The sequence below is a fragment of the Mus musculus genome, chromosome 1 (assembly GCF_000001635.26).
Source record: "Mus musculus strain C57BL/6J chromosome 1, GRCm38.p6 C57BL/6J".
Lineage (NCBI taxonomy): Eukaryota > Metazoa > Chordata > Mammalia > Rodentia > Muridae > Mus > Mus musculus.
In genome coordinates, this window is record NC_000067.6 from 151220181 (window position 1) to 151292269 (window position 72089).

General features: G+C 43.1%; 1 long non-coding RNA gene across 4 annotated transcripts; it reads right to left on the minus strand.

The window, feature by feature from the left end:
* Positions 1-21420: 21420 nt before the first annotated feature.
* Gm46162 lies at positions 21421-31144 on the minus strand. Of its 4 annotated transcripts, none has more exons than XR_001779478.2 (3): positions 30379-31141; positions 28420-28579; positions 21421-22839 (listed from the first exon to the last, which is right to left on the minus strand). It is a non-coding gene; the product is annotated as a predicted gene, 46162 (long non-coding RNA). The 4 variants fall into 4 exon arrangements; XR_001779477.2 differs by having other exon boundaries at positions 28420-29404; positions 30379-31135; XR_001779479.2 differs by lacking the exon at positions 28420-28579 and having other exon boundaries at positions 30379-31144.
* Between the last annotated feature and the right edge of the window lie 40945 nt (positions 31145-72089).

The following is a 72089-nucleotide window of genomic DNA, read 5'->3' on the forward strand; positions in this document are numbered from 1 at the left end:
CCAGTCCATCCTTGGTGCTTGGAGCCAGCCTGTAGGTGAGTGCAGGATAGGATGTGTCTCCAGGAATGTCTTAAGGGTCTCTCAGCAGGTAGCAGAGTCTCGGAGAAGAGCATATGTTGGCATAACAATATAGCCATCTAAGTCGGAAGGCTACAGTATATTCAGTAGCAGCAAAGTCTGAATCCGCCTGCTTCAAGGCTGGGGGAGGCTGCAGTATGGAGTTGGAGCTTCTGGAAAGCAAGTTCAGGAGAAGTTACTAAGACAGAGCCCTGGAGATGGAATTACTGCCCCCGTGAGAGGACCCATCAGAGAGCTTGTGTTCCTTCTCTCCACTGTCTGAGGACAAGGGGACTCATGAGCTTCATATCAAGAACAAAGTCTCCTCCAGCCTGAACTCTCCAGGACCATGCTGGAGATTTATTATAATAAATCTATTTATTATATTTATTATTTAAATAAATATAATAAATAAAATTAAATCTATTTATTATAATTATTATATTTATTATAATAAATCTACAGCCTAGAGCTGGGAGAGGTAGGTTCTGTCATTTAAACCACCCACTCTGTGGTTATGATATGGTAACCCAAGTGATAAAGACAAACAGAAATGTAACAGGTTGGCAATGGATTACCCTGAAAGACACCACCTTAGAGTTGACATCACCAGCGCAAGGAGATTCTCAGCACGGTGCTCCTCCTGACATGCCAGGGAAGAGTTCACAAAGGGGCTTATGGGCCGCCTCAAACCTCCCCACAAATCATAACCTCTACCTAACCTTCAGGAAACATTGATCAGTCTAGGCTGAGAGACATTTTACAGAACAGCTAATACTTCTCAAACATGATGATGTCATGAAAGATAAAACAAAGCAACAAACTAGGACAACTAAAGACACCTGAAAAAACTCTTAATATCAGCTAACTCGGTCGTATCTGAATGTTGGTTATTATACTACATTTATGGAAGGTGACAACATTTGGGGAAACCTCACAAAGGGTACCTAAGAATTCTCCTTACCATTTTGCAACTTTTGATAATTAGGAGATTGTTTCAAAATGAAAAAATAACTTTAATATTATCCCATTTGTGTGCGAATATATGCGAAGGGGCAATACATGTGTGTGGAAGTCAGAGGACAGTTTGAGAGAGTTGGTTCTCCAATCTATCATATGGATCCCAGGAACTGAACTAAGTCACTAAGCAATGGTGGCAGGTGCCTGTGCCCACTGAGCTATCTCATCAGACCAAAGAAATCATCTCTAATTAAAAATTCAAATGACAGTGTTATAAACATACTATTCTTTCACACACATCTTCTATTTCTTAGCTGAAAATTACATCCTAAGTTGAAAATGCTAACGCATCTATCTTCTCTAGGAATTAAAACACTAGCCTATTCTTTTGTCCACACATCTACACCCTAAAAACTGAGAAAGAGTTGAGACTGCCTTGGTGGTTTAAAGGATCCCAGTGCACTGTGTATGGTTTTGCTAGTCAGAGACCTCTGTCCTGGATAAGAATGGCAGGATGCACCACTCTATCCTGTTACAACCCAGATCTTTCTCCATTTGCTATTCTAACCGACTTCTTTAACAAGTACTTAAGGAATCCTGATCCCCACAGCCACGCTTATTTAAACTATTTCCCTTCTGAAGTCCATGTTCTTCATCACTGAAACACTGTCATCCAAGCACTACGACAGGTACTTCACCAATTGTATGACATTCCCTCCACGTGTTTAGTGATCAAAAGCATAAGCATCAAACACAATAAATGCCTGGGTTTGCTGCTGGAGTTGGTGGGGGAGTGAAAGCACTGGCTAAGGTGAGAACTTTGCCACTAGGACGCCCTTTCCTTATCTCAGGAAGGGCTTAATGGAAACAAAATATTAAGGAAGGGTAAGTTAGGAAGTTACGGTCACTTTTAGAGCCTACTGTAACAAATTTCTATGAACTTATTGGTATAAAGAACAGAAACTTATTCTCTCATTGTTTTGGGGAGCAGAAGTCAAAATCAGCATCCCTGGGCCTGAGGCCCTATAAAATTCTGCTCTTGCCTGACTGTGGGACCGTGAAAGGCAGTTTTCTGGTTGAGCTAGGTTTAAACCCCAGAGACCCAGCAGGTGTTCCTGCAAAGTACAGAAGGTGTTTGCCACTCTCAGACACTAGGCTCCTGAAATGAGGCCTCAGCTCTCCATAATTCTGTGGCCATCAGTCACATGGGGCAATGCCCCAAACCCCTCCAGAGGTAGAGGACGTGACTACAGATAATGTAGCCTTAAGACAGATCTCCATTTAATGAGGTAACTAAAAGCCTGAGGGTGTAGCCAATTAGGCTCTCCTTCCCAGACACTCCTACCTGCAAAAGGTATTTAACTTCAGGCCCTCCCTGAGAAAGGGGGAGGGGGGTATGGTTTCACTCATCACAACTCTCCACCATGACAATAAATGCTTTAAAACCATGGACTGCCCCTTCTCATCGGGATCTCCCATGGGGAGCAATGGAGCAGGTCTTCCTCTAAAGAGCCACATCTAGTCTCCTGCAGGAGGCCTCCCTGTGCTCTTAGCCACAGTCTCCACCAAGCCAAGCTGACCTCAGAACAAGCCAAGGACTCTTGTCCCTGTGAGACCCAGCAGAAGCTCTCTCCTCCTGCTCTTTTCCCTTCAGCCCCAGGCCAGAGCCAGCCCCGCAGGCCCCACTCCACTCTCAGCTCTTCCGAGGCATCTAGTGGTTTCTGCAGTGCCCGAGACCTCAGCCTCCATGTGGCCAAGGGACCCACGAGCCCAACTCTGGCAGTCCTGCAGGGACCTCAGACTGTACTTCCCCACCCCAGGAGTAAGGTCCTGCGAGTTCTCACAGCCCAACGCCCGCCTGGTGGCAGCATGTGGTGAGCGCAGTAAAACTTCCTGCATCCCACTCAGTGGACCAAGCCCTGGGCCAGATGAGGGATACCATCTTTAACCCACACCTGACCTTGATCTGATGGCTGCCAGCTTCCCTTAACTCATACCTGCGTAATCCAGTCTCCACCTTAACATCCATGTCACCTTCTCTTATGTCATGGCAATCTCCTTTGGCCTCTCAGGAAGACACACAATCAACTGAAGGCCTACCAGATAACCTAGAACAATCTCTCCACATCAAGAACATCTACTTAATCATATCTAGAAAAAATTCTGCTCTCAGTAACAATGCCAGTCCTAGAGATTAGTGTCTGGCATCCTTGGGAGCCATTGTCCAAACTTCTCCAGACAGCCATTCCTTTCAAAGGGAGCAATGTTCAAAATAGCCTTTCAATCCAGTCAACAGATAAGGAGGCTGCAGTCCTGTTGCTGACATTGCATCTGTCTGAGACTCTGAAGGAAAGGTCCTGACTAGAAGGTGAGAGACAGTTGGCAGGAAATCTGGAAGAAAAAACAGTGTAGTCACCAAGGGAAGCCCAGGAACAATGACATCAGCTCACAAGGATGCTACACAGGAACTAATCATGCTGATACTGCCACCAGGCCACCTGAGTCCCCTGCCCTCCCGCCAATGTCTCCAGGAGTCACACCTAGAGATCCAAGTAAAGGCACTAACAGCAACACCCTCCCACTGCACCCCCCACTTGACCCCTACCCCACCCCCACCTACCCAACCCCTAGTTCTGGTTACTTCGATTATATTCTCCTGGCACACTGCAATTTGCAACTCTGCCTCATTCTGCTCTTTCCACAAAATGGTCGTCTCATTCTTTCTGTAGTTGAGAAGGAATGACTGATTAAAATTAATCTTCTAGGGACTGGAGAGATGACTCATTGGTTAAGAGCACTGGCTGCCCTTGTGGAGTACCAGGTTTGATTCTCAGCATCCACATGGTAGCTCACAAGAGTCTATAACTCTAAATCTAGGCAATCCAGTGCCTTCCAAAACAAAGACCTACTTTCAGGCAAAACACCTATTCACATAAGATAAAACAGTAATCATTGTCGTCGTCATCATCTCTCTATAGTGATCACCTGCATCAACCATGTTTACCCAATACGAAGGTCAACATCTCTGTGATCCAAGGAGAGGTGAACAATATGGCAAAGACAAACTGTTACAATTTCCTTAAACCCCCTGGGGGGCGGGACCTAAAATTAAAGTGTTTGAGATTTATGAATCTGAACTCTTTACCACCTCAGGTTAAGTGCTATGTGATATCCTCCCTGGGAGAGATTAGGAGCAGCCAGCAGTCCTGGTTGTAGGGAGACTAGGAAATATGAGGAGCTGGTTTGGAGAATCTTCCATAGCTCTGGCTGCTTCTCCACACCCCAGCCCAGCACAGTGACTCATTCCTCATCTCTTTTCAGACCACCTGAGTTCAAATCTCTGCTCCAACACTTACCAATTGTAAGGCTTGCTTTACAAGAATATAATTGTGTGTGTGGGGGGGGGGGAGTGAAAAAGCACATGAGTTATCAATTAACTTCATGGGACCACAGTCTTTACTGTAGTTTGGACTACAGTCCAACCATTAATCTCAGTGTCTTCTATTCTGTCAGTGTGGTTAATGTTCATAACCAACTGACCAATAAGGGATATGATCCTGAATGACCTGAGTAGGTCTGATTCAGGTAACCAAAAAAACCTTAAGAGCCAGGTTGGGTAATCTCAGAGGAAGAAGGAATTCTACCTACGGGCAGTAGCTTCAATTCATGTCTGAGTATTTTAGCTCTGCCTGCCTAACAGCCTAACCTATGGACACCTCCAGACACATATACAGATTCCTGACGGTTGGCCCCTTAATAAATACACCTCCTCCAGGGACGCTGATGCAGCTTGACAGTTCAGAGCTGTCTCTGCTCTTTCTGTAGATGACACGTGGAATGGTACTATCATGGCGGTGCTACAGTTCCTTAACACAGAGTTCTAGAATTTTCCTGTGCTGTCTCAGTCCCCATGTTCTATCCCTCCAACTCCAGCCAGGACATTCTATCTTATCAGACCACAGTGGCTCGTTTGATTAAAAAAATAAAATGTAGCCACCAAAAATACTCCATGTAGACAAAACAAAGCCACCCAATATAATTTCTGCATCCTAATAACGAACACATTCCCTGGGAAAACACTCAACGGGAAAACAACACCTGGGTTCTGTTTGCTTTGCTTTTTGAGGTTGTTGATCACTATATAATCCACACCGGCTGTGATCCTCCAGCCCTGCCTCCCAGCTGCTAGGATTACCATCATACCCTGCTAGAAATACATCTTTTAGGTGATTATTAGCCTGAAAAAAACGCTTTATCCTTTGACTAATTAGTTAAAATCCATATTTAGATTGTATTAGTATTTTAATTGTATATATTTATTGGGTGAATTATGATAATCCAGTAGATGTAGACAATGAATGCTGATCAAACAGGTGAACAAACGCATCTTTTAAAATGTTTTGGATTACTATGAAACACTGAGCACAGTTATGAGGTACATTTTAGATTTTTTTCTTTTAATGTCTAAAGATCACATTGTCCTTCAGTACGGTATGCTGTTTTAATGCTTTTACAAATATATTAGTTTTCACTTCTCCTTCTTCCACTGCATTTTCCATTTCATATGATATAATTCTTTTGGTAAGATTTATTTTTTTACTGTATGTGTGTGGGTATGTCTGTGTAGAGATATGTGCATATATGTGTACATATGTCCACGGAGGTCAGACACATCAGATCGCTGAAGCTGTTCTTACAGGTCATTGTGAGGCACCTGTCATGGGGGCTGGGTCCTCTAGAAGAATATTGAGTGCTCTTATCTGCTAAGTCATCCATATTCTCTATGACAGAATTCTTTAAACCCCATAAAGATATCTGCATGATTCACTTGTGCCTCTACTAATAGCTATTTTTAATCTTTTCTGGGCTGGAGCAATGGCGTAGCAGTTAAGAGCACTGACTGCTCTTCCAAAATTTCTGAGTTCAATTCCCAGCAACCACATAGTGGTTCAACAACCATCCGTAATGATATCTGACACCCTCTTCTGGTGTGTCTGAAGACAGCTACAGTGTACTTACATATAATAAATAAATCTCTGGGCTGGATCGAGCAGGGCTATTGCAGAAAGAAAAAAATTCTGCATATGTATGTTTTATCAAATGTATTTTGTGTAGCACATGTACGTCTGGTGCCAGCAAAGTCTTTAAAAGGTCATTGGGTCGACTGGAACTGGAGTGTGGGTGATTGTGAGATGCCATATGGGTGCTGGGAATAGAACTCTGGTCCTCTGGAAGAGCAGCCAGTAGCAGCTTACCACCTCTATTAAAAGCTTTTTATATCTTCAGCGGCTTCAAGTTTGCAGCAGAAAGCAACCAAATAAACCAGTTAAGCCAAATGAAATCACATTTTCCGTTTGCCTCTAACACTTCACCAAAATCTGAATTAGATCACAGAGTATTCTCCGCTTTCTTTCTAATCATCTCCATCTCTTCCTGACGGTTTTGCCTTTCAGGAACGGATGTCTTAATGCTCTGTCTGAAAAGCATCTCTCCAGCACCTACCATAAGCAACAACAGCTTGTCACACTTCTCTTCTCATGGAGTGAGCAGTTATTAGTGAAACACCAATTATTATAATGGTAGTGCAACACGGAGAACTGTCACTAGAAAGGTGACCACTGTCATCAGAGTGTTCCAACAACACCGAGTCTGTGATGAGAAGAAGGTCTCCTCTGACTGGGATAGATGGATGAGTAAACAGAGAGAACTTAAGCCAGAGGTAGCTTCTGAGACAATTCTTAAGGAATGCCTAGAATTTAATAAGCTGGGTGGGGCCGTTTCAGAGGATGAAATCCATTCATAAACCCTAGAGATGACTTGCTCTAAATGATTTAAGTAACACCCAGACAGACATTTGCCTGAGGACATGTGGCTAGTTCACGGCTGTAAGGACTTCCTTGGTAGTTGACAGAGCAATGGCTGTCTATGGCTACAGCATTCCTTCTAGTTACATGATGGGACAAGATTTGAATTGCTTGACCTTCCAGCAACAGCCAACAAGGCTAAGCTTGTTCAAAAAAATACCTCTTGATTCTTCACTCTCAGAAGCCCAGGATGCAGTCGTTCATCCTCCATCTGCCTCCAGCCTGGAATCCAGGCTCTGCACCAGCCCCACTCAATCTCCACCCTCCTTTCCTGGGCCGTCCAGAACTGTCAGTTTGCCTTCACCTTTTCTAAGTGATTCCATCATCTTCTTTCCTCCACTGAAACTTTGGGTGCAAAGCTTAACTCTCTGCTCTTTGTGGGATTGATCTCCAGGTGATCTCACCTGGCTCTCAGGTGTCCAGCCCTGTGATAACAAAGTTCTCGACTGAGCCTCTTGATGCTTTAAATCACAATCAAGGGGGAGTCACAGCATAAGCAGTGCTGCACCGGTTCAAAGCAATCCCCTCTGTAGCTGTGCGTCCTGAGGTCATACCCCAAGGCTCACTCATATTCCCCTCCGCCCTCCACAGAGCTTTATGCCCGGGAGAAGGAGCCATAGACTCATCCAAGAGTCATCCTCACATCCCATTTTGAGGCTCTTGAAGACTCCCCCTGAGGTGCCCACTTCCTGCCACAGAATGAATGGCCTTTTTCCACAGCCGCCTCTCCTTTGCACAGCGCTCCTAACTCTGTGTGTCAGACCCTCGCTTACCCGGCAAGTTTCATCTTACATTACTGTGTATATATCTTTTCTGTGAGCTACTTTTTCTCCTCACCCCCAGCCCAGTTCATACACAGCCTCATAACAAACTCACAGAGCACTGTAATATGAAAACAGTTTATTTTTTGGAACAGACAAAACAGAAAAAATTTGGTTTGACCATAATAAATACTTTATAGCTGTGCATATAAATAGCACCAAATGTCATTATTGCTTTTCTCTTGTTTTCAATCTATTATGATGTCGCATTCCAAGCAAAAGGTTATTTTTATAGGATGGGAAAGGTGAGGATTTGAAATACCACATATTTCCCAAAGACGCTGCTGTTCATTGGCTATTGTTTTTAACCTTGAACACGAAATTCAAACTTCTAAGGAGACAAAATTATATAACTCTAAACAAAACAAATAACTCAAAGGATTCTACCATGATTGGTTTTTTGGTATTGGGGTTTTTTTGTTTTGCTTTTTGTTTGGGGGGTTGTTTTTGTTTTTGTTTTTGCATTGATTCCCAACCCCCAGTAATGTATTTCTTTCTCTAGCTATTCCTAAGTAGGTTAGAGCTGCCATGATGTCCTGTACCTACAACTGTAGATTGTAGCTTCTGTGGATGGAAAGGCTCAGAAAGAAGAAGTTAGGCTAAAACTAACAGGCCAGCCTAGGCAACACAGCAATCAGTTCCTTAAAAAGAGGGGGGAGGGATATATATTTTTAAGTTGGATTCTAACTTCTCAGATAGGTTGAGAGACAGCTGAAGTAATATAAGAAGAAAAATCCTATCTCATGTTGTCAATGAATGGCTCTCTGCTAACCAGTGCACCTGGTACAAGGTTCTTCTTTTTTGGGTTATGAATTATTTATTTATGACCTTTAGTAAGTCCCAGACATTGCCTCATTACTGTCTCATGCAAGAACTATGCCATGCAAGGAATTCTATTGCAATCTGTTTCCCCCATTAGGGTGGTATGTGTGTTAAGGGCTAGAGTGGTGTAATTAAATGATCTGTTCAAGTCAGTGCTTTAAAACAGTAAGTCTGTGGTTCGTAGATGTTGGTTTCTATTTGCTAATTCTGAGACACCAGGAGAAAGAAGTATTAGGCAGTCAGATTCCTGAGTCTTACTGGCCATCATGAGGCTAGACATACACAAGAGATCACCAAAACAGTTGTGGTCCAAAGTTGGATGCCTTAAAAATTCAAGGGAGGTGAACATTTGTTATCTGATATTATACTAGCTAGTTACTTCATTTTTGCTGTTAAGATATATTCTTGAGCCAGTTAGCCAGTGAACTGTTATAGAGGCAAGAATGGTCCTGAAGGCAGACTTCTATTTCCAGCTCAATTCCACATCACACGTTATTTAGTATTAGAAAAAAAGAATTATTCTTCTGAGAATCAGGGTACTAATTTGTCACCTAACAGACCTTTGATTTAATGATGCATGTACATGCATAGACCTTGGTCTCCTTCTTTGTTTTTCTGGTGTTTGGTTGTTTGGTATGGCTTGGTTTGGCTGAGCTTTGCTTTGGTTTGAGGTATTTTGAGACCTTGTCTGAGCTGGAACTCATCATTTCCTGTCTCAAACATCTGAGTGCTGGGATGGCGGGCATGCACAACCAAGCTCAGAACACAGCCTTGCTTCTAAGGAATATCTGTTCTTCCTCTCTGAACAACCTTTGCTGACAATCACTGGTAGATCCCACCTAAACACAAAGGATAACTGAGTTACTTGGGTCCACCTGTTCTCAACCTATGGGTTGAGACTCCTTTGGGGGTTGAATAAAGTGGAAATTTCTGGTTTCTTTAGAGACTTGGGTTATAATGATGTTCTGCTGGGGCAGTCAGGTGAAAGGACGTTTTGCTATAGCAAACATGTGAAAGGGCACATGATGTTTAGAAAGAATATAAGTATGACCCCACAGACAGTTCGCTTTGTACCTCCTCGATAGCCTTTGCTGATGACACACATGTATTGACTTGCCTCACATTGTGCTGCTGAGCTTCGCTTGTGGTGACTTCAATCATGCCCACCTCTTAATATTTCCAATCTTCTTCCTCAACCAAATACTGACCACTCCCATCTCACTCCTGCATTGAAACTTTAGAGGAACTATTACCGCATCCTTCACACATACAGGAGGGCACATTCCCTCAGGCCATCTATACCTGGTATATATATATATACCTTTTTACATGAAGGGACCAGAAGATCTGGCTATGCCATAGTATCAGACACAGAGGTGGTGGAGGCACAGGCGCTTCCTGCCCATACCACCAGTCAACAAGCTGAACTAATAGCCCTTACCTGTGCCTTTTAACTGGCACAAGGAAAATCCCTCAACATCTACACAGATTCCAAATATGCTTTCCATATCTTCCTGTCCCAGGCTGCTATCTGGAAGGAGCACAGGTTACTTACCACAAAAGAAGGATAACTAATGCAAACTAAATTATGGCCATGTTAAAGGCCTCCCATCTCCCTACAGCTATTGGGATTGTCCACTGCAGAGACGGATGACTCCTATTGTCTCCAAGGGAAACAACCGAGCCAATGAGGCAGCTAGAGCTGTGGCCCTTAGAGGCCTAGACTTGTCTCATCCTCCCCAGGACATTCTCACTACAACCTACATCTCCACCTTCATCCCCTGACACCCACCAAACTCTGTCCTATCTTTGCCAACTCTTTCAGCCAAACATTGTCTTATTTTGTTAAGACCCACCTACAGCCTACTCCTGAGAACTTATGCTTCTTAAAACCTATCACTGCTTCTTGCAAAATCTGTCAGATGTCTGACTCCAACTCAAGGTATCATAGCACCCCCTCTTCCTACCCATCAGGCTAGAGGTTCCCTTCCTGGAACTGACTGTCAACTTGACTTTACCCACATACCCACTGTCAGATGTGCCAAGTACTTCCTGGTCTTTGTGGACCCCTTCTTGGGGTGGGTAGAGGCATTTCCCACAACTAACAAAAGGGCTCAAACAGTCTCTGGTCTCCTCCTCCAAGAGATCATCCCCCGGTTTGGTGTCCCAGCCTCTCTCCAATCAGACAATGGTCCCGAATTTACTTCTCAAGTTTCTCAAATCCTATATAAGGCCCTAGACATCCCTGGCATTTTCACATTCCCTACCACCCTCAACCTTCAGGTAAGGTAGAAAGAACTAACCAATCTTTTAAAAAACACTCTTGTTAAGCTGTCACAAGAACTTCACCTTGATTGGGTAAAACTCCTACCTCTGGCTCTTTTCAGGCTATGAGCTCTCCCCAAGCGACCTCTCCTCATCTAGCCCTTTGAATTCATGTATGGGCGTCCAGTCCTAACTCTTGGTCTTTCACCTAAGTGCTCTCCCCTCCCAAGCCATCACTCACCCCATTACTTTGCCACCTCAGTTCTCTATGTAACTTTACTGACCACCATCTACCTCAGCCACACACTGTCTCCTGTCCACTGCCTGTCAATGTTGGAGACTAGGTCCTTCTATTCCCTCCAGATCATCGGCCCTCACCTCTCTCTCCCAAATGGCAGGGCCTTTTTAAGGTAATCCTCATGACCCCTACAGCTGCTAAACTCGAGGGATTCTCTCATTGGGTCCATCTGTCTCTCCTCAAATCTTTCATTCCTCTACCTAAAAATGACTCTTCTTCATACACATCGACTTTACCAGGACTGTGCTCTGTTAAGTTCTAGAAGATGTTGAGACCACCATCTTGTCCCCAATCCCAAAATATGAGACTCTACTCCAGCAGCCGAGCTCAACCTCACTGGATTAGACATGGGTTTTTCATCCTCCCCCTGCTGTTCCTTTCCATCCAGGGCAGCCCTTACATCTGGAGATTCAAAGTCCAAGAAACCTCCACAGATAACAGTCTTTTCAAATAGGGTCAGTAAACTGCTTCATAGCTAGATGTCAGGAACCGATCCAAATTGCTATCATCCCTGTATCTGTTACCCCATCTAAACATTATGGTCTCTATACTTGCTTTCTTTGACCAGACAAAAGATTATTGTAGAAAATGGCCAGATAAATATGGAGGTTGCCCATATTGGTCTTGACAGATACATGTGCTAGGCTCATGGACCAATCATTTCTTCTATCAACACAAGATACTCTTTTTCTACATACAAGACCCATGGGATTCCAGGTGGGAGACAGGAGTTGTTGGTAAGCTCTACCATAAAAGTCAGTCCAGGTCCCCAATAAGTACCATCCATATCCAGAGATAATATGTCTCAGTTGCCCAAACCCTAGATATCAGGAAAGTAGGGGAGATAATCACTCCTCCGAGGTCCTTACCTCTTTGACATCACTCCTCATAAATGACACTAACTTGTCATTTCGCCTTTTGCTGAAAACCTTGACCTTGGCATACCAACTCCTTAGTGTCTCCAGGCCTGGACACTTCAAAGATTGCTGGTTATGTGTGTCCCCTAGAACTAACTCACAATAGTCACTACAGCATCTCCGGTGACACTGCCAAGTTACCTTACCTCACCCTTTGTCAGCTGCCCTGACTCCAATGGTGCCATGACTCCATACCTTACTTTTATCCCTCTCTTTGACATGGCAAACTATTTGAAAACCTCTGGGACACGTTCTGTAGGAACACTAAGTTCCCTAGACTGCAATAGAACCATAACCTTTGATATATCATCTCTGCCACAATGCCCTGCAGTCCAGAACACGCCAATTCTTTGTGGCACTCAGGCATATCATCGCCTACTTGCCAGCTGGTCAGGAGTTTACAAACCTTTTCCCTGAACTGGGAGTAATCCAGGGAAATGAGCCCCTGGCAATCCCAGTTGTAGATATGATAGCTGCCCAACATAAGAGGGCAGCTCAAGTCATGCCACTCTTGGATGCTAGAGGAATAGCCATAGGTGCTGGTACTGCACCTATGCAGGGATAAGGACTTCTATGACCTAATATGATGCATTCACTTCCCAGTTTAAAAGCGATTTTCAAGAGATGACTGAACCTGTGCTTACTATCCAGAAACAGATGGATTCTTTGGCAGCCGTGGTGCTTCAGAACCGATGGCGGCTAGATGTCCTAACAGCTAAAGAAGGTGGTCTTTGCCTGTTCCTTCAAGAAAAATGCTGTTTCTACATCAACCAATCCAGGATAGTGAGAAATAAAAGCCAGGAGCTACAGTCAGACACAAAGAATTTCAGGGACCATGAGACCTCCAGTTCTGGGATTTTTCTAAAGTTCTATATGGAAGTAGGATTTGGTAATACCTTTCCTAGTCATCTTCCTGGCATTATTATCTGCTCCCTGCCTCATTAATCTTGTTTCTACATTCCTTCAATGACAAACACAAAACATTCCTAACCAAGCTATTAATCAGCTCCTGTTACAGGATTACCAGCCGCTGTCCACAGAAGAGCCTCTGTCCACACAGGAACCTGATGCGAACTTTTACCAAGTGGATCCTGAAGGTGAAAGTCAGCTACACCCCAAAACTGACGACGCCCCTAGACAGAAGGAAGCAGCTTAAGAGACACCGTGCCTCATTCCCTTTTCACCATCAGCTTCCCCCTCCTCTTTTTTCTTCTCTTTATAATAATGAGAAGGGAGGTATGTTGGTATCAGGACCTCTGAAACCTGTGACATCACATAGGGGACAACGTGACCTACACACCCGTTGCCAAGACAACAGCCACCATATTCCCAGAATCCATTGTGCTCACCTCCCATCTTTACCTGTGACCATGTCACCATTCATATATATAAGAGGGATGCCCCCCCTTTCTTTCCACCGCCACCTTCCTTGCCCCTCTCTCTCCCAATAAACCTCTTACACGTGGGACTGTTTTGGCCTGGCATGCTATGTTCAGACAAGAGCTGCTATTCTAATACATCAAGTACATATGCTGCTAGCAGTAGTTTACTGTGAAAAATAGAAATTTGGGTAATTTTTACATTTTATTTTAAAAGTGATCTGTGTGTCTTACAATGTATATAGATACTTCATAATTTTGTTCATAGATACTTCATAACTTAGTTAGCTAGCTAATGTGTGCATGAGTGTGTGTGTGTGTGTGTGTGTGTGTGTGTGTGTGTCCTGCTTGGCCATGTGGAAGGGAAGGAACAGTGTGACATGGTTTTCTGACCCTGGAACAGAGCCAGCAAGGCATGGGCCTTCACGAGTGTTGATGGATGCTGGGTATGAGGCTTGTTACTTCATGTTCCTCCTTCGAGAAATGTTCTCTCTGTCGAGGTTCTTGGGAAATATTCTCCCTGCCAAGGTTATCTGGGAATGTTCTCCCTGCCAAGGTTATCTGGGAAGGTCCTCTCTGCCAAGGTTAAGAACTCTATAACGATCAGAGACAGCCAGAGTCTGTGAGGTGAGGATGTGTCTCATGTCTCCACAAAATGGTAGAACGGTGACCTTCAGGACAGCCCTTAAGGCTGTGGAAAAGAACACTGAAAATATGAGTTCAAGAAGATCTAATTTCTCAACTAGGCAAAATATAGGAATGCAATACAGATTGTATAAGGAACTTCGAAGACATAAAAGAGTAGGAGCACTGTGAGCCAGCTTGTCAGAAATGTACAAAGGCAGGCAGATCCCAGAGTTCAAGGTCAGTGTAGGACACAGCTAGGTTAGGCACATGTGTGGTAGGAATGGTGATAACATCTAGATTTCACCCAGCTAGTTTATCGCTGTGTTTACAAAGGCAGGGAGATCTCTGAATTCATTTGCAGTGTTAAAAATAATGTGCTTGATGATCCCAGTCCAGGGGCTGGGGTCTAGGGATGCTGATTCCTGGAATAATCAAAAGGAAACCTGTGCTGAGGACTAAATTGATATGTAAATCAAAGACCGGGCTCTTGGTCTTTGTGAGATGAGCTATCCAAAGAGTTTTTAGAAGTTTTTTTCCAGCATGCAAGAGGTGTCACAGGGCATCAGCTTGTAACCTGTGATTTGACTTTGAGTTGTTCTTTCAGTGTTCCCTGGCACCCCTTCCTCAGAACCCCTATCCAAGCCGAGGCTGGTCCTTGGCACATGCTTGTGTGTGTGTATGTATGTGTGCATTCATTTGTGCAAATATATATGTACATCTGTGTGTGTGTGCCTGTGCACACCTAATTCAGCTAAAAATAATAACAGAGGAAAACTTATAAACTAGTCCTTATCAAATGTTTAGAATAAAATTTTCAACATCTTTTGCTTAATATGAAGAACACACTATATTAATTACATAGTAGTAAGATAACAGGTAGCAAATGCACCGATGTGAATAAAATGATTTCAAGTTAACACCATCACTACTGTTACAGACAGAACCCTAACTTAGTGACCCAGAGGCTGCTCAGTAATGTGTTAACACATTTCTACAAAGCCCTAGGAGCCTCTCATATCAACTCTGTGGGTAAGACGGCAAAAGGAGCCAGAGTGGATTGCGCATTTGCTGAGCAATCTACTTAGCCTTAAGGCCAGCCAGTGTGCCAGTACTGAAGGGCTGCCTAAGAGAGTACAATAGAGTAATTTCCTTGCCTTTCATTATTTCATTCATATATATATATACATATATATATACACATATATATACATATATATATACACACACACACACAACTTTGAAGTTTATAGATGGTACCAGCCTAGGAGATAACAAACAAAATCCAAAAGAGTCAAGACCCCAAAGTATCTTGACAAGTTAGAATCCAGGATCAAAACCAGCTTAGAGAAGGGATAAGGAATCCAGTTTTCTCACTGGGATTTGCAAAAGCTCTTGGAGTCTTCACTGAGGAATTATGAGGCTTCTTTGGGCCCCATAGAAAACAAATCTCCAAGCAACCGGTTTTCCCTTTCATTCATCTGCTTAACAATGACTAGTGTGAGTTTCCTTTGTGCACAAGGGAAAGAGTCTGAACAGCTCAGTGGGTCTGGAGTTCTGGTCGCATGGCATCTGATAGCTGAGGGTAAAGGAAAGTGCATGCTATTCATTCCTGCTCTTAGCAGCCACTCTTACCAAAGACAGGTTAGGCTACTTTTTTAAGGTCAAAAGACTAGTGGAGGATCCAGCTAGGAGTGTAGCTCAGGCTGCCTGTTTGTGGTGTGGGTACCCCTAGATGAGCACTAAGAGGCACAACCTGAGTTTGATCCCTCAGGATCCAGAGAAAGGTGAGAGAGCTGATGCCCCATGCCATTCTCTGACCTCCATCTTTGCTGTAACAGACATGCACACACACACACATACACACAAATAATAATAGTAATTATTTTTAAGACGTTTGAGCTGTTTGCTTTTGTGCAATTTACTGCAGAACCATGGAAGCCCTTAAGAGGCCCCACAGTTAGAACAAAGCTAAACTCAGCCACTTGAGTCTAACAAACTAGGCAGAGGACTTAGTCACCTTCCCTGTCGGGAAAGGCTACAGCTGGAGGCATGTCAGACCACACAGGGAAATTACAAATGTGGACACCCTCCAGGAACACTTGAACCAGTACCACAACTACTCCAAGCTAATATCTGGAGATCTGTAGCCAAATGCTTAGCCATGTCTCCCAGCTGGGAGTAGGGGTCAGCATGATGATCCATCCCTTGGGTGCTCAAGCCGTCAACTTCACGGAGATAAACAGATCCTTTGAACGGAGACCAGCCTGGGATGGCAAGCACAAACCTCGGTAGAACTAGCTGTACTTCTGGTAGCAAAACAGTATTAAACAAGGGCCATATTATGTTTGCAGACCTCAGGGCAAAGCCTGGCACACGTCCTCCAGTAGCCGGAGATCGGCGTTTACCAGGGAATGAGTAATTCAGAAAGAGGTTTGCAAACTGTAGTCCTAGACCAGATGGAAAAACAAGCTACTGGCTTCCATGGAGTACAAGCTTCAAACCTCGTGCCAGCAGTTGCCTCCTCCTCCACGACTGTCTTTGGGGAAAGAATGAGAATTCTAGTGATCTGAGTTACACAGACTTTCCAAAGCAGAGGAAGTCCTATCATGACATGAAAGGAGGTTTGTTTCCATCTTCTCTGGTTTATTAAGACGCTGCTTGATTGGCTCTCACACCCAGTGCTGTGCTCTCTCTGGGCGCTGACTCAAGCAGGAAACAGGCACCACAGCCAGGAGAAAACAGCCTTCTGAATGAAATTAGCCTTTGTTTTCCTGTTCCCCGTTGACCCTGATGGGCGCTTATTCATGAAATACGGAAAAAGTAAGGTTCAGAGTATCAGCTGATTAAGTTGGAATGCGAGGCGAGCTTGACAAGCATATGCATAATGACAATGCTGATAAAAATCTAAAAGGACTTCTACAATAAAGACTTAAGTGGTGGATTGATTGATTGATTGATTGATTGATTTTGGTTTTTCGAAACAGGGTTTCTCTGTATAGCCCTGGCTGTCCTGGAGCTCACTTTGTACACCAGGCTGGCCTCGAACTCAGAAATCCGCCTGCCTCTGCCTCCTGAGTGCTGGGATTAAAGGCGTGCGCCACCATGCCCAGCAGATTTTTTTTTTAAATGGAAATGATTGATGAGGCTAGCAAGTTGGTTCAACAGATAGAGGCACTGGCCACCAAGCTTGATGACCTGATGACCCCGGACGCCTACATGATGGAAAGAAAGACTTGAAAATATTCCATGGCGCAAACCTTCACACAAGCATGTATGCACAAAATACACACTAAGTATAAAGTAGGATGAAATAGCATACATCTTCTCAGAACATCCATCCCAATTATACCCCCGTCAATCTCCCTGAGGCTCTAACATTGTCGATATAAGAACTGTCAAAACTCCTATGAACCGTGCATATTTGAATGCCTTTAAATGGTTTTAACTATAACTCTCACTTCAGGTCAGCTATCTTTCTGCTGTGTCATTCACATGGTGAAAATCAAATCCACAGAAATTAAATGAACATCACTTATTCATCAAATGCTGTGAGAGATATGAATATTGGTGTCTCGGAAGTTATAGTCTAAAGAGAAAACATATAACCTTGTAAACCCTCAAATTATAAGGCTTAAATTGAGATTCTAATTAATAGAAGAATGATCTTACAAGATCTGTCAAGACACAACTGTTTGGCCAAACAGCTGCTGTGTGCATGTTAGAAATGCCTAAAGGAATGTAGAGAATTCTCCCGTTGCCTTTACAACAAGGTGTGCTAAGTATGTAATAAGTGGTATCAAATTCCAGCCCCAAAGCTTGCCAGGCATCAGAGCTGGTGATTACACAAACACCCAGCTCCGTTCAGCTTCCTCTATAAAACCAGAGCAAACCCACCTCACAGGTGGCACGCAGAGAAAAGACTCCAGTCCCATATTCTCAGCAGATGGCCAGTGCTCAAGAATGATCACCACTATGCCTTTCTATGATTTAGACTGGAACAAAAAAATTTGGTGAGGCGTCATGACACTTTGACAAATGCAAACATAAGTTTTTATTGCTTGGGTCTCCTGCATCCCATGGTGACTTCTAGGTTCCCCCAAGCACAGTGAGTCCCATTGGGTTTCACTGATGGCCCTTGTGAGTGCTAAGTCATCCAGTGGTGCTCCTGGATAAATGCAAATGTCCCTTGACTTAGCTCCTCTGAAAAGAATCTCTTTTAATTTCTGGCTTTCTCAAACCTAATTCTATTCTCAGCGGTACCACCCTTGCCAGGTGTCTGCTCATCACATCTGATAACCTTCTTAGCTCCTACACAAGGAGCCCTTAACAAAGACATAGTCCCCTGCTGGCTTCCAACTGGCTCATGAGTTTTGTGGTGTCCATTGTCACATGCATGTGGATAAAGCCTGCCATTTGTTCTAGAATTCCTTTCTGTAATTGCTGGAGACACTATGTTCCATAGTGACACAGTTAACAAATTGTCCTAGTTGGGGGTACTACTGCTATCATGGAACACTATGACCAAAAGCAAGTTGGGCAGGAAAGGGTCCTTACTTCTTACTCTTCTTCATCATAGTCCGCCACTGAAGTGGGTCAGGACAGGAACTCAAGCAGGACTGGAACCTGGGGACAAGAGCTGTTGCAGAGGCCATGGAGAGATAATGCTTACTGGCATTATCTCTTTTTTTTTTTTTTTTCTGGCATTATCTCTTGCTCCCCATGGCTTGCTCAGCCCACTTTCTTATAAAACCTGGACCACCGGCCCAGGGATTACCCTGCCCACGATAAAGTGGACTCTCCCACATCAATCACTAATAAACTGCCTTATATGCTTGCCTGCAGCCTGCTTTTATGGAGTCATTTTCTCAGTCAAGGCTCCCTCCTCTCAGGTGGCAATAACTTATGTCAAGTTGCCATAAAATACCAGTACAGAAATTTATCACCAATATCATTTATTTAAAGACCCCCTCTCTGCTGATATGCAGGCAAAGACTCTGGCCTAAAAACCATGAGGAAGAAGGAATAAACAGTACTTTATAAACCAGTTCAAATAAGAAATGAAGTCCCGAAGTGAGTATGTCTTCTCTCACTTAATGGGAAGAACTTGTCATTCTTGTTTCAAAACACCAACATCCACTTCATACAGCCTGACACATAGGCCTCAGTCTGATGCCCTTGTTTATTTATTCTACGGTTTCTACTGATGTCATTTGGAAGGGAAATGATCCAGCTGAGAACACCATGACAAAGAAGGTTAGACAGAGGAGCACTTGACCTTGTTCAGCTATAGCGTGACCCATTGCTCCAACCTGGAGAGTGCCAGGGCCCGCCTGTGACTGCCAGATCAGGACTAGGCTTCCAGTGTAGCTGTACAGAGAGGTAATTCCCATGAGCAGCAGTATTTAAAATTCCACAGTCACCACAGGACATGGATAAGGTACATGTTTCCTCTAGTCTAGAATGTGTTCTTTCTTCATAGAAACAGAGTCTGTAGCTGACATCCAAAGAAAATCCCTAGGGAATGTTTGAGGGGATATTGGTGTTGTTGTTGTTTCTAACATTCTACAGTTGGTTTTACAATTAGTTAATGGCCTCTCCACAATTGAGCAAATACGGCCATTACCATGGAGAGAAGGAAGCTTCCTTGAGAATAGACATGAGCTCAAATAATAAATGCCAAATATAGCATAGAGTTGGTGTCATAGTTAAGATTATTAAAATGGTAAATTGGATTAATATTAATATAGTGTTAAAATGTCTTATATGTACAGAATCTATAATTTACCCTTAGGGTTAATAAGTTAAGATTGTGCAAGGGATTCAGGATTGTGCAGGTTTTATCAGGGAAAAAAAATCCACAGAAAGCAACTGATTCTTTGTTACACTTTTTCTTTTATTGAAAATATTCTTTACTCATATAATACATCCTGATGAAAGTTTTCCCTCCCTCTACTCCCCCAGTCTCTCCCCATATCCTCTCCCCTTCAGATCCCCCCCCCCCACTTTCTGTCTCTCATTAGAAAAGAACAGGCTTCTAAGAGATAACAACCGAACATGGCAAAATCAAATATATTAAGGTGAAGCAAAAACTATCATGTCAAAGTTGGACATGGCAACTCGACAGGAGGAGTCCCAAGAGCAGGCACTAGAGTCAGAGATCCACTCCTTCCCACAGTCAGGAGTCCCACAGAAATACAAAGCTAATAGCTATAATATAAATGCAGAGGACCCATGGGGACCCATGTTAGGCCCTACGCTTGATGCTTCAGTCTCTGTGAGCTTATATGCTCCTCCTTCTCTGGGTGTCCTCCACACCTTCTTTCTGCCTCTTCTTCCCGGAGATTCCCCGAGCTCAAAAAGCAGGGATTTGATGGAGACCTTCCATTTAGACTCACTTTCCGCATAATATCTGGCTGTGGGTCTCTGCATCTGTTCCCATCTGCTGTTGGAGGAAGCCTCTCTGATGATGACTGGATAAGGTTATTAATCAATGAGTATAGCAGGATACCTATAGAATCATTTTATTTATTTTTTTAATTCAGCAAGCAAGGTGTTGGGTTTTACTTTAGGTCTCTGGGCGATCTAGTCTCTGGTTCTTGATTACCTAAGCATTGTCGGGTGTGGGGTCCCTCTCATGGAGTAGGCCTTGGGTCAAATCAGGCTGCTATAACCTGTTCTATGCCACTATTGCCCTAACACATTATGCAAACAGGACAGATTGTGGGTCAAAGGTTTCGTGGCTGGATTGGTGTCCACATTTCTTTCAGCAGTCTGCAGAGTCCCTTCCACACCGAAGAAACTGTAATGTTGGGGTGAGGGCTCCACACAGGCACTAACTTGGCTTCTCCATGATCACTGATTTGTGTGGGATTGTCCTCAGCAATGGGGTTTCCACAGACAGTTTTCAGAGACCACCCCTTTGTCTCTGCAACAGCCTGGGTTATTAGGGGATCTCCGTGGGACCCACTTAGCCAACAACTCAATTGAATGCAACCTAGTCCTGACACTGGATGCCTCACCTGGCAACAAGAGATGGCCAGCTGAACTCTATATTCCCCATTACCAGGAGTCTTCGTTAAGCTCACCTTCATAGTCTAGGAACTCTCCACTGTACGAGGTCCTCCTTCATTCCCCCGCCCTGCAATGATTAATTTCACCATCTCTCCTCACTCTCTCTCCCTCCCCCCACATCCCTGTCACCTGATCCCCTGCTCCCATCCCCACCTTCCCCACAGTGCCCATAAAATTTATCCTATTTCTCCCTCCCAGGGGATCCCTGCCGCCCCCCAGTGCCCTCTTCTTTGGGTCTATGGACTGTAGCTTATTACTTAACAGATAATATCCACTCTGAGTACACACCATATTGCCTTTTGAAGATCAAGGGTTCTCACTTCAGAATTTTTTTCCTAATTCCATCCATTTACCTGCAAATGTCATGATTCCATTTGTTGTTGTTGTTGGGTTTGTTTTAGAGTGAACAGATAACACAATCTCTGAACAGCCCCCATGGCCTACATCTTATATGCTTCACTCCTGCTTCTCCATCCAAAAAGGCCATTTTTTGGTTTTGGGTTTGTTTTGTTTTACCACTGATATGCTTCACTCCTGCTTCTCCATCCAAAAAGGCCATTTTTTGGTTTTGGGTTTTGTTTTGTTTTACCACTGGGTTATACTCAGTTGGGTAAATGTATCACTATTTTTGTTGTCTGTTCTTCTGTTGAGGAACATCTAGGTTATTCCAGTTCCTGGCTCTTTTGAAGTAAACCACAATGAACATTGTTGAGCAAGTGTCCTTGCAGCGAGATGGAGCATCCTTTGGGTATATGCCCAAGGGTGGTATAACTAATCTTGAAACAGATTGATTCCCAACTTTCTGAGAAAAAAACATATTGATTTCCATAGTGGCTTTACAAGCTTGCACTCCCACCAGCATGGAAGAGTGTTCTTCTTGCCCCCATCCTCACCAGCAGGAGCTGTCACTCGCGTTATTGATCTTGGTCATTCTGACAGGTGTAAGATGAAATCTCCAAGTCGTTTTTATTTGCATTTCCCTGATGGCTATGGATGTTGACAATTTCTTTGTTTCTCGGCCATTTGAAATTCCTTTGTTGTGAATTCTGTTTAAATATGCTCCCCATTTTTAAATTGTGTGGTCTTTTTAAAATATGTAGTTTCTTGAGTTCTTTATATATTTTGGATACTAGTCCTCTATTGGGTGTGAAGTTGGAAAACTCTTTTCCCATTCTGAAGTCTGTTGCTTTGTCCAATTCATGGTGTCCCTTGTCTTACAAAAGTTGATTCTGTTTCATAAAGTCCCATTTATTAATTGTTGATCTTAGTGCCTGTGCTGTTGGTGTTCTGTTCAGAAACTTGCCTCCTGTACCAATAAGTTCAAAGCAGTTCCCCACTCTCTCTTCTCTCAGGTTCATTCTGTTTGATTTTAAGTTGACATCTTTGATCCACTTGGACTTGAGTTTTGTGCAGGGTGATTGATATGGTTCTTTACATTCCTCTACATCCCAACTAGCGTATTGACTAGCACCATTTGATGAAGCAGCTTTCCTTTCCCACTCTATATCCCTGGCTTCTTTATCAAAAATCAGATGTCCATAAGTGTGGATTTGTGTCTGGGGCTTCAGTTTTATTGCATTGATGAATGTGTCTGTTTTTATGTCAGTACCATGTGGTTTTTATTCCTATAGCTCTGTAGGACATCTTGAAATCAACTCTGGTGGGACTTCCAGCAGTTCCTTTATTGTTCAGGATTGCTTTAGCTAGCCTGAGTTTTTTTGTCTTTCCCTGTTAAGCTGAGAATTGTTCTTTCAATTCCTGTATAAAAAAAAAAAGTGTTAAAACTCTGATGGAGATTGTTTTGAATCTATAGATTGCTTTTGGTAGGATAGCCATTTTCACTATGTTAGTTCTACTGATCCATGAACATGGGAAATCTTTCCATCTTCTGGCCTGGCCCTATTTTCTAAACCTTAGTAAAATATATGTAAACATACCACACCAATCAATTTGAGAAATATATATCACCTGAAGATTTAGATCTACTGTAATGAAACAAAATTTTATCTAACTAGAATTAAGCATTTTATTAAGAATTAACTGAAGTTGGCTAAAACCTTGAAAGGCACCTTTGCATGTTTTGCATCTTGTCAAAAAGAACTCTAAGCACCTTTCTGTGGAAAATGCTCGCCCGCACCTCCCCCCCACCCCCCACCCCCAAATATACTATCTGGTGGAAACAAAAGCTATGAACTCAAGCCACTGGCCTCCGAACTCTCTGGAAGAAATACTCTACACTCACTTGAGAGAAAGGTTGTTTTCCTGCCAAAAGGCTGTGTTTTAATGACATATTGCACAACTAAAACACATTCACGGTCTACAGGCAAAACAGTTAACTAAGCAGAAGGAAGAAAGCTGATATCCTGCAATTCCCTATCTCAAAGATGAGAGCTTTTTTCTATCTTGCCTTCAATTAACCTTAGAGCAACAAATCTATTCCTCTCCCTGAGTACTTCATCAGACTACTTAAAATGGTGGATTTGTGTGTGTGTGTGTGCATTATTCCATTCTGTGTACCATATTAACCCTCCCCAAGTGTGCAGATTTCAGTCGCTTCCACTATCTTTGCCATTGTAATTATAGGGCCCTCACTGCAATGCCTATCAGATGTTTGCCTTGTGTATAGGCTGAGGTTGAACCTGAGTCTAGATCCCAGATGATCCTGTCAACACTTGTAGATGTGGAGTGCTGAGCCTCCTACATTAGAGGAGAGGGGAAGTCTTTCCAGCACTTTGAGCAGTGCATTGTATGGTCCATGTCTCTTGGAAGGAGAGAGGATCCAAAGATTGATGGGGAGGAGGGTTGGGAAGTATAATCCTCATGGAGTAAGCCCCAGGGCAGGTCTGACTTCCGGGATTGCTAATTAAAGAGCCTAGGTAGAGTGAAGGGCTGAACAGGGGAAACTGCTCTACAGGGGCCACTCCCCTCCTACCCAGCCATCCCAAAGCTTGCCCAATAGTTTGTGATCAGATGGGAGCCAGTCCCGGAGGCTGTGAACAAATATGTTCAACAACATTGTGTGTCATCGAGGCCAGAGAATGGTGCAAATTCTATTAAGGTTTCATCAAGTCTTTCTTTTTGCGTTTACTCCACACTCTGGTGGTTTTGTGAGCTAACCGTAGGCTACATTACAGCATTGGCATGTCTAAGTGCCACACATTGTTTGAATCTGTGCCCCCTTTCTGTTCCCCTTTGTAACTCAGCTTTCACCTTCATAGTCAGTGTCATCATAAAACAATAGGGTCACTTACCCTTTAAAAATTACAAACTCAGAATAGACTGTAGGGCGTACCTTCTCATTGCTCTGGAAGGGCAGCTTTATTTCTGCCCATCTATAGCCATTAGTCGACTCTATGCTCCTCAATCAGATACAGAAACCGCTGGAAACATTGGGAAGGTTCCCTGCCTTGTAAGACCTGCCCCAGTGATCTGAAACTATCGCCAAGAAATCCATTCTGGATTTTTTTTTTTTTCTGAAACAAGGGTCTCTGGTAGCCCAGGCTAGCCTTGAATTTGGCATGCAGCCAAGAATGACCAAGAATTTCTGGTCTTATTGCCGCCATCTTTAAGCTCTGGGACTACAGATGAGTCTTGAAACTTCTTCTTTCAGTCTCCAGACACCTCTTGAGAAACAGCAAGTGCATCCTAGAAGCTGTTAGATCCCTGAGAGTGTGGGAGGACAAGCTACCATCTTAGGGGGAGGAGTCTGAGAGGAGGAAGGTGAGATGGGGAGTGGGCAGGAACAAAGTCTCACAGGAGGACACACTTAACCTGTCCAAATGCAAACACTTTCCTAGCTGCTGCCCAACTTGTTACTCTGCTGCAGCGGAAATGTCCTTTCATTCACGCTCAAGCCAAAATGTTGATAAATCAGAACACCAGAGTTACCGTCACATCTTGCTAAAGCCAGGGGCGACGAAGCAGGGGCACTTTAGTGGAGGAGTGGGCAGAAATACATCCTGCTGCACTGCACTGTGTCCAGGCTCTTCTGTTCTGTGGGTTCTCCGTGTATTTCCTTCCCAGATTGCACCACATCCCTTTCATTCAAAGCTGAAACTTCTGATCAAAATGTTGCAAGCATTCAGAGATCAAAAGAAGGTTCGCAGTGGCTCAACCATCCAGCAGTAATGCAACCCCCACAATCCCGTGTCCCCAGCACAGAGTGGAACACTTGGAAACGGAGGTTTCATCGAGGAACCGTCACACTCCACCACTTCCGGTAAGCTTAGTCGCTCTTTGGGCTGGCCCAGAGAGAAGCTGTGAGGGAGAGAACTGACCATCTGAGTATCCCTCACCCCCACCCCGCCTTTGTTGTCCTTCATGAGAATCCTCCCCAGACGCTGTATCCCACATGATCAGCTTAACAACAGCATCGTAGGAATCTGCTTTTCCCGTTTTGTCAATGAGACTGTTGAAGATGGGGGAAAGGCTTCAGGGGCTGGTAAAATGGTTTAGAGCATAAAGGGGCCTGCTACCAATGCTACCAAGCCTGCCAGCCTGAGTTCCATCCCTGGAACACACATACATGATAGGAGGAAAGACCAATCCCTGGAAGTTGTCCTCTGACCTCCACGTGTGCACACACACACACAAGCACACTCACACAGACACACCAATGGTAATAATGTAAAAAAAAAAAAAAAGGTTTTTACATACTGTATAAATTAAACAGTACAGGAATTTGTTTTCTTGCCCCTACCCCCACCCCTCATCTTGTCATGCAGCCCAGAGTGGCCTGGAACTCTGGCTTCCACTCCCTCAGCCTCCTGAGTGTTTCAATCGAACCTTTGCCCTGAGCAGCTTTTCTGCTGTGAAGACGTCCACTCAGTGATCTCTTTTGTTGCCAAGGTCTCCTTTTCTTCCAACTCCCCTTGACTTTGCAGTCTGCCTCTCCAAAGCTAGCCACATTCTGAACTACTGGTATGAATAATGACTATGCAAGACACAGACCAAGGTAAGGAAGATGGCCTCCATTATCATCAGATGGCAAACCATGCAGTCAGGTGCATGGGGACTCTGAGCAGCAGGCCCTGAGTAGGGCCCAACCTAGTGACTCATCTGCTGTTCCCCCAGGCCCAGGGAGAGCATATGGTGTTAGCTGCTATGGCAGGCATTGCCTGGGTTTCCTATCTGAAGCAGGCACACAGTAACTTTTCCTTTGTTTTAGTAACACCACCACCAACAGTAACTACACAGCTTACTGGATACTGACTCTCTCATGTTGTCATTATCTAAGACAGAGAGAAACAGTAGCACAGAAGCGTTAGTTTACTAAGGTCACACAGTCAAGCAAGAGGAAAACCTAGTATTTGAACTGAGAACTTGGACTGTGGAGCACTCGGCTTGTCCCTGTTTTGACCTGTCTTTGGGAGGCAGCATGGTTTGGCTCCACCACTCTCGGGGCCCGAGCTCCGTTGTGACGAGGGCAGGTTAATCTCTCTGCACTCGGTTGCCTCCTATTCAAAATAGAGATAAGCCATGAAAATTCTAACCAAAGTAACATGGATCCTGGTTCTGTTTCTTTTTCTTCTTGAAGGGCTAGGACTAAAGCTACATCAGCCTGTGCTAATGAAATTCTCTTGAAAATAAGTCTTGCGTCAAGAGTGTGCATTAATTGGTACTTCTAATTTAAAATTATCCTTGGGGAGGGGCCCTAAAGAGATGACCCAGCAGTTAAAAGCACTCACTGCGGGCTGGTGAGATGGCTCAGTGGGTAAGAGCACCCGACTGCTCTTCCAAAGGTCTGAAGTTCAAATCCCAGCAACCACATGGTGGCTCACAACCATCTGTAACAAGATCTGACGCCCTCTTCTGGAGTGTCTGAAGACAGCTACAGTGTACTTACATATAATAAATAAATCTTAAAAAAAAAAAAAAGCACTCACTGCCCATCCAGAAGGCCCAATTCTAATCTCCAGAACCCACAATGGACAGCTCACACGCCTGCAACTGCAGCTCCAGGGAATGGAACACCCTCTTATGGCTTTTGCAGGAACCCGCAGACACGTGGCATACACACACAGACAAAGACACGTGAAAAGAAAAAAAAAGGACTTAAAAAAGAAGCAGGGGAGCTATACTTCTGCTTTGTCCTGCAGCAAAAGCCTAACTCAAAAGCTCATTTTCACCGCCTCTCAAAAAATATCCCTACTGATTGCTTATTGACATCCCATCTTCATTGACCCCTGTTGCCGAAGTATCTCAGTCCCTTCGGCAGACTTGATGGGTAACTTGAAATTCATGCTTAGTTTCTTGTTCAGGCATATAGCAACAGTTCTCATGAATTGGTCCTTGTTAAAGTTCCCAGAGGCCTTAAGGTATAGGTGGTCCCATCAAAACTGTATTTCTTGGTTTTTCTGCAGGGAGTCTTCTTAGGCTGGGCTGGGAATGTTCCTAGCTGATTGGCAGGAAATAACATTCTACCTCATTCAGTACTTTTCAAGAGATGTTGCTTCTTTGCCTGGGCTGTGAGTGCTATACTAATCCTTTCCATCGCCACACGGCATTTTCCTTCTGAACCTAACCCCATGCTCTGTGCTGGTTACATTTGGCTCAAGTGCACAGTCTCTGAATACTTATAGTGACCACCATACAACTGTTTTCTATCTGTCTGGTCAGCAGACTTTCATTTGTGGCAATGCAAAAAGAAAAGGAAAAAAATATGAGCCCAATCCAGACTCCATACAAGTGAGCTTCAATTACCAGGATCTAGGAGGCGCTGGTTGTTCCAGACTGGTGTGGACTCATTACCTCTGTTTGAAATGCATTTGTGGTTAAAAAAAGCTTCCCTTACTTGAGGATTATTTGCTAAAGCTGTGAGACCCGCCAGCCTTGAGAAACCCCTCTTTCTCTAGGTAAAGGACGAAAGGAAGACGGAAGGCATTCCTAGCCTGTGTGAGTTTTTATTCTGCTCACAGATGAATAAACAAGACTTGGGGTTGGCTCTATAATTGTCCACTAAAATAATTGTCCGAAGGGGGATGTCTTAGTTAGGGTTTTACTGCTGTGAACAGACACCATGACCAGGACATTTAACTGGGGCTGGCTTACAGGTTCAGTCCATTATCATCAAGGTGGGAACATGGCAGCATCCAGGCAGGCATGGTGCCGGAGGAGCTGAGAGTTCTACATCTTCATCTGAAGGCTACTAGCAGAATACTGGCTTCCAGGAAGCTAGGATGGGGGCCTTAAAGCCCACACCCACAGTGACACACCTACTCCAACAGGGCCACACCTTCTAATAGTGTCACTTTCTGGGTGGTGCACATAAAAACCACAACAGGGGATACTAAAGAAAGACTTGAAAGTATGCGTCCCAGGTGTTTATGTTATACTAACCATAGGGTAATGGTAATCTCGGCCACGTTCTCAGAAGCTTCTATTTGCAGTTCATGCTGAGACTCATAACTGGTCCTGAGAATGAGTGACAGCTAAATGCTTACCCTTAAGCAGGACATCTAGATCACTCTTTCCAGGGGCCAGGAAACACTACAGTGGACTGAATGGGAAGAAGATAAAAGTCAGAGGGTGAGGAGGAGCGATGTGAGACACTGTCTCTAGAACATAGCATGGATATTTCACACATAGCAGCTGCCGTTGCCTGTACGAGACAGGCCTTTCAGCATCCTGCGTTGAATGGGGACAGGTACATGAGACACTACACTTATTCTCTGAAGAGCTATGCTATGGGCAGCTAGTAGCTGCTGAGGAATAAGAAGCCTCTTTCTTCAGTAGTGTAGCCGCTGGTAAGTTACTCATCCTCCTCCAGTAAGTAGCGCCCATCCACGTTCATGCAAGCAGCCCTAATGAAATGTGTGACTCCGTGTGTCACACAGACACAAAATGACTGTAGGACTTGTTGAGAAATGGGGGGGGGGGGGGGTATTGGGAAGGGTGTGAGTGAAGAGTAAAGGAGGTGGAGAGGGGTAAAATGACTAAAATTATATGTGTGTAGGAAACTGTTCAAAAATTAGAACAGTTTATGATGGTCATTTTTTTTAAGGAACCTGAAAATGTAAGACCTTTAGGGAAGGGAAAGAGGCTCGGGGAAGCAGGTAGAAAGAGGAAGGGGACAGAGCATGGAAATGGGGGGGAACAGGATCAGGTCACAATGAATGCATGCATGGAAACATTGTGGTGAAGTCCCATTAATTTGTACAATTAACATACAGTAATCATTGTAATTTTTAAAAGGTTTGTAAGCCAAGTGGTAGGGGTACATGCCTTTAATGGCAGCATCCAGGAGGCAAAAGCAGGCAGATCTCCAAATTTATGGCGAGTGTGATGTACAGAGCCAGGATAGCCAGGGCTACACAGAAAAACCCTGTTCAGAAAATAAAAAGTCTATAAACCTGATGTACTATGGAAACAAAATATCCAGCTTGAAACATGAGACTGAAACAATACATTCTTTTTAAAATAATAGCTGTGAGGCTAGAGAGATGCCCCCATGGTTAAGAGCAAGTACTGCCTGTGGAGAAAACCCAAGTTCAGTTTCCCAGCACCCAAGTCTGGCAATTCCTAACCACCTGTACCAGTGCCTCCACACATCCTTCTTCTGGGTTCTCCTGAACTCTGAAGCACCTGAACACATGTGAACACACACACAGACACACACACAGAGATAAAAAATTTAGAAATACTTTTTAAAAAGAGTAAAAATAATTATCATAAGCAGTGCATAATGGTACACACTTATAATAGCAGCATTTGGTAGAAGGAGGAAAAGGACTTCAAACTCAAGGTCAGCCTATACTACATAGCAAGAAATGTTAATAACTTGATAAACATAATGATCTAAAAGAAATGATAGTAATTTGGGGAGGGGCTCCTCAAAACGTAGAATTATGTTAAGTAAGCCCCTCCAGTAAGTCCACCAGTGAATCCATAAACCTGTCTGTGAATTAGATCCTCGGGGTCGTCCTGTTGTGTAAGAACAATGTTAGACCAATAGAAAACCCACTGCAAAAAAAAAAAAAAAAAAAAAAGAAAGAAAGAAAACCCACTGCAGACAGCTCCAGTGGCTAATCAATGTAGGCTTTTTATGGTGAAGACAGGCTTTGAACCCAGGCTCTGTCTAGCTCTTGAGGCCAGCTGCTTAAGCCTCTGTCTGCTGACTTCTAGAAACTGTAATGTTTGTTGGTAAAGTCTAGCCTAGACATGCGGTTTCAAGAAACAGATTCTTTCAAGATCTCAAGACAAACATTTGTTAAATTAAAAACATTAAGGAAGCTGAAGTCCAACAAACTCCTCGCGGCAGGGGACAGGGGACAGGTCCCGGCTTTTGCTGACTCTTACCTTAAAGCCCTGGTTCTAAGTATTTAGTGTTCGGGTCTCTCATGTTGGTTCCTTCTGAAGCTACTCATTTATATAGGAGTCCTTGTTAAATGAAGTAGGATTCCTTAAAACTCCTCGAATTCAGTCGTCCTTGCTCCATCCCGGAAGTTGCCTTACTCATCGAAATTGCCCTATGGAGGGTTCAATATGGCCATATATTCTTCACAGCTCCTACCTTAAGTAGGTGGCGTCTATTTTCCCACCTCCTTGGATCTGGGGTGACTTTGAGAGTTATGGGATCACGGGATATAGCAGAAGCAGCATCACGTGACTCCCCACCCCTCCACCCTAGAAGCCCTGCTGCTTCTGCTTTCACTCCCGGTGGAAAGAAAAGAACCTCGCACAGCTGCGACAGGAGCAAAGCCATCTGTGACCCGACAGCCAGCAACCGCAAACAGTTGCAGACCAGAGATGAGTCACGAACCATCCTTCTGAGCTCTGACTGAACTGCCAAACCGAAGAACAGTGACCAACAGATGGCTGTCCTTTTCAGCCAGTAAGTTTGGAGGAGGTTTGTAACATAGTACAGCCCTAACACATGCCGGTTCATCTTTCCTTCCCAGAGTGCCCACTACACACTTGTTAACTGCGATCCAAAAATCACTCCCCAGGAAGCTTTCCCGGATGGAAAAAGGCAGCCTCCTACACAAAGTTAGCCTCCCTCAAAGCACAGAAGGGGGGCCCTGTCTAACATGGTTCTGAGGGCACAGAGACCCCTCCTTCTCCTCCAGCTCTCTCTTGCGCGCGCTCTCTCTCTCTCTCTCTCACACACACACACACACACACACAGAGTCTTCCCCATGCGGAGATGCTCAGGACTTTTCAAAGCCCAGTTACTTACAAAATAACACAAATGTCTGTATCATTTAGGTTTCTATTGTTGTGGTAAATACCATGACCAAAAGCAATTGCGGAGGAAAGGATTTATCTCACTGTACAGCTTACAGTCCATAATGAAGGCAAGTCAGGGCAGGAACCTGAAGGTAAGAACTGAGGCGGAAGCCATAGAGGAGTGCTGCTTGCTCCTCGAGGCCTGCTTTCTTAACCTGCTTTCTTATACAATCCTGGACAACCTGCCAAGGGGTGGCACTGGCTTGAGCCTAGGACACCAATCACGAATCAAGAAAACGCCCCCACAAGCTTACCTACAGGCCGGTATAGTGGAGACATTTTCTCAGCTGTTTCTCTTCTCCCAGAAAGCTCTAGCTTGTACCAAGTTAGCAAAAACTAACCAGTACAATGCCCGTTAAAATTTTAAGAGTCACTCACAGAGAGAACAAGCTGTGTCAATTTAGGCTCAGGTCCCTTGACCCAGTCCGTGGGTCAGTCAACAGGGTCTGCAAGAGAGCATGGGGGCTGAGGGGTAAGAGACACGAAGAATAGAAACAAAACAGGTGATCAAAGATCAAGTCTCGTTTATTAGCAGGCAACTATGGGTATATATGCACTCGCTGGGGAGTGCAGCTGGAGACACTTAACCACAGGTCCTGGATGCAGAGGGGAAAACCAAGATGTTATCAGTGTGTTCAGCTGTGGTGGGCTTTTCGCTAAAACATCATGCTAGGAAGACAAGTCTCTCGTCAGGGTGGAAAAGTACCACCTGTAAGTAAATAGCCCGAGATGGCTGCAGAGATGATAGCCGCTTTCCGTTAGGAGTCGGCTCCCAACAGTCCCTCTCATAGGAGGGACAACACTTCACATTTTAAAGAGCCATAGAATTCCATAATGCAAGTCATTGTGCAATGACTCAAAGAGACAGCAACAGCGTCTTTCTTCTCCAGGGTGGTGAATAACGTGAGACTGAAGGTAAAAGCAAACATTGCTGTCCTGCTAAATGAATATAGAAAAGCCGTGCTTCCTAACAACTCATAGACTCTGCTCTACTCACAGATCAGGGCTTTGCTCAGCCATCATCAAAGGGGCTTCCTCCTCAGCAGACGGGAACAAATACAGAGACCCATAATGTCTCTGCCAGACATTAGGCAGAGAGTGAGAGAGCAGGGAACACTCTGCTCCAGAACAGACCCCTTCATCTAATCCCTTTTCCCGGGACCCCAGCAACTCTGCAGAGGAGGAGACAGAAAGAATGCAAGAGCCAGAGAGAATGGAGGACACCACAGAACCAAGGCCTACTAGGCCCAATAAGGCCAGTGCAGAAACAAACTCACAGAGACTGCGGCAGCGTGCACGGGGAATGCACAGGTTTGTGCCAGGTGGAGCTCTATTGCTGAGAGCGCAAGTAGACACGCTCCTCACCCTAACCCAGAAGCTATCTCTGATTAATAGCCACTTGCAAATGAAAAATTTGTTTTTTCCAAGGAAGTCTCACTGAGGAAACAAACCACTCTTAAGGGCAGGCTACAGGCACCTTTAGGGCTTTTTTTAAACTCATAATGTTAAGTTAGGGCTTTTTTTTTTTTAACTTTATAGGTCCTTTGCTTCCTGGTTGGAACTTTTTAGTGTGTGTGTGTGTCTGTGTGTGTCTGTGTGTATGCACGTCTTTGTGCATGTATGTGTGTCTGTGTCTCTGTGTGTGTATATGCATGTGTCTTTGTGTATATGTGTATTTGTCTCTCTGTATGTGTCTTTGTATGTGTGTGCACGTGCACACTTATATGCATTTCTTGAGCTTTTACTTTGGCTCTTTTTCTTGCTTGATTGTTTTGCTATATTCTGATTTGTTTGTTTTTTATGTAACTTGCTGTATTTTATTTTACTATTATTTCTTAGAGCCCTGCTCGTTTGGGGTTTTTCCCCTAAGGAGAGAGAAAGGAAGTGTGTTGCTCTGGATGGGAGGGGGTTCGTGGGGAAACTGAGAGGAGTAGGAGGAGGGGAAATTATAATCAGAATATATTTTACAAAAAAAAATAAACATTTCAATAAATGAAAAAAAAAAGGATCTTTTTGTGGGGAAAGTGAAGTGTCCTTATGTGGTTTATATGGTGTCACGTGCCCTGTTGGACCTGATCTGCAGTTGCTATTTCATACCACGGCATGAGCGTTTCTTTAATTAGAAGCTGTCATTCCTTGGACTCCCTCCTCCTGTAGCTATGTGTTTAGATTGTCTAAGAAAACAGAGGTATCTCAAGCAAATATCAGCTCCTCGCATCTTAGTATGAATGGATTTAGATAATTTTTTTGTTTGCTTGGTTTTTTTTTGTTTTTGTCTTTTGAGACAGGATTTCTCTGTATAGCCCTGGCTGTCCTGGAACTCACTTTGTAGACCAGGCTGGCCTCGAACTCAGAAATCTGCCTACCTCTGCCTCCGGAGTGCTGGGACTAAAGGCGTGCGCCACCACATCCGGCTAGATAATTTTTTCTCAAGTAAAAAATAACAAAAGTGAATAAGGAAAAGGCCCTACTCAAAATAAATTAAAAAAAAAAAAGACCAGTGAACACTGAGCTTAACAAAATATGCTGAGGTTTTGAATAATCATATAGAATATGGTGATGCGAGAGACTGAGAAGTTAGTTCTGGAGGGAGCTCGCAAAAGCTTTGCAAACAGTGCATGGTCAGAGATCTGGGTACTCCTTGGTAGCCTGTCAGTTCGCTGACTTCTAACTTTTCAGATATTAAGACTGATTCTGAAAACATTTGCAACATGGAGACAAAGTTCCTGTACTCTCTCCATCTGGAACAGAGCAGTTCTGCCAAGTGGAAACCAGGCTGGCCACACCTTGGATGGGCAACTGCTGAGGGTTTCCTGGCCACTGCAGGTTTTGGGGAGGGGGAGCCTGGAGTGCCTAGACCGGCAAGGATGGGGCAAGAAAGTATGAGCACGAAAGGCCAGAAGAAGCCTGGCATCATCTCTGTCTCCCAGGGACCAGCCCTGCTGCTCCTGGATCCATCAAAGCCTCGCTGTGCATTCCCATGCTACATGCAACACAGCATACCAATGCCTCTCTCCCGGGCTCACCTCTCCCTCCAGTAAGTTCCTGAAGCCACCCACAGTCGGGGTACTAGAGAGCAGCGCAGAGAGTAGATTGCCAACAAGCCAAAATAAAAATGCCCCCAAATCAAAACACAAACCAAAACAGCCTTGAAGTCATTGCCCCAGAGATATCTTAAAAGCTTGAAGCCTGGATTACAGTCCTAACTTTATAGTACCCTTGACCTTGCTACTGTGTGTGTATTGCATCCAAAACTAGAATGCACTTCCAGGGCTGAGGACGCCACTGGTGGCGAGCATTTCTTTGTCATGTACAAAGCCCTAGGCTCAGTTCCCAGCACCATGAAATGACGGAAGAAAAGAAGAGAGAGAATTCGAATGGACAGAAAGAATCAACCAGGTCTGGGTGTGAGAGGAGGAAGTTCTCGCCAAGGGATCGGAGATATTTGAAAGCCAGCAAAAAGAGGAGTGGGATAGACCACTGAATTGACAGTGTGACACTAACTAGAGTCCTCTGTTCATTCTTCTAGTGACTTGTATTGTTCAACCATCTTCCTGTTAAGGTTTTATGTACTTAAGGATGGTTCTACTTTGTTTGTTTTTGGGTTTTGTTTTGTTTTGTTTTTGTTTTTGTTTTGGTTTGGTTTGGCTTTTTTGAGACATGGTTTCTCTGTATAGCCGTGACTGTCATGGAACGCACTTTGTAGACCAGGCTGGCCTCGAACTCAGAAATCCACCTGCCTCTGCCTCCCGAGTGCTGGAATTAAAGGCATGTGCCACCACGCCCAGCTTGGTTCTACTTTTTAGCAGTACATTCTTCCCACAGGACTTGGAAGAGCACATCCGAGATCACCCAAGGGACCTTTGAGATGGTCAGAGAAAAGACTCCACCCCAGGCTTACACCCTCATCTCACCACACATAAAGTTGCAGTGTGCGAAACACAACTCCTCCAGTGAGGTCTTCATCAAAGCAGCCAAGACATTGGAACCAGCAGAAACGGACGGACGTTCTGTAGGGATTTCAAAAGGCTGAACAGGAAGAACCAGAGAGAGGTGCAGGGCTTGACACTGCCCCAGGCATTTGGCATTAAGCTGTGTACATTAGAGATTATGGCAGAGACCTTCAAGAAGCATGCAGAGTGGAATTGAAAACCCGGTCACCTGACACTTGCACTGCTAAAGGGAAGAAGAAATGGGGTGTAACTGAGCTCAGGCAGGTCAGACTGCATGCCAACCAGGTGGCAGAGCATCTGAGTTTGGGGAGAGAGAATGCTCCAGAGGAGTTGGAGAAAAGCAGGGATTGAAAAATTCCCAAAACTTCCATCTGCATTTAGAAGACTGGATATTTGCTTACTGTTTGTTTGTTTTTTTAAGATTTATTGTTATATGTAGGTATACTGTAGCTGTCTTCAGACACACCAGAAGAGGGCATCGGATCTCATTGCAGATGGTTGTGAGCCACCATGAGGTTGCTGGGATTTGAACTCAGGATCTTTGGAAGAGCAGTCAGTGCTCTTACCCGCTGAGCCATCTCACCAGCCCTGGTTTTTGTTTTTATTTGCGCTATTGTTATATACGGAGGCACTTGCCCCGGTGCTGGACTAGAAGTCAGGGACTATCTTTTTCTGAGCCAATTCTCTTCTTCCACCTTTGTTTGCTTCATTTTGTTTTGTGTTGAAAGCAGGGCCTCTCTTGTTTCTGCCCTGCTTTGTCCTGCTGTCTGGTCCTTGAGCTTCTGGAAGATTCTTCTCTCTCTGACTCCCTTCTCACCAAGGCATCACAGATGCAGCGCATTATGCCTGTCTTTTTATGCAGCTTCAGGGCATTAGACTCAGCCAGGCTTCCATAGTAAGCAAACCCTCTCGTCCACTGTGCTACCATCAGCTCCTTATAGGTTTAACTCAGGACCGACTTCTAACAGCTATCTGACTGGCACAGTAGCCCAGAGCTCTCCATTCGGTTTCACTTTTCTCTCCAACTCAGTATTTGCTCCTGGAAAAGCTAACTTGAACCACTATCCTGAAGCATCCATCAACAATGTGGGAAAGACCACAGCCTGAGCATTTCAGGAATACAAATTGCGCAGAGAGAGAGAAAGATGACAAGGAGTCCTCGTTCACAACCGTCTCCCTTTCTGTACCTCAATCAATTGTTCATCTTTTTGGTTTTTAATGTAAAGCAGAATTTTGCAAGCCAAAGGCATAAATAAAAACTAAAGAAAGGCTTTGGAAAGAGTGGCACATGCCTTTAATTTCAGCACTCAGGAAGCAGAGGCTAGTAGATCTCTGTGAGTCAAGGCCAGCCTGTTCTACACAGGGAGTTCCAGGACAGCCAGGGCTATACAGAGAAAACCTGTCTCAAAAAGAGAGAAACAAAGAGAGAGGCAAAGAAAGAGAGCAGTAGGAAGAAAGAAAAGGGGGGAGAAAATATTAAAAGACAAAAAAGAGTAAGGAAATATTTGAAGTGTATTTCAAAAACAATTCAGTAATATCAGATCCCTTTTCATTAAATAAATGCCCATCTTTACTGGCTTTTAATAATTGCTACAAAGAGCCATAAAGGCAGTATTTGTTTGTGTTAATGGTCAACATAAATGGTCTGACTAAAATGCTCTGCTTCATAGCCAGCCAAAGAACACGACAGCAGTGCCCACCCAGCGCTGTCCATAGAGGGGTCCAGTACTCATTTACACATGGACTTAAACTGAGGCCTTGGGTGTTTGTCTTAAAGTAACTCAGCAAAGTAGCTTTTTTTTTTTTAACGTGCAAGTTGAAGACACACAGTAAGAGAATAAAGATGAAAGCCCCTTAACCTTATGACGAATGTCACAGCTGTCTCCCAAATGTCAGTAGCTGCTCCCTCCCGCCCCACATGTCTTCACAGAGCCATTCTTGCCCAAGGCTTGTTACAGGAAGGTAATGTTTTCTACTCCAAAGGAATACTGGATTACGACTTTAGGATTAACAAATAAATCACTTACCACTATTCTTATTTTTACTAAATGCTAGGCAAATTAACAATTCAATTGTATTAAATAGGTACACATATCTTTAAAAAATTCCCATTATGCACTTCAGGTATGTTTGGTTCTGGCAGCCAATCTCTCTGGCCTGAGATGACTGAAGCAACATCTGGGCATTGTGGGCATTTGTGATGTTGTAAGGAATACAGGATTTGTGGAGGGGGGTATATGTTTGTTTGATTGGTTGGTTGGTTTGGTTGGTTTGGTTTGGTTTGGTTTGGTTTTTTTTTTGGGGGGGGGGTCCAAGACATGTGTAGCCCTAGTTGTCGTAGAACTCACTCTGTAGCTCTGACTAGCCTGGAACTCACAGAGAACCGTCTGACTCTGCCTCCTGAATGCTTGTATTAAAAGTATACACCCTCATACCCAGCTAACATCTGTTATTTCTTTAAAATGTTAATACTTTTTTAAACAGCAGTAGGGAGTACTCAAAAAAAATTATACTTGCTTTAAAGATAATAAAGACAAATAAGCATGAAAGAACTTTTGAAATGTTTTAGTATTCAGTATCTTGGAGGATTTGAGCTATTAGAGGAACTTGTATAGACCCTCCCTCCTGGAAGGTTAGAGCCAGACTACAAGGGATGCGTATTTCCCAGCTCTCCATGGCTTCAGGCAGCTCGGTTACACAAACCTTTGTTTTCCCACCTTACATTCCTCCTGTGGCTGCCCCAGTAATCTGCCAAATGGCTTCTCTGGAACTCCTGCTCCTTCAAGGATGACCTGACACCTCCTGGAACATGAGGTGAGGCCACCTCCAACGCACGGCTTTCTCGTCTGTCTTCTACCACTGCTGACTCATTCCCAGGGCTCCAGTGCACCCTACTTGTGCCTCCCCAGGAATCCCAGGCCTCCCCTTTTTGATCACAGCACAAGCTCTGATTCTTTATGAGCTTTCTGAACTAGTGGGGACAGGACCCCTGTCCAGTGTGGATTGCTCTGTTTTCAAATCCTTTATGGAGGTCCTCTTCAGAGCTGTGGCTTGTGACGCAACGACAAATGGGCACATTGATCTCAGAAGGTTCCTGTGACTTGTGGATTAGTCAGCTGAGTGCTTTTTCTGCTCAGATAAGCCGTATGTATTAGATGGTTTGGGGCTTTGGGGATGAGATGTACTAAAACCATTGTAATGTTTCCTCCTAATACAGCAGAGAATGAGAGTTAGGCTGTAAAAGCGGATCTACCAAAATACCAGCATTTTACCTCGTTCCTGCTTTGCATCTTTAACTCCTGCTTCCCATCTGCTGGAACCACACACTGAAGCAGGGCTGGCAGTGGTACACGCCTGCAGTTCCCGCACTAAGGGGCTGAGGCTCAAGCAGAGCAAACTTGAGGCTACATAGCAAGGTGTGACCTTGCCTGGGCTGCATAGAAAACGTCTGTCTCACAAAACAAAACACAAACAGAAGGAGACCACAGTGGCTCTCATAATCTAATCGGAGATAAGGGAGGTCAGTGTGGATTTGCTGCGCTGTATGTTGCTCCATAGACTATATCGTCTCCTCGCTTGTTCAGTTCTACATTTCAATGTTTTCAATTTATTGTCCAGCATTCCTCATCAGGAGATCAAAAGGAACAATTACAAAGTGTGGCCTTTGGCAAGTTCCTCCTCTGGTCCTGAGGATGGTGCTTGCTTCTCTCCAAGCCTCCTTTATTAAATGCACCTCAGCAGAAGTGCCTGCACAAATTTCTCAAAAACACCACACCCTTTAAAATAATGGCTTCCCGGAGCCAGCGGCTCAGCGCTGTGCTGCTTTGCATAAGACTACAAGAGCCCTTCTATTAAAAGACAGACGTCAGCCAGCGTCCTTTTGCCAGTTCTGCGCCCATAAAGCATGGTTTACCTGCCTGAGACGTCTGCATAGACTGGGAAAAGAACAGGACTTTTTAAAAATAAACTTTTGTGCTCGTCCTTTATTTCAAAGGCACACACCACCACCACTTGCTGTGCATCAGAGTGAGCAGAAACAGGGGTGACTTTGTCTGTGGTCACCGTACCTACAGAACTCCTGTTAGCAAACATTCTTACATGCAGAATCGCCTCTTCCTTTTCTAGTGCCTCACTATTCTGGTAATTACAAATATGCTTCACACAAAGAGAACACTAGCTGATAAAATTTTAAAGTTATTTGTTCCTCAGAAGAAAGAAAGAGAGAGAAGGAAGGAAGGAAGGAAGGAAGGAAGGAAGGAAGGAAGGAAGGGAAGGAGAGTTTTGAAGTCAGTTTTAAGCACCTTCAAGCTGGGCGTGGTTGGTGTGTGACTGGTATCTTAGCTCTCAAGAGCTGGGGATCAAAGGATCAGAAGGTGAAGGCCATCTTCAGCTACATAGCAAATTTTGAGCCAAACTGGTCTATATGAGATCCTGTTTCTACAATAACAATAAATAAATTTCAGGAAAATTTGAATAACAATATTAATTTTGTAAGTTTAATAGCGATAAAAGATAAAATAAAACAATGATACAAACAAGGACCAAAAGAATGAGAACTCCAATGAACTGTTTGCCAGGGCACTCTGGCTTCGAGATTTTCCCCTCTGCCACTGAGCTCTGTTCTCACCTCTTTTTGGCTAGTTACCCTCTTCACAACCACTCCCATTTTACCATGGGAAAATTTTACCATTTTACTTTTTCTTAAACAATTGAAGCTGTTAAATTGAGGCATAATATACACATTATGTGTCTTAAAATTCAGTGGACTTTTTTCAAAGATATTTACAGAACTGTTCACACTACCATCCAGGTTTAGAACATTACCCGAGGGTCACGTTTCTTGGGTTTAACAAGAAGCTTAGCCTTTGAACACTTGTTCTCTCTCTTCCTCTTCTCTCTCTCTCTCTCTCTCCCTCCCTTCTCTTCTTCACTCTCTCTCCCTCCCTCCCCCTTCTCCCTCTCTCCCCCTCCTTTCTCCTTTTCTCTCCCCATCCCTCTCTTTCTCTCTCTCCTCCTCCCTCTTTCTCACTCTCTCCCTCCCTCTCTTTCTCTCTCCTCCTCCCTCTCTTTCTCACTCTCTCCCTCCCTCTCTCTTTTTCTCTATCTTCCTCCCTCCCCCTTTCTTCCTCCCTCCCTCCCTCTCTCGATGAGCTCACCTTGTCTCCACATTTTAAATACCAGGTATATCCCAGTGACTCCTAAATCCCTCACTCCACCTTGGGCCTCTCCCTAGATTCCAGACTCATCACTTGGTGTCTAATACATCTCAAACCTGGCATGCCTCGAACCAAGTTTTTATCTTTACCTAAACCTGCTCCTCCCAAGCGTCTTTCCCAAACCAATTAATAGGAGTTACCTATGGTGATTGCTTGTGCCAACACCCTAGTGTCATCCTTGACTCCTCTGTGTCTCATCCCAGCAGCCACCCCATTAGATACTACACTTGATCTTAGCCAAAAGGCCGAGAAGCGATGCCACCCCATTAGAAACCCTGCAGATTCCACCTCTGAAACACATCCACCCAGAATGCAGCTTCACATACCCACCCACAGTGACGCTCTTGGCTCCAAGCTGCATTCTGGATGGATATATTTTAGAGGTGGATCCATTTCTTATACCCTTGCTTCTAATATTGAACAGTGCCACTGCAAGTCCCCTGGTCCTATGCTTATTCCATACAGATAGCTATAGAGATAGGAGCCAACTTGAGTCCTTTTACACTGAGCCAGATCACATCATAACTCTAAGCAGGACTTTGGAATGACTTCTCCTCTCACACAGAGCAAATGCCCATGTCTTCTCAGTTGCTCACCAATCACCTACCCTCAGTTCCCGGTCTTTTCCCATGTTCTCTCTGTTCCAGTCTCACTGGTCTCCTTGCTATTCCTTAAACATGCCTGCTTTAGCATCTTGCCATGAACACTTTCTTCTGCCCAGAAGACTTTTCCTCCAGTAAACTGTTCTGCTGATCTCTATTTTCTATAAACCTTAATTCAAGTCTTTGTTCTCATTGGAGCCTACCTTCATCAAGGTGTCTGTGTGTGTGTGTGTGTGTGTGTGTGTGTGTGTGTGTGTGTGTGTATGTGTACCACATATGTCCTTAGTGCCCACAGAGGCCAAAAAAGGGCACCAGATTCCCTGAAACTAGAGTAATAGATGGTTGTGAATCGCCTTTGGGCACTGGGAATCAAACCCAGGTGGCCTGCAAAAACAAATATTCTTAACAGCTGAGCTGTCTCTCCAACCCAAAATCTTCTAAGAAAATAAATGTGTGACATTCTGGTATGATATTTCTATAAACAAGACAAAAATATGTACAAACCAGAAAGAAAACTACTGACAGAGTTGCTATAGTTATAGTTAAAAGCATGTGCATAACAGAAGGCCCAATAAACAAAATTAAATGCCACAATCTAAAAGCTGAGACACATAACCAGAGAACTGAGTTCCAGTGTTTATGTTTTCTTCAGATAACCATAAAGTGGAAAAGAAAAGATAGTCAATAATGTAAATGTTGACTATATCACTCACAACAAAGGATATTTATCTGAACCTAGGAAACATATTCAATTTACAACATGAATATACACTACAGTTATGGAACCTATGTCTGGAGGCACAGCTCAATGGCAAAGCATTTGCTTAGCATGGGCAAGGCTTTACACTTTAGCCTCCCTACACACACACACACAATTCCACACACCCCACAGTCACCCCCATACCCCCACACAGAAAGTTTAAGAAATCCTAATAATACAAAGTCTCATTTGTAAGGATAAGGGGGAAATAAAGCCACTATATACCCCATCTGGGCTTTTACACTGGGCTATTCCCATTGGAGAACAATTTGTCAATCGTTAGTAAACCTGAGAGTATATAGGTCCTAGACTCAAATAGATCCATTTTAAGGACTGTGGCTACATATAAATATAATGGACCATGCCTATAACCGCCCTACCCCCTACCCCCCACCCCTCCCCACCCCCACCCCCGCACTCATGGAGGCTGAAGCCGAAGGATTCCCACAAGGCATGGCCAGGCATGGCCACATGGAATGATCCTGTCTCCAAAAAAGAAAAAGAAAAAAAAAGAACAACAAATGTTTCTATAGTAGCTTTCATGCATTCATACATATGCTCATTGTTGATTTGGTGACAATCCCTGCCTCCCCACCAAAGGTAATTATTTAAATTTCTATCAACAAAAGATTATGTAAATAAATTGTAATCCTATATGAGAAAACTTTTCTAAAACAGTAAATGGCAAATGTATAATTGTGAGCTGGTTTTGTTTCGTGGGGTTTTATTGGTTTTGTTAGTTTTTGGTCTTTTCTGAGACCAGGTTTCCTACAGCCCAGGCTGGCTTCAAACTCCCTATGTATCTGAGGATACCCTTGAACTTTGGATCCTCCTGCTCCCGAGTGCTAGGCTTACCCAAATCCATCACACCCACTTTCATGCAGTGCTGGGGAACAAACCCGCGACTCTGGGCTTACTAGGAAAGTAAGCATTCTAACACCTGGCCTGTATCCTCAGCCCCCATAAGTGTGCGTTTGAAAAACTCAGTGTTCAAGAGCATATAATAAATAAGATAATATCTAAGTATGTAATTATGCTCATTTTAGTAGTATAAGATTATTTCTAAACATGCGTCCATTTACTAAAAATATAAAACACCGATATGGGAAAGACTCCATGTTTTATAGTAGATTACAAAATGATGACAATTTTCCACCCTCCCACAAATCAACTCCCTCTCAATATAACTTTACCACGTCTACTTGTCTATTTTCCCACCCCTTGGATAGGTTGTTTCTGTGAGGTTTTTTTTTTTTTTGTTTGTTTTTTTTGTTTTTTTTTTTTTTCTTTCATTAACAGAGTGTAGAGGGAGAAATATTTTCCCAGGAGCCCTGCACACCTCTGTTTCACTCTCCCTCTCAGCCTCCTACTGCTGCTGTAATAAATAAGTCTCAGGACCGATGAGCAATACACAGCCCAGACAACCTCACTGTCCCAACCTACAATCAACTAACCAGCAGGCATATGATTAAGGCTCCGCCAAAACAAACCAACAAGCAGACACTCTGCCTCTTGACCGTAGTCCATAGGCAAGCCTGGTAATGTAAGCCTGGTCCTCCTACGAGTGGAAGGACCCGCTGACCTGTGGACTCTGGAGCAGTAATAAAAGATGGCTGGTTTTTAGTGACTCAGTTTGGGAAGGGGTGACAGTTCTCACTTAGCAGGAGGTTACTAAGGCTTATACCATTTCCAGAACTGTGGTATCTAAGGAAATAGTATCACAGGGCAAGATCCTTTCATCTTTAAAACAAACTGTTTTTCAGTGCTAGGAATAGAAGTTGGAGTCTTACTCACGCTAGGTGTTTAGTTATGGTTACTGTTGCTGCGATGAAATGGCCAGGACCAAAAGCCACTTGGGGAGGAGAGGGTTTATTTTGCTCACAGTTCCCTATAACAACAGGTCATCATCAAAAGCAGTGGGATTAGGAATTCACTCAGGGCTGGAACCTGGAGACAGGAGCTGATGCAGACAGAGGCCATGGAAGGATGCTCCTATTTAATGATTTGCTCAGCCTGCTTTTAAATAGAGCCCAGGACCACCAGCCCACGGATGGCTTCACCCATAATGGGCTAGGCCCTCCCTCATCAATTTCTAATTTTCTTAAAATGCCTTACAACCTTGCCTGCAGCCCAGTCTTATGAAGGCTTTTTCTCAATTGAGGTTCTCTTCTCTCAGACAACTTTGGCTTGTGTCAAGTTGTCATAAAACTGTCCAGCACACTAGGTAAGTTTTCTACCATTTTGCTGTATTTGTGCTCTAATAAGTAATTTTTAAAATGATTTATTTTATGTATGTGAGTACACTGTCACTGTCTTCAGACACACCACAAGAAAGCACTGGATGCCATTACAGATGGTTGTGAGCCACCATGTGGTTGCTGGGAATTGAACTCAGGACCTCTGGAAGAACAGACAGTGCTCTTAACTGTTGAGCCATCTCTCCAGCCCTCTTTTTTTTTTTCAATAGGTAATTTTGTAAAGGATTTTAATATCTCAAATGCTTGTTAAGTCTGCATAGTAGAGACTGGAGAGATGGCTTAGCAGTTAAAAGCAAATATTGCTCTTTCAAAGGACCAGAGTCCAGTTCCCAGCACCCACATCAGGCAGCCCACAACAGCCTAAAAGTTCAGTTCCAGGAGAATGCAAAGTGTCTGGTCTCCAAGGGCACCTGTGTTCCCCTTCCATACCCACCCACAGACACACAGACACACGGACAGACACACAGACTGGAAATGAAAACAGATCTCACTTTACTATCTTCTTCGTAGTAGTAACCTGGCGGTCCGCTCTGATGTTGTCCTGTTACTGTGGACACTTGGAATGACCCTTCGGCAGTGTCACAAAACAGGTGGCCAGTGTTTCCACCTCTGTTAAAACCATGTTTGTATGAATGCAGGAGACCTGACTAAAAGACTCTCCCCGTCATTAGTTTCCCACGTGGACTGTCTACACAGAACCTTGGACATACTGGCTGTTATGTAACTGACCTCATGGACCACAGTGACTCACACTGAGCATGTATTTTGGTCACACCCCATGGTGTGGTAACTCATAAACAAGAGCTGGGGAAAAAATATCAAACCTTCAATTAATCAGAACTTAAGAAGTGATTTCTTTCATGAAGAAAAAAAAAATCCAATTTTAGCAGGAAACAAATCGGCATCAAAAATTTTCTTTAATTTTCAAATTGACTCCTCAGGCTGGTACAGACTCTTACATTAACGTTCTCATATTTAATATTAAGGGGGAAGACTGCATAAGCCTCCTGAAGACTATATTTGCCAAAGACTAAGATAAATGGATTTTCTATTTGATTTTTATTTAACCATAAAAGAAAAATATATAATTCATCTGTCATTCCGTCCCACTGAGCAATGATGTTATTATTGAAGTAGAATTGTTTATTTTCATTATGTGAGAAATAAAATATTTAAAAAGCATTCATACCACAATAGAATACAGAAATGGGAATTATAAATAATCTACTGGAAATTGAGCCTGCCCATAACTCCAACTCCTCCTTTTAAAAAAAACAAACAAACAAACAAACAAAGATTTCCAAGGAATTAGTATGTTCCATTCTAACAGGATCCATTTTATCCTAAGCCACACAATTGAATCAAAATAAAACATGCCTGTGCTCAAAATTTTGGGCCACAGCATGAAGCAGCAGTAACAAGTTCCTCTGTCTTTACAGGCGGGAGCGTAAAGAATCTCTTTCCACAGGAAAGAATGGAGAAGTCTGTGCAAACGTCAAATCAGGTGGCAAGATATGAGAGCAGACAGCTGTAACCGAAGACAAGAGCAGAGAAGGACTTAGAAGAGACCATGAGAGGCAGGCAGTAGGAGTGAAAAGGATATACTCTGAAATCCTGCAAATTATACAGCAGCCAAGGCAGCAGAGTCGGTCAAGGCTACACACTGCTGAACATGAATTAATTATTTATAAACAGAAGGGCAGGCTAGTCCTTTCTCTACCACTCGTGTATTAAACTTACTAATGGCCCCCTTTCCTCGCCAAGGCTTCTACCATCTCTAATGATTAAGATGCAGTTGTATTAATTGGACTTTAGTGTGACTTCTATTGTTTGGTGTTTTAACACAGAGCTATATTCCCCTGGTTGGCCCAAGATTCCTTATGTAAAGTATCCTGGTCTTGAACCATAGCAATCTTTCAGCGCCTGCCACTTTAGTGCTGGAACAAGAGACACGTGACACCATATCTGGCCTAAAAGCTTAATTTTTAATAAGAAATGATTATAGAGCTTCAAAAAGTTGGGCTATTGGTCATGGAGTCCAAGAGATGCCCGAAACACTATAGGCTATCACTGTTCCCCTTGGTTGTCTCTCAGTCTAAAGGTAAGTCTTTACTGTTGAGGGCACCATTCATATTGCATTCATATCGCACACAGGACTCAGAAGACCCGAGCTGGATCTGACCTGAGAGCCTCCCCCCTGAACACTAGCTTTCGCAGTGACATGGAAAGGTCATACGCAAGCTTCCAACAGTCCTACCTACCTGTGATACACCTATGAACTAAATGACAATCAGCATGCCATTACATCCCTGAGTGTGCAATAGTGGGACTCTTTTTTTTTTTTTTTTTTGGCAGTAACCAACACAGTCTATTTGAATATGAGGCCCATTCAACGTGAGGGAAGTCATGTACTGGAAACCTAACCAACTATCCACGGATCTTAGGAAGGAACTTTATACCTGAACTTTTACCAAACCAGCACAATTTCTAACTACATTTATCCTTTCACCTACAGATAAATATTTCTCATCCCTCATCAAAGAAACTTCTCTTTGCAACAGGTGGAGGCCGTGACAGAAAACCACAACTCATTAAAAGGCAGAGAACATCTGATCATGGGTTGCCCTGGCCTCGACTGATATGTCTACAACACAACTCCTACATCAAAAGCTTAAGGAACATCATAGTAGAAAATGTGGAAGCATTGTAAGAGCCAGAGGACCAGTACTTCTGCTGTGAGATTGCATGCCCTAGAAATGACAGGTAGGCTTCAACAATATGGATGTCGGAACAAAACCTGAACAAGCACAACCCCACTAGGCAAGCTGACATGGAAAGGGGAAGACGCATAGGGACCTGCAGCCATAGACAAAGAGAACTACAGCCAACCAAGGAACACGGAGAGAGGGATAACTCATCTCTCCCAGGCATAAGCCTGCAATTGGTTATCAACACCAATTAGTCAGTATAGTCATATGCATACAAGTGACACTAATCGACAGACCAAGTTGTATTGATCTATAGATACATACACCTATACATATATGTGGGGGGCAGGGAGGTGGGGAAAGAAGCCATGAATGTATGAGGCAAGTGGTAAATGGGAAGGGTTGGAGGACAGAAAGGGAAGGGAGAAAGGATTATGTTTTCACTTACAAAATGAAAGCTAGGCAGCGGTGGCACACGTCTTCAGTCCCATCACTTGGGAGGCAGAGGCAGGCAGACCTCTAAGTTCCAGGCCAGCAAAGTGAGTTCCGGGACAGTCAGGGCTATACAAAGAAAGCCTGTCTCCTAGAAAAAACAAAATAGATAGATAGATAGATAGATAGATAGATAGATAGATAGATAGATAGATAGATAGATAGATAGATAAATTTAAATTAAAAAATAGCATAGCAAAAAGACCACAGGGCTGAATCAAATATCCCAACGTCTGAAAAAAAACAAAGATCAAAAGCGTGTGACAATAATAGTGAAGACAGGGTTGATGAGATGGCTCAGCTAGTCACAGCGCTTGCCACCAAGCCTCACAACCTGGTTTTGATCCCTAGGATCCACACAGCAGATGGAAAGAATCCACTCCTATAAGCTGTCCTCTGACCACCACATATGTGCTATGGCGTGCATGTAAACGCACACATGACAGATAAACGAAATGTGATTTAAATTATAATAAAAGTGGAAATGAACAGGGCAGAGCTGGGGGAGATGGCACATGCGGATGTTGGGACCACAAAGATCCGTGGGCTCCCAGATAAACACAGCCAGGTATGTTAAACGCACAGGATTGCTCCTTCAACGGGAGATGCATAACCTGGTTTTCCACCCAGAAGGCTGGGAACGGAGGCGGTTAACAGCCCGGTGATCTGTTATTTCCATTTTATAGATGTGGAAACTGACGCACAAATCTGAGCCCCTGATTTGATCTCCCACAGTCTGAATCTAAACCTTCAAAGAAGAAACCATCACCGTTAGCAAAAAATGAGAGGTCTCAGCCTCCACTGGAAATAGGATTGAGGACTTAGAGGAGGCATCGGAGGGGCTGTTGTCCCTCTCCGGACAACATCCGCGTTCACAGTCCGGGTCAAACAGATTCAGAGAATTCTAATGTAACTCTCCCTCCCTTCAAAAAGTAGAGTCAGAGGAAAATGACCCAATGGAATGGGTAGGCAAGATGAGGTAGATTAAAATATTCCAGATTTTACCATTCCCCAGGGCCCCAGGAAGAATCAGGGAAAAAATTAAGGCCTAGAATAGTCTGTCCAAGAAGGACTTACAGCTGTCACGTGACTGGATGGTCTTTGCTACAGAACAACAACAACAACAACAACAACAAAAAGAAAAACCAAACTCTCCAGTGAAAGTGTAAAACCGCCAGGCATGGTGGCTCACGCCTTTAATCCCAGCACTTGGGAGGCAGAGGCAGGTGAATTTCTGAGTTCGAGGCCACCCTGGTCTACAGAGTGAGTTCCAGGACAGCCAGAGCTACACAGAGAAACCCTGTCTCAAAAGACAAAAACAAAAAACAAACAAAAAACCCGAAAAGAAAAAGAGAGTGTAAAACTTCCATCCGGCCTGCGAGTTACTCCAACCTCAAAACGCAGCCTCCAAATCTATGGCACTCTCTGAATGGACGGGCACCGGGATGTGCAGCGGCAACCTGGAACTGGGAGGATTGAAAGTTCCTGACCATCCTCAGCTACATAAGGAGCTTGGGGCCAGCCTGGAATACATGAAGCTTTATAAGAAGAAAGGAGGGGTGGGAGGGAGAAACGAAGGGACTCTGTAGAAGAAACCACAACCTAAGGAAAATTACAGGATTCTCACAGACAAACATTTTTTTAAAATGAACTCAATAAATTGCAAAATTTAAAAAGAAAACATAGGGACTAGTGAAATGGCTCACACTGTGTGACACACACATACATGCACGCACGCACGCACGCATGCACGCACATAAAATAAATAACATACAAAAATAAATGCATAAATAATAAGACTAGAAAATAAGCCAGAGGTGGATGAAAGGATATTTCAAAACATTTCAGGAGCAGGAGGACTGAACAAAGGATAGGGAGTGTGAGAATAGACTCAACATCCAATGCATTTTGAATCTTAAAAATACATTTTATGTGGAAATTTTAAAAATAAATATTTTTGTGTGAAAATTTTAGGAATAAGTAAGTTTTTGAAAGAAAGTCACACACCTGGAGTGGGGCAATACAAAACTACAACCGCTGGGACAAACACAGACCAACACTTAGTTTTATAAAAAAAGTTTTGTGGTAACAGCAGCATTCCACCACATCAGCAGAGGTGAGCCGCAGAAGAAACAGAGCAGTCCATGAAGCTAAAAATATTTACTAAGTGATGTGTCACCAAAATAAAATAAAAATAATAATAATAATAAAAAAAATAATAATGCTGTTCTAGAAAATTCTCTGGGGGTAAGACTTAGTGGTTAAATACTGCCCAAGATGTACAAAGCTGTAGGTTCAATTCCCCGAGTCACACACACACACACACACACACACACACACAAACACACACACTGTAATGAATAAAGGAATTGTGTAAGCTAATAACTTTTGGGAACACAGAATTATAACAGGAAGCACTTAGTCATTTAGACTGAGTACTCCTGTGCTTTCTAGAACTATAGAAAAAATAGTTATGGTAGCATATAAATGAAGTTTAGACAATAATGCCATAGTGTTACATAACGAACGACCTAAAACCAAAGTGAGGAAGAGAAAATCATGCTCAGCCCATACTCCTTCACCCTACTCATTCGTGTGTGTGTGTGTGTGTGTGTGTGTGTGTGTGTGTGATATAAACATTTTATTAGAAGCATCTCTGTCATAAACCTTTTAGAGATTATTTATTAGATTTTAGGGAAAAGGTCAGGCTACAGACCTGGTTCCTGACGACAGAATGTCAGTAGAAGGTGTTAAGAGTACAGTATCTGGTGCTACTTTAGCCTTGGCTCTGCACAGTGCATTCTTACTGGCCCTGGATTGGGACTTACAACTTCGAGGCCAAATATCCAACTGATCCGGTCTACCACCAAAGCTTCAACCTCAACCCATCTCCCACACCTCTTTGGGGGACTCATTAAACAGAGTGTGTTTATTTACTCAACTATAGTTTTGAAATACTGTCCAGAAAAGCATCTTTGTTCAGAAATGTTCTTTTTCAAAATAGCCTCTAGCCAAGGGCGGTGGCACATACCTTTAATCCTAGTACTCAATGGGCAGAGGCAAGAAAATCTCTTGAGTTCTAGACCATCCTATTCCTACATAGAGCGTTTCAGAACAGCAAGGGCTACATAGTGTTATCCTGTGTCCTGGTTAGGTTTTGTTATTGTTGTTGTTGTTGTTGTGTGTGTGTTCTTTGGGGGGGGGGGGGGTGTTTTGTTTGTTTATTTGGTTGGTTGTTTTTGGTTTGGTTTTGGTATTTTGGTTTTGGGCTGTCCCGTGTCATCTGTCCTTCCGTGTCCACGTCTCTCCCCTCCCCCCTCGTCAACAAACAGCAGCCGAAGTTATCTAGGAAGAGGAAGTTGAGAAACTGCCTCCATCCAGATCGCTTGAAGGCAAAACTGTAGGGCGTTCTCTTAATTAACAGTTGAAGTAGAAATGCCCAGTCTACTGCTCCAGGCGACTCCTTCCAGCAGACAAATCAGGTCTTCCTGGGATTTGTGAGAAAGCAAACTGAGCTGGAAGCAATCCAGTGAGAACCACTCCTCCTCTGTGGCCTCTACTCCAGTTTCTGTCTCCAGGTTCCTGCCCTGCTTGAGTTCCTGCCCAGACTTCTCAGTGATAAATTGTTACCTACAAGTATAAAACAACATAAACCTTTTCCTCCCAAAGTTGTGTTTAGTCATGGTCTTGCCACCACACTAGAAACCTAAGACGCTGAGTTAAGTAATTAACTGATTGATTTAAAACACACACACAGATGCTGATAGCACTATTCTCCTCATTCTCTATGATCATTACATTTCATTTTAATTGCACTGAGTTTTCAAGATCTATCCCATCATAATAGATATTGTTTGTTACTTCTACATCTTGACCTTTTTTCTTCAAATATTTACCAAACCCTGACTATACTCTTCAGGCACCATGAAAGCACACATGGTGATAAAGACACGTATGAAAACAGCGCCCAAGTGTTTTGTCCTTTACTGTCATAACTACAGATGAACTTCCCAAGCTGTGTATTTGAACCTAGAATAGAAATGAAGAATTCTACCAGCATGCAAGCTCTGATCATACAACATCTTCCTGGACTACCTCTGAGAGTTCTAGGATAAGATCTGGCCTTGGAAAAAATTGTCCAGATCATTTAGCAATGCCTGCCAGACCCGTGTGTGATTTTATTCATATTTTACTTTTATGACTTCCTGCAATGTTTAAAGAAGCCAGGTATGGAATATTGGGCATTGATATAAAAAGGGAAAGAAGGAAAGAAAGAAGGAAAGGAAAGAGCTGCAGAAAACTGCTCAATGGTGACACCAGCCAGGTGAAAAGAGAGTTTCCGAAGAGAAGCCATCAGTGTGTCAGAGGTCATACCTACCTGGAGGAGGAAAGCCTAGGAAGCAGTAAATCCCTGGTGACCTCCCTGAAGGAAGTTGCAGGCTTGTGGAGGAAGCTTATGGAAACTCATGACCAGAGACGGAGAAAGTGCAGAGGTGGGTTCTGATCAAATTCTTCTGGAACTCGAAGCTCCTTCACACCTCATCCTTCTTCCTTATACAATAATTCATTTGGTTCTGCGCTTACTTCTTTGTAATTGCGAATTCTAAAGTTGTCACTCTAGGCCGTGTGTTTCTAGCATATCCACATTTCTAGGATATGACACAGATAGTTCTGGGAGCTGTTTTCATTATTTTCACACTCAGCTAGCACCTACTGTCTTAGTTGAGTTTTATTGCCATGAACAGACACCATAACCAAGGCAACTCTTATAAAGGAAAACATTTAATTGGGGCTGGCTTACAGCTTCAGAGGTTCAGTCCATTACCATCATGGCACGAAGCATGGCAGTGTGCAGGCAGACACGGTGCTAGAGGAGCTGACAGCTCTACATCTTGATCTGAAGGTAGCCAGGAGGGGACTGTCTTCTGCAGGCAACCAGGAGGAGGCTCTGGATCACACTAGTCAGCCTTGAGCATCTATAGGAGCCCTCAAAGCCTGTGACACACTTCTAACAAGGCCACATCTCTTCCCATAAGGCTATGCCTCCTAATAGTGTCACTTCCTATGGGCCAAACATATTCAAACCACCGCACCTACTCTGCTGGTATTTTGTTGGTATTTTTGTATTTTTGTTTTACTTCTGTTAAAGTGGTCAACACTTATTTCAATTTCAATAACGAAGGATTCATCTCTACACAGTGTTTACAAGTCATATGACAGATTAGTACTTACAGGCTTTCTTCACTTAAAGTCCTATGAGTTTGTAGCTGACAGGGTCTAATATATTAATCAACTATTCTGTCTCTTTAAAAAATTTTAGACTATCTTTTAAAATATGAGTTGGTTCAAATAATTAATTATATCCCAGTATAAATTATCCCCTTAGGAATATTTAATCTAAGTCACAATGTGGATGAAAAGGAGACATAAGCATGTTCCCCAAACATGGATCTCAATATGAGTATTCACTAAGAATGGAGGTAATTATACACACAGTACTGAAGATATGCAGTAGACATAGGGACCAATCCACCACTGAGAACCTGGAAATACCAGTTTCTGCTGCCGAATCCACCCTTGTTCTAGAGAAAACATTACACACAGTGTTTCACATTAACCTTATTTTATCACACATTGATACCCTCTGAACAACACAACAATAAACAATTAAATGAGAAGGCAGATAAATGGCAAGAAGCTAAGTTGTGAGAAATAAATCACAGAGTTCAAAACTCTGTGGTCTCTGCTGCATGTGCCTTGCCAAGTCATGGAGGTGAGCTGGGTCTCTAGTAAGCTCTTTCCTGTCTGAACAAAGACTGGCTTCAACATCAGTTTGCTATAATAGTTATTATGGAGAGTGTGTGTATGTGTGTTTATGAGTGTGTGTGTGAATGTGTGTGTATTCAAACAAGGTCTCTCTCTATATATATAATGCAGCATGAAGCTCAAACTTCTATTCCTCCTGCCTCAGCCTCCAAACTGCTAGGATTACAGGCATGTACCACCACTCCTAGATTCAGGTTTGAATTTAATGCATTTAAGAAAAAGCATTCATATGAAAATTTACTCCAAACTAGGTGTGGTGAGTCCTTTGGTCATTTTTTAAGCTATAAGCCCATTCTGAAAGTAAGTTGCCATCAGCTGTAGCATGCCGGAATTGTCACATCATTCTTGTACAATTCAGGACAAAGAAATGACACCCACTGCATCATGAATCATTACATGACTGATTGTGGCTCTTTGTCTATATTCTGTGTGACAAGAATAAATTAATCGTTATTAAATATTAGCCTAAGATTTGTGTCATATAATTTAAAAGCCGAGGTCAGAGCTCCAGAGACAGAAACTACACTCATTACTTCATGATCGTAGAAATAACACTTTCTCCATTTATTTTCATGTCTAGTAAATGTTTAGTCTTATTTGGAGAAACAGTCTTAGATCTAGACAGTCTAACACAGAGTCAAACGTTTCCTTCTGTCAGGATATTTTTCATTCTCAACTGAGTTTCGAGATTCATCAAGAGAAATGCTATCTACCACCAAGCTAGATCCTGCCCTAAAACGCATTGTTCCAGTACATCCCCTGCCCTAAAAGCTTTGTTGTTGTTAGTGGAGAGTTTTAGGGCACTGTCTTACCATTTCACCCTAAATACTTAAAAATGTAGCTCTAAATGGCTGTGTGAATCTTCATTTGCATTTGCTAAATGTTAAGTGAACTCGCCTGCGTTTGCCATTTAAGTTGAGTGGTAATAATTTATTCTTTTTTTTTTTTTTGCTGCATTCTAACTGTGGCACATATTTTACATAAATCACCTCATTTAACATTCATTATACTTCCATAAGTAAATATCATCCTCTTCATTTTACAGATGAGGGAAAGAAGGCTAAAGGAAATCAAATGCCAAAAGGCAGAGCCAAACTGAAGTCACTTCTCTTGAGCCTTGTGGGAGTGAAGAAATGACAGATCGAAAGTGAATAGTTGTCAGATTCAGAAGAAGAAAAAAATCTGCATGTTCCAGAAAAGACAGCCGGAGTAAAATTCCACTCTCCTGCTAGTTTGAAGATCCTCAGGAACTCGATACATTTTTAGTGATTGACAACTCTTTGACTCAGCCTGGAGTTCTATGGGACCATCAGCAACGATGAGAACTGCATTGTGGTAGCAAAAATAGATATTATCCTTGTTCTCTGAAGAAGCAATCAAAAGATTGGGTGTTTGACTGTTTATAGAATGCCCATGACCCATAAAAATGAAGCAACCTAAGGCAACCCAAGTCCTTTAAACGCTATCCTCTCCCTGGTTTACCACATGGCCTTCTCAATGGCAGTGTTGTGTGTAAGTCTGTAAATTCATTTAGCCTCTTGACTTCATTGCTTAGATTCCTAGGACTTACTGAGCCTAGACTTTTCTCTAAACCTTGGTATACTTACATTATACATTTGGCCTTGGATAGAGCCTTGAACTGTAGATGTAGCTCTGTTCCTACTGGCAAAGAAAGAAGTCATGAACCTTTATATCCAGAAAGCCTAGGAGTGACAGGGGTGACATTGGCACCTCAGTGATAGATCAGTCACTTACTAAACACTGAATCCTTGAAATCCAAAACAGTCCTGACACTTGGAAACAATTTTGTCAATGCCACTTAGCAGGTCAGAGAAAGAACACAGAGTGATCACTTTCAATGTAGACCAGTTGGCCTTCAGAGTAGGGAGCATAAATCCTAAGGGATACCCTAAAAGATCTAGGGAAGAAAATAGCAGAATTCCTACACCAATTTCTTATTTCATCAATTTTTAATTTCTATCTCATCTTATGATGCATATAACATATTAACATAGTGATACCCATACATATTTTACAACTAGATATAAGATAAACTGTATAATTTCTTAAGCAGAGAAAATAAAGATTTGTTAGAGAAAAATTAGTGAGAACAAGAGAGGCTCTAACAGACAATTACCTAAATAACTCTATCATATTAAGATTATTTTACACAAATAGTTTTACCAATGGGATCTATAGTGACGCCAAACATAATATATTGTCAATGTAGCAATTGGTTGCTTCTCAGGAGTTGAATGAATGGGCCTCTGTTGTTGAAGACGCTGCACACTTAGAACACAGACCTCTGGGGAATTTGAGCTGGATATGGCCTGGAAGCCTCTCTCCTGGGCTCTAGCTTTCATGATTCCAAGACAGGGAACCAAGTCTGAGACACTATGAACTATGACAGTTACCAGCATGGCAAAAGCTACATGAACGTGTGATAAGTGGCACTCATGTCTTGGCTGTGACCAACAGTTGCCTAACTGGATTTAAGATCCACTTAACAGGAGAGAAATATGCCAGGTGCTAGAAATGAAGCCAAGTACCAAGGGCTAGTGAAGTCATGGACCTTAGGGGAAAAGTCCCCAATCGCCACCTTGCTAGCCCATCATAATCCCTTACTATACTCTAGTTCTTGTCCTTATACCACAGATGAGTGTAGCTACACTCATGAAAATAATCTCCTTTTATAGCAAATGGAGACCATCACAGAAAACCACAACTGCAGAGACTGGGTCACCCAGCTCTAACTGATAAATGGATAAATGTACATCACAGGTTCTGTATCTATAACTCTGGGAAGGGGCCAGAATACCAGGAAGTCTATAAGAGCCAGAATACCAGAAAATATGCTGTGAAATAGTCTCTCCTAGAAATGGCTGCATAAATAAGACCAGAACAACAGCAATATCAATAGGCATATTAATATGGAAGGGTGAAAATTTTGAGGGGTCCCACCCCTAAACAAAGAACCATAGGCAACTAATGACTACTGGAAGAAGAATTAACCTCTCGCAGAAATGATCCCCCTTATTATTTGTAGGATGCAGATTAATGAGTCAAAAAAAAAACCCACATAACAACAAAAATAGATGGGTTTTATATATATATATATATATATACATATATATATATATATATATATACATATATATATACACATACATACATGTACATACATATGTATGTATCAATGCATGTGTCTATATATGTGTGTGTTTGTAACAATAATAACCAGATAGAGCTATCTCTTGTGAGACTGTGCCGGGGCCTAGCAAACACAGAAGTGGATGCTCACAGTCAGTTATTGGATGGATCACAAGGCCCCCAATGGAGGAGCTAGAGAAAGTACCCAAGGAGCTAAAGGGATCTGCAATCCTATAGGTGGAACAACATTATGAACTAACCAGTAACCCCCTGGAGCTCATGTCTCTAGCTGCATATGAATCAGAAAATGGCCTAGTCGGCCATTAGTAAAAAGAGAGGCCCATTAGTCATGCAAACTTTATATGCCCCAGTACAGGGGAACGACAGGGCCAAGAAGTGGGAGGGGTGGGTGGGGGAGTGGGTGGGGGAGCGTGTGGGGGACTTTTAGGATAGCATTGGAAATGTAAATGAAATAAATACCCAATAAAAAAAAAGAAAAACAATAATAACCAAAGAAAAGGGGGCTATAAATTTGAGCATGGAGAGACATGGAAAGGGCTTGAGGGTGGGTAGCTGTGAGGAAGAAAGGGAAAGTGATAGAATTCTATTTCAATTTAAAATTATTTTTAAAACATACTAGAAACTTCTAGTTAAAAATGAACTCATTTGTCTTGGCTTCTATGAGCATTGTAAGGTATCCAAAACCCTTAAGTGATTGTTTTTAAAGATCAGTGGGACTCTCTTGAGTGGTTTGCTAACAATGTGGATTGTCCCCTTCGATATAACTCAGTAGACATTTATTAATAATATCTGAAACCTTGAATTTTTAACACCCATGCAAATCTGTGCAGGTGTTCTCTCATCACCAGGCAACACCAGGCTGCTGCTCCCCCCACCACTGGCTCAGCAAGTTCAAGTGTGCTGCTCAAAACAGTGTCTTTTCCAAAAGCTCTGAGGTTTAGAAGAAACTGTATTCACAACACTCCAGTAGCCCATCGTCCCACTAACGTGCAGGACAATGGTGGTTATGGACTTGATCTCAGTGCTGCCTGCTGCATTCATATTCACTACTCTAGGGTGGCTGAGAACTGGACATACTGTTTCTTCACTGCTGGCCAACTGTCTTGTCGTTGTTCACAGTAAGCCTGGAAAGTCCAGAGAGAGCTTACTGATATTATACTGTAATATAATCTTCCCATGAAGAAGTATTACAAAGATAATGACTCAATACAAATACTCTAAAGTATTACATCGAATTTCATTTCTCAGACCCACAAATGCTGTCTGTGAAGTTGGAAGACTTAAGCTAAATATCTGCTCAACTCTTCTATCCCCAAACTTAAACAATTATAATTGGCCTCAGAATTTCACAATGCAAACAGTTCTTTATGTAAAAGCCTTCTGGTCTCAGTATCAGAGATATTACCTACTTTCCACATGTTTTCCAGTGCAAACTCATGTGCTTTCCTGTAAAAACCAGTTAAGCCTGGTGGGTGAATCCCATGCTATCCTCAGCTACAGCAACTGTTGAGGGCATAAACCTGTGAAGGGATTTACTGCTACCACGAGTGTTAAAACTCTCAGCTAAGCTGCAGTGAGATTCCTGACCCTCAGAAACTGTAATTTAGGGGTTGGTGAGATGGCTCAGCTTTAACAGCCCTGGCTGCTCTTCCAGAGGACTAGGACTTGATCTCTAGTTCCCTCATGTTGACCCATCTATAACCCCAGCCTCAGATCGGATGCCCTTTCTGGCTTCATGGGCACCACACACATGTGTGGTACACAGATGGATATAAACACACCACCCAAACACATAAATTAAAAAAGAAAGAAAGAAACTGTAAGATAATAAATGTCTGTTGTTTTAAGCTTAAATATATACATAAATGGCAATATTATTAGGACTCATCCCTGCAATAGATGAACCCAAGCCAACTCTCAGACATGTGAAGACTAGCCAGAATCCTAAAACAGTAGTCTGTGGAGTCCTATTTAGAGATCAGCAATTCTCAAAATGGCTAAGAAGAAGTAATACATTCCTCCCTTCCTACAAAGCTCCTGGGGAAGGAGCTACAAAGCTAACCATCAGGGGAAGGGTTAGGTGCAACTTTAGATCTGGACTAAACTCTAAACTCATGGGTAAACTCTTTAAGAGAACTGCCCTTAATTCTCAACATCTAGGCATATTCTAGAGTCTGCATGGAACCTAGGTTGGCTTATGTGTTCTGTAAGGGTGACATTCTTGTTGTTGGGACATTGCTTTGATCCTATTCTGTTGAGATTCCTTGGAATTAACAGAAACACCATGGGTGTCATCTTGACCCTCCAAAGGCAATCAATCAAAAAAGATTCTAGTTACTCAACTAAGGAATTTATGTTTGGACCTTAATTAATATCTGTTTGGGTGCTAGAAATTAAGAGTGCGTATTATACTTCTAGAAGGCCCAACATCAGTTCCCAACTGCCTGTAACTCCAATTCCAAGGTGTCCAAATGCTCTTTTCTGGCCACTATCAGCATCCATAAATAATACTTGATTGTGATCATATATGCAGTTGGAGAGCTATTTGTCTAGTACAGCTATCCAATGCAATAAGAATCATTCTTGCTTTTACTTATTCCAGATGGGCCTGCAGGTGTCCTTGCCACAGAGTTCATTCTTTAACTTCTAAGTGATTGTGAGACTGTATCTCATAGAAGAGTTGGAAGCTACTCCCATAAAGTCTCATCAACAAGACTGCCTAGGCATGAGCTGAACAAGCACAAAAACAACAGACATGCTAACATAGAAGCCCACAAGCCTCAGCCCTACACAAAGAACGACAGGTGACTAGGGAACGCTGAGAGCAGGAGAAACAGTCTTCCCCAGGGAAGAGCACACAGAGGGATTGTCCAGTGTCAAGCAGCCCTGAAAACATACATACAAGTAACATTATACAGTCTTAGCAGGTTCTTATGTATTTATGTTTCTGCTGTGAAGCAATGATACTTCTGAACTGAAAAATAAAGTTGAATATATACCAAAAAAATACTGGCTTTTAAAAGATGCTTATTAACTAACTTCCTTCCCTGTTTAGGATAGCTGTTTTGTTGTTGTTTTTTTTTTTTTTTCAAATGTGTGCTGTTGATATGGCATTGCTAAGACAACATCTAGTAGTTTTTTGATAAAGAAATTTCTTTTTTAAGTCTCACTGTCCTTCACTGTATACATTCTTCAGTGAGCTTTAGCAATAACAGTATTTAATGGTTTATCATCTGTGTAACTATGGTGGTTTGAATAAGAATAACCCCCATAGGCTTATATGTTTGGACTCTTAGTCATCAGGAAGTGGCACTATTTTAAAGGATTAGAAGGATTAAGAGGTTTAGAGTTGTTAGAGGAAGTGTGTCACTGGGGATGGGATTTGAGGTTTCAGAAGTCCATATAAAACCCAGTCTCTCTCTTTGTGCCTATGGGTCAGGAAGTAGAACTCTTAGCTACTTCTTCAGTACCATGTCTGCCTGCATGCTACCATGTTCCCCACCACAGTGATAATGAACTAACCTCTAAAACAATAAGTAAGCCCACAATTAAATGCTTTCTTTTATAAGAACTGCCTTGGACCATGGTTCTCTTCACAGCAATAGAACAGTGACTAAGGCAATAACCAAAGCAGAAAATGAAATAACTGTTGACTTTAGAGTTTAATGGCTGTCGTCTTTTGTGCCATAAAACTCCCTTTATTGTTCTAGGAAAGCACCTGAAAAGAGCTGTCTCGCCATCTTTATCCCCTTATGGATGCCCCACCCACATCCTTCGGAACAAACCCAGACTGAGCCATTTAGCCACTTGCCAGCTATCAAACACTGGTCCTCAATTTCTTCAACTTTATGTGTAAAGATTTGGATTTCATGATTGTGAAGTCTCTTCCTGACTATACTCTATAAAGATAGAATCTCTTTTCTGATATTTCTAAATTTCTGTTCTTAAGCAAAACTTATGAAAAAATCAACTCTACAACAATAGCTTTGAAGAATCAGCTGAATAAATATAGTCTGGTTCAAGATAATTCCAGATCACCTTCCAGGAATCCTTATTTGCATCCTTTCAGAGAATAAATCTTCTTCAGTCTTGGCTCCTTTTTATCTTCCACTCAGAGAGAAATGGTTCTCTGCCCACTGTGTTCCTTGGTTGAGAGAAGTTCACTGCAGGCAGCGGACAGTAACCACTGCAACTAGTGTGTCCAGGCTCGCTGTAACTATGAAGAGCAGAGCATATTACTCTGGCCCATCTAGATGTAATTGTTGTCTTTGAATTTAGTATCTTCTGTCTTTAATCCTGGTACTCAGGAGACAGAGGTACGGAAATCTCTGAGTGCCAGGCTGGGCTAGGCTACACAGTGAGTTCCAGGCCAGTCAGGATTACAATCATTTTATTTATCAAATTTGTCAAATACAATTTATTTATCAAATAAAAAATTAATAAACAAATAATTATTTTAATTGTTATTTTGAGTAAATTAACAAAAACAATTAAATAAAATTTTTATGAATTAGTTAATGTATAATGTGGTAGTTAGAATAAGAGTGGTCCCCATGACTCATATATTTAATGTTTAGGGAGGGGCACTGTTAGAAAGGATTAGGAGGTGTGGCCTTGTTGGGGAAAGTGTGTCACTGGGAGTGGACTGTGAGGTTTCAAAATTCTAAGCCATGTTCAGAACCTCTCTCTGCTTCCTGCAGATCTGAATGCAGAACTCTTAGCTCCTTCTCCAGCATCTGCCCACCACCATGCGTCCCAACGTGATGATAATGGACTCAGCCTCTGAAACTATGAGCAAGCCCCGATTAAATGCCTTCTTTTATAAGAGTAGCCATGGTCATGGTGTCTATTCTGAGCAACAGAACAATGACTAAGACATATAATGATAAATGCATAGATATCTACTGCCTCTGAAAATATGTCTGTGTAAATCCCACTCTAGTTTGAAGTCTTACTTATAAGAGGTCACAGGCTCACCACCTATACACTTTATTTGGCCAGTAGAGATATCACTGTCAAAAATTGCCCCAGAAACACCTGATGCTGCTGTTACAATGGAGCCAGAAGAAAGAGTACCAGCAACACTGTTGACAGGGGTATATGTAACACAGGCTGGACTTAGTTACATAACCAAGAATGGGTGACCTTAAACTTCTTATCCTCCTCCCTGCACCCACCAAGTGCTGAGATTTCAGGTACATGGCACCAAACCCAGTTGAGATCCTGGAAAGAGTAGCTACCCATTCCCCTCAGGTTCTTGCTAGATTAACACCAACATATCAATGTCCCAGGAAATCATCCTATTAAAAATATTAGCCCGATCACGTTCTGTTGTGCTTTTTACATTTACTCATTTATTTATTTGTTTGTTTTTGTGTGTGTATGTGTGCATATATGGTGTGCATTTGGAGGTCAGAGAACTACCCTTTGGAATTGGCTCTTTCCTTCCAACTTTGCAGGTCACAGGGCTCAAACTCAGGTTGTCAGTCTCCACAGCAAGTGCCTTTACCCTCTGCCTGATGCTGGAAAACCAGCCAGCCTCCCAGTCCCAGTGGGTATCCTACGATAACTCCCATACCTTAGTCTCGGGGTCATTTCGGAAGACAGGGTGGAAAGGTGGTAAGAGTTAGAGGATCAGGACGTTTTCCATGAGACCGTATCATCCTAGAAGAGTCGGAAGCTACTCCCATAAAGTCTCATCAACAAGACTGTCTAAGCATGAGCTGAACAAGCACAAAAACAACAGACATGCTAACATAGAAGCCCACAAGCCTCAGCCCTACACAAAGAACGACAGGTGACTAGGGAACGCTGAGAGCAGGAGAAACAGTCTTCCCCAGGGAAGAGCACACAGAGGGATTGTCCAGTGTCAAGCAGCCCTGAAAACATACATACAAGTAACATCATACAGACTTAGCAGGTTCTTAGGTATTTAGAAATGTGTACATATTTATAAATGCATACACACACATGTGTATACTTATATACACACACATATATTACATTACATCAATTACAACAACTAATGAAAAAGGTGGCCATGAGTTTGAAAAGAGCAAGGAGCAGTAAATAGGAGCGTTTGCAGGGAAGAAAGGAAGGGGGAGGTGACATAATTATAATCTCAAAAAAAAAAAAAAAAAACACCTTCTTGTCGCTTCTTCCAACTGAACTGCTATCTGGTCCATTTGGAATTGACTTGCTATCTTTCCCACCCTGAGGTAAAAATCAGATAAGCCTTGTCTTGGCCACCAGGGAATTCTTTAGTTCCAGTCTTCTCTAATTCATTTCTGAGCTTCATTAACCTTGAAGTCCTTAAGGCTCTCGGCAAACCCACAGAACCTATGCCTACTGACCAATTTTAATATTCTTTCACATGGAAATATTTATAGAATATTTACTTACTTAACTGTTTTAGTGTATTTTACATCCTTACCTATTTGCAAAGTTATTCCTTCTTGCATAATCCTGAAGTTCTGAAAATGCACTTAATGTAGTAGAACTGTGATTTTCTGCACGATGCAGAGGAGAATGGGGTTCCCCACCCCACTGACTCTGTGTGTGTGTCTGTGTGCCTGTGTGTGTGTGTGTGTGTGTGTGTATTTAAAGATCTTGACCTGATCCTGTGTCTCAGTGGTGAGAACTGTGTCTCAGTGGTAGCTGCTGTGTCTTGGTGGAGTGTGAGTGTGACAGTCACAAGGAATCAATATCCAGCACCTCAAAGTAAAGTAGATGAATACTACCAAAGATCTTATTGCGTTTACTTTCCATTCTGAAGTCAGGCGTGCCATGTCACAGAAAATAGAGTAGGGGTTCTCTGGTTCACACTCAAACTCAGCCAACAGCACTTGACTGGCCCTTAGTGAGTACAGGAGTATCAATCACAGAGTGAACAAATGTTTATGTGAATAAACAGGTGATGCAGAAGCTATATGCTGTGGAGTTGGGAAGAGCAGAACTCAAACCCTGCTTTCTGCCTCAGCTCTGCTCTTCCCTTGACAGTCTTTCTCCAGCAAGCTGATTCTCTGAACCCCACCATACCCTCTCAATGCCTCGAAAGGAAGCTGTGAGCATTAAATGAGAAAAGGTAGCACACAGTAGGTACTCAGTAAACAGTGGCTATGTAGAGAGCTCCCTCATGATAGAAATTGCAAAAAGTACAGGGGAAAAAAGTAGAGGGAAAAAAATCTTACATTACCTCTAAGTGTAGGGGAGAACTGAAAATTTTCAAGGTTTTAAGCTTCTTTAGTCTGATAAAATCACATTCTTAGCATATTTTAAGATTTTACTTGAGTTTTCTGTCTATATTTCAGATAAGCAGAAGTCCTCAATTATCATTTCACAGTGATTATATTAATGCCTTTTATTGTGCATGTGTATGTGCATGTGTTGGCTGTGTGTGTGTGTGTGTGTGTGTGTGTGTGTGTGTGTGTGTGTGTATGCCCACTCACAGGCCAGGGCACAAGTGAGGAGATCAGAGGACAATGCATTACTTGGTTCTCTCCCTCTACCACATGGGACCTGGAATGAACTAAGGCTTGGTGGAGGTAGCAAATGCAGAGCTATCACATGTGTGGGATTTCAAATGTGTAAAACCAAGAACCGTTAACATTAATAATTTCAATGAGCTTTTAACTTACCAATATTTATTTTTGTGTATGCGTGCTCTGTGTGTGTGTATGATCTACATGTTTGTCTATTAGGACAAGATTGGTCCATGACATGGTATGGAGGTCAGAGGGCTGAAGAGATGGCTCAGCAGTCCAGAGCACATTATCCTCTTGCAGAGCATTCAGCTCCCAGCACCTACATAGGGCAACTCACAACTGCCTGGATCTCCAACTCCAGGGAACCCAGCACCTCTGGCCTCTGCAGACACTCACAGGCACATATACATGCCTGCATACAGACCAACACACATGCACGTAATTAAATATAATAAAAATGAATGTTTTTAAAGAAGTGAGATGACTTCAAGGGTAAATGCAATCAGAAAGTGCAATGAAGAAACACTAGCTACAGGCTTGGAGCACCGGTGAGGTAGGATAGGGAGAGCAGGGAAGACACTGGCAAGAGACATTTGATCAGATACCTCAGTAGCAAAGAGACAGAGACCTGCAAACAGAGTGGGTCTGGAATTGGAACTGAATGGAAGAGGCCCACAGACAGAGAATGAGTTCAGATGGAGAAAGGCAGAAGAAAGGCCAATGTGCCCGCAGGAGAATGAGAGAAGGCGGGCACCGGTCGGTTACCTCCTTCACTGGTGATCTGTGTTGAACTGTCAAGTGGAGAATAGAGGTGGAAAGTCCTGCTCTCATAAAGCTCTCATAAATCTTAGTGAGGAAGAAGGGGGAAACACTCTGCAATGCCTGCTATGTCAGCCTTGATTCTCCACTGCGACCAGGAGCGAGTGATATCTGTCAATAGCTAGAGATACTTCTGGCTATCACAACTTGAAGATGGATGGATGTTCAGTAGATAGGGATATCTCTAAAGACACAACTCAGCAAAAAAGAACTATCCCCAAATATCTAGAGCCAAAGTTGAGGAACTTTAATATGAGATGGTGACAAGAATTTTGTCTGTCTGTGTGTGTGTGTGTGTGTGTGTGTGTGTGTGTGTGTGTGTGTGTGTGTGCGAGCGCGCGCATAGGGATTAGCTTGGCTGTGGTGAGCCACAGTGGTTCGTCTCTAAGCTCAGCATTTGAGAGGCTGAGATATGAGGATGGCAAGTTTGAAGCCTGAGCCACATAGAGAGGCCTGACTCAAAGCAAAACCTGGAAAGAGGAAGACAAGGGAGTAAGGGACACCTACAGCAAGAGCATCACAGGGCAAGGACGTGATGACTAACCATGGTTGTCAATGCAACTGGGTCTAGAATCAGCTAAGAGACGGGCCTGTGGGGACTTTTTCTGGTGAGAATTAGCTGAGAGGAATGACCCTCCCCTAGAGTGGGTAGCACCTTCTAGCTCTGGCCCGTAGAGAAGGAGGTTTCAGGGGAAAAGTTGCTTTTTGCCTGCTGGGCTTTACTTCTTGCTTACAAGGCGTCTACACTGTTGCTTCTCCTGCTGCTGCTAACCTATACCTACATCAGAACCCAGCTCCCTGCCCTTGCAGCATTAACTGAAGAGCAGTGGCTCTCCAAGAACCCTCCAGGCCTTCAGCTCATGGTTGGGATTCTGGGTTATCAACCCTCGAGGATGAAGCAGTTATCAGGTTCTCGGGCTCCACCCTGAGCAGATGGCTGGGCTGGAGTACTTATTATAGTCCAAGAATGCTAATCCAATCAGTCCTGTGTGTAATATATATTCATTCTATCAGTTCTGTTCTGAGACAGAGGAACATTTTGGGGGGAAGTTCAAAGAGAGCAGAGGGACCAATGTGGTGGTAGCTGGGCAAACAAACTGAAAAGGCTTGCAGGGGTCTGGCCATTTCAAGATCCTGCTTTCCTCCATACTGTTCAGTTTATTTGTTTTCTGAGATAGGGCCTCGTGTAGCCTCAAACTTGCTATATAGCTAAGCCTGGTCTTGAATTCCTGATCCTCCTGCTTACAGCTCCCAAGTGCTGGGTGCTGCTGCTGCTGCTGCTGCTGCTGCTGGCCTATACCTACATCTGAACCCTGATCTCTATATCAGGGAAGTGTGTGTGAAGAGAAGTCAGGGCTGGTAGTCACACAGGGTGCACTGGCTGATAGGTTTTCAAATGCTAGAAACATAGGGTCAAATATTTTACTAGAATAGACATGTCATAATTGCTCATCAGAAGGTTACTTTTAAAACGAGGGACTAATGCTTAACTGCACATATTTTTGTCTTTCAAACTGACTCCCAAACTGAAGGAGTACTACTATCATCTTCTGAGAGAGAAGCGAAAATCAAAATATTTAAAGTAATAATATCATGGATCATGGAGATTGCCTAAAGAGTCCCATAATAAGATAGTTCTTTTTTTTTTAAATCCAATCTTAATACAAACATTAGAGAAGAGGAGGCTAAAGCCTTGTGTATTCAGCCCATGGATTCCTGGAAATTGCCACTTAGGTCTGTAATTAGCACATAGTCACACAGCCAGTCTGGGACATACAAACAATGGAACAATTAATGAACTGTCTCTAATGTCAGAGCTCTCACCTCGGTCTTATTAAGAAATCTAAATCAGAATAAAAACTAATTCTTGGGAAATAAAATTTTCAGGCAGGGGAGAAAGTCTACCTTTTTTAAATATATGCATTCACAAAATCCATCCTATGAACAGTCTATAGTTAGAGCAGATGCCTCTATACATGAAGAACAAAGCAATGGCCCCGTAAGAAAAGGAACATGCCACTGTCCCAAGGACCTGACTTCTGTCCCTGGGGTGTAGGAGACAGAAGGAAAGGATCATCAAGCCATTCTCAGCAACCCATAAGTTGCCTTCTGACCCCACACACATGAGTGCACGTACTCACACAGAAAAATGGAATAAAAATAATTAAAAAAAAAAAAAAGCAAGGCTTTGGTGCCACATTCATAATCCTACCACTTTCAAGAGAAAGACAATGGGGTCTGAGCCAGAGTAAGACATCCTGTCTCTCTCTTCCATTCTTCATTTTGTAATTTTTTTGTTTGTGTTTTGTTTTGTTTTGTTTTGCTTTGCTTTGCTTTGCTTTCCAAAACAGGGTTTCTCTGCATAGCCCTGGCGGTCCTGGAACATGTTTTATAGATGAGGCTAGCCTTAAACTCAGAGATCCACCTGCCTCTGTTTCTGGAATGCTGAGATTAAAGGCGTGCACCTCCACAGCAACTACTGCCACCAACCAGCTGATGCTATCTGTTCAAAGCAGTAAAATGGCAAAAAAAAAAAAAAAAAAAGTAAAGTTTGGCACTAAACTCAAAGATGAAATGCCAGCCCTGATTAGGAGAGGTAAAATAAGCTCTCTAACCACCTCCTCAGCAGCCAGGAGGGAAGTGGACAGGGGAGCAGACGGTTTGATGCCTTAATTTGTCCAAGATGTTTATCTCGGGCAAAAAACGAGCCACCATTGAGAAAGCTGCTGTTTGGCCCGATAGACTCTCCTTTTTCCCATAAGGAGAATGAACTGTGCTTTGCCTGAAGAGGCCACACCAATCTTAGCGCACACTCACAAACGTACACGTTTATTTCCATGGAACGCAGGAAGGTTGAGACCTGCCAGGGCTCCAACACAAACAGGAAGAGAAACAGCAGAAAGGGAAGGAAGCTGGCGCAGACATCGTTGAGTCAGGGTGAAGGGACAGCATCCTGCCCGTGGCTCAGCCTCGTCCCTGTCACTTCCCTCTGTGTTCAGCAAGCAAGTGCAGAAAGACGGAGCCACCTCATGTCTGGCTTAGTCTGAGGTAGGGGGAAAGGAACAGTATGCACTCACAGTGAGTGTCTCAGACTTCAGATCTCTGCTGTTCAGGAGTGCTATCATGCTATCTATGTTGGGAGCTGCAGAGATGGCATGCATGTGGTACAGAGACAGACATGTGCACAACACCCACAAATTTAAAAAGAAATGCATAATGCATTATGTCCTCTGACTAGGCCCTGGGTTGGCTCTCAGTGCACGGGGGGGGCGGGGGGGGGGAATACAAAAACTTCTTATTTGGTTACAATTTTCCAAAATGAGAATGATTTGTGTCTGATTCTAGAATTCTACCTCATTCATCCTCCATAAAAATTACTCTAGAGACAGAGAATATGGTTTGCTGGTATGATGGTTAGAGTCAATTTAACAGAATCTGCAGTCAACTGGGAGATAGACTCCCAAGTATGACGACGAGAGATTATTTTGGTTACATTAGTTAATGTGGAAAGACTCTTCTTAATTGTCAATGGAACCATTCCAGGGACCCAGGACGGTGTAAGTGAAGAAAGGAGGCTGCCCAACAGCACACACTCAGTGCGCTCTGCTTCTTGTCTATAGAAGCAATAGGGTTAGCTGCTTCGAGATCCTGTACTGTTGATGTCGTCCCATTTCTGCAGACAACTCTGGAAGCTCTTACAGACAGCCTGATGGGCATGCTCCCAGTTTACAACTTCTAAGGAAGGTGTTCTAGAACCTTCTTGATCTGTAGTTGTCACACGCTCATCTCACTTGGCCACGGTGAACACTCCACTGTCTAGGAAGAACACAAAGTGACCGGAAGCCCAGAGCACTATAATATCCAACCCCACATGTGGAAATTCTAGTTTAGAGATCAATTCTGCACTCCTTTGCTCCTGTGCTCTTGGGGTATCCGAGCATCAGCTAGATCCATTATAGAGTGAAGGAATGATTTTCCATTGTTTCTCCTACCTCTTCAGTAGGAAATGTCATGTGGACTTCAGAGAGCATCTTTCTTTCCCAATAATTGTGAGTTTCATACGAACAGCACAGAGAAAACAGTCAAAGTTGATACCACGGCCCTTGAGTATACCACACTTCTTGGCTTGATCCTCTTACAGTAGCACCATGGCTCTCTGAAACACATAGACAGACACTTCTGGAGACTACACCTCACTCTATGGAGTAAGGCAGTCAAGTGGAATCCCGGGCATTGGTAGAATGTGGGGTCTGAGTTTCCACTGTTCTACTGTTGCCTATCTGTACTGCTCAGTACAGTAATACGCTATCTCGAAACAAAAACAATCAAAGAAACAAAGAAACAAAAACTGATGTAAAAAAAAAAAAACCACATAAAAAGTCAGGCTGAATCAATCTTAGCATCAGGGAGGCCATGAGAGGTGGGGCTTACTGGCCAGCTGGCTTAGTCAAATCAGTAATCTCCAGGTACCATAAAAGAGCCTGTCTCAACAAGGGAGAGAACTAAGAAAGCCACCAAATGTTGGCCTTGGACCTCTGCGCAAACACAGGCACACGCACGTGCACACACACATACACGGAACAAAACCAAACCAAACAAAAATATTTTGGTAAAGGCTGTTCTGAACCCGTCCCAATTTCTGTGGAAGTGACAAATTTAGGCTTTTACTAGACAAGTGACCAGAATCAGACAAGTTACACAACGTTCAGTAACTCCTCCAGGAGCTGTAAACGTGACAACACATCCATTCATTTTCTTCCTCAGAACATCACTAGCCTGGGCATGGAAAAACCCAAATCCAGTACCTCCGCTTTCTTAAACCAGCCCTGCTAGCATCCTGGCAGGCCAGTCTGGAAACCATGATTAATCCCTAAGTAAACAGAAAAATAGACTCTGGAGCCCAGAGGAGACAACCCTGAGGCAGCCTCTGGAGACTGAGTCAACCAAGCTACCGGCTCTGTCAGGAGCAGGCTCGCTTGCCAGGTGACTTCCGTGGAACAGAAAGGCCTTCTGTAGGGACAAGGAGCCCGATGAAACAGAAACCAAGGCATCATCGTTGTAAGGGACTGAATGTAAACTGGTGTAAATCAGGCATATACAGGGATCACCAGGTCCACACAGTTCAAGAACTGACCAAAGTGTTTGGGGCAAGGGACTGAGGTGCATATTTGACAAACCAAAGTAGTCCCGGCCTCCAGGTTCTCCCAGAATCCCTCAGTCCCTATCTGGCGTACCCTGCCCCCAACCCTGAACTTTCAAGCCCAGGGCCTGGGCTGCTCTTCCTCCAGAGGCTCCTCCCTATATAATCCAGGCATTTTGCGCCCTCCCTCTCTCCGTTCCTCCCTCCCATTCCCCCTCCTCCTCTTCTCCTAGTTCTTCTCTGTGCACACGCCCTTTCTCCTGCACCCCCACTCCATGGTGACTCCCCTGGCTTTGATCATAAGGGCCAGCGAACTCCTGAGAGCAGCTTCCCAATAAAACCTGACTTTAATATAATCTAATCTGGTTTGAACTAGCTCATTTCCGCAGTGGAGAAATAACCTATCACACTTATCCTTATTCTCTCGTGATAAGGAATGTACCTAGATGTCTCTCTGTCATCAACAGCTTCCATCTAGTCCAATCTACCGGTCCTCTCATTGTTGCGTGAGTGTGGTTGCTGCCGCTGCTGGACATGGCCCTGACTCCTCCTGAAATTCCTCCACCTCACTTTACACACTTCCCCAAAATACTAGATTCAAGCCTCAGAGGAAATCACCTTGTGTGGAAGAGTCAAGAAGATGAAAAGAGTAACGAAAAAGCATCAAAACCAATCGCAAAGAACACCCTAAATGTCCTCGTTCTTTTCCTAAAGGGGGTCTCAGAAGAGGTTCTCCCATGATCTCTCTGAGTGTTGGGACCAGCAAATCCTGGTTTGTTTTTGTGGGTTTTTTTTTTTTGTTTTTTGTTTTTTTTTTTTTGTTGTTGTTTTGTTTTGTTTTTTTGTTTTTTGTTTTTGTTTTGTTTTGTTTTGTTTTGTTTTGTTTTTTTTGGTTTTTTCGAGACAGGGTTTCTCTGTGTAGCCCTGGCTGTCCTGGAACTCACTCTGTAGACCAGGCTGGCCTCGAACTCAGAAATCCGCCTGCCTCTGCTTCCCAAGTGCTGGGATTAGAGGTTTGCCCCACCGTGCCCAGTTAACACCTGTTCTTAAAAGCCTTTTAATCACTCGCTCTTGGAAGTTTCTTCTCTCTTGTTCTTGAAGGTCTGGCTTCTGTTGTACCTGCTCCTTCTCTTCCTCCACTCTCCTACCCTGCTAATCCCCTCCCCTCTCCCAAATTCAGCTCATTTTACTATGTACACGTAGCTTTGACTTATAGTCTGCTGACAGTGTAACATCACCTTGCCGTCTTAACTTCTTGGGTTTTGTTGTTGGTTTTTTTGTTTTTTGTTTTCTTAAAGAAGGACAACCTTGCTTTCGTTTGGTCATTTGAATATGTGTATGTTTAAAATGGGGTCTCTTGTAGCCCAGCCTGCCCTCAGATTTACTATGTAGGTGAGGGTGAGCTTGAACTCCTGACCCTCCATCAACCTCCACCTATCCGTGCTGGGATCACAGGCATGCCACACCATCCTCAACCCCAGTATTTGCGATTGCGTTCTTTCTCCTACCTATTTAGTCCATTACTCCTAGTGGCGTGTTGGGCACTTTGGTTTTCTCCGGGCTAATAAGCACAGTTCAAAACCTGCAGTAAGTTCTTAGCAAATACCTATTAAGTTGAATGAGATAGGTCACAGAGTCTCTGAACTACAGCATAATTACAGTAATCGTGCCTTACTCAGCTTAACTTTTCATGGTTGCAATGACCAGTAAATATTAGAAAGAAAATTCTAGAAATAACTATTGAGTTTTAAACTGCCTGCTATTCGGATGAAATCTCTGCTGTCCCTACCTAGGACATGAATCCTCTATTTTCCCAGATATCCACCCTGTATATAATAATACCCACCTGTATATGCTCAGCTACACCTGGCTAAGGAGATCAATTTTAACCATCTTTTTAAAAAATATGCATTGGGGGCTGGCGAGATGGCTCAGTGGGTAAGAGCACTGACTGCTCTTCCGAAGGTCCTGAGTTCAGATCCCAGCAACCACATGGTGGATCACAACCACCTGTAATGAGATCTGACGCCCTCTTCTGGCATGTTTGAAGACAGCTACAGTGTACTTTGTGTATAATAATAAATAAATTTTGGGGACTGAGCAAGTGGGGTTGACCTGAGAGAGCAGAGGTCCTAAAAAAGAAAAAAATTCAATTCCCAACAACCACATGAAGGCTCACAACCATCTGTACAACTACAGTGTACTCATATACATAAAATAAATAAATCTTTAAAAAATAAATAAACTAAAATATGCATTGGTATAAGGGTGTCAGATCCCCTGGAGCTGAAGTTATAGACAGTTGTGACATGTGCTATGTGAGTGCTGGGAATTGCACCCAGGTCCTCCGAA